Source organism: Phodopus roborovskii, unplaced genomic scaffold (assembly GCF_943737965.1).
Source record: "Phodopus roborovskii unplaced genomic scaffold, PHOROB, whole genome shotgun sequence".
NCBI lineage: Eukaryota > Metazoa > Chordata > Mammalia > Rodentia > Cricetidae > Phodopus > Phodopus roborovskii.
In genome coordinates, this window is record NW_026126578.1 from 688,887 (window position 1) to 760,975 (window position 72,089).

Genomic DNA, 72,089 nt, shown 5'->3' on the forward strand with positions numbered 1-72,089 from the left:
CACACACACACACACACACACACACACTATCACACTATGTATGTATGCACTCAGGATTGAAAGCAGAGCTTCACACATGCTAGGTAATGCTGAGAAAATGCTAGGTAAATGCTCTATAGCTGACTACATGATTCCCTGTTCAAAAGTCTTCCATTTTTAATTAAAAAATGATATTTCCCAAAGGCAGAGAGAAGAGAAAGTATCTATCACAGCTATTTCTTATTGTCTGAGAAGAGGGAATGCCAGCTGCGGAATTGTCTCAGTCATATTGCCCCAGGTCTGTAAAGAAGTTTGTAATTGCTGATTGATGTTGAAGGGCCCAGTCCACTATGGGTATTGCCATTCCTAGGCAGACCAGGGCTACATAAGAAAGCTAGCTGGGCATGTTTCAGTAAGCAGCCTTCCTCTATGGGTTCTGCTCCAGTTCTTGCCAAAATTTCTCCCTTAATGATGGATTATAACCTATGAGTCTAAGCCAAATAAACCCTTTCCTCTCCCAAGTTACTTTTGGTCAAAATGTTTTATCACAGAAACCAAAAAGCAAACTAGAACAGTGGCCAATAGGGGATTAAAAAAACTTGTTAATACTACCAAACCCTTCTAGTTAAGCCACAAATTTCCTGGCTTTAATATCAAAACATTGTATTCTGGGAAATCATTTTCAGACTTGTTTTTAAAGAAACAGAAGTTTTATGTCTCAGATGACCTCTCAGTCCCAAGAAAACTGAAACAATCAATTATATACACCATGTGTATTTTCCATCATATTTATGAGCAGCGTCAATCCCAATGTCTACATCTTAAATATCATTCCCGTTTGACTTAGCTAGTGCTCAGAGCCAAAAGCAGTCCTTAGAACACAATAAAAACTCAACAAAGCTTTATCACATTGGTGTCTATGGTGGTGTAGCTTTCCATTTCATATACTGTATGCTTTACATGTCATTGATGTCCATCATATTTATTGAATAAAATATAATAGGCAAAAGCTACCCATAATAAACATCAATGATGATGTTTTGAAGTTAAGGAACACTCATAGGGATAGGAGTCGTATGTCTTGGTAATGGACAAGAACAGGGGTCCTGAGGGAGAGCATCATGTGTCTTCTTTAGAGGGATGGGGGGATGGGGGAGCATTTTTCCTCCCCTCCACAGCAGTTTTCCAAAATCCCTGCTCAGCTGACAATGTCATTCATCCCCCAAAGGACCAAAAGTTAAAGGAAACTTCTAAAATTTGAACCCCAGAATGTTCCCCAAAAAACCCACATGATAAGACTTTGTTCTCAGATAAGTGTTACTGGGAGGTAGAGAGGTGTGACCCCAGTAGATCACCAGGACACTGAAAGCACACCTTTGAAGGGAACAGTGGAAGCCCAGGCCCATCCTTTCTTTTATTTCCTGGCCATGAGATGGGTGGTTTTGTTCATCCATATACTCCCACTATGAATTAGCCTACAAGCAACAATTAGAGTTACAGATGGTTGTAAGATATCATGTGAGTGCTGGGATTTGAACCCAGGTTTCTGCAAGAGCAGCCAGTGCTCTTAAACACCGAGCCACATCTCCAGTCTCTATAATAACCTGATTATTTTAATGTATAAGGTGGGGGAGCTGTAGAGGGATTGATAGCTAAGAATACTGGCTGCTCTTCCAGACATTCCAGGTTTGATTCCCAGTAGCCACATAATGGTTTACAACTGTGAACCTGGGAATCCTGGGAATCTAAACTCTCTTCTGCCCTTCATGGGAACCAAGCACAGATGTTGTACAAAGACACACATTCAGGCACAATACATGTACACATAATTAATTAATTAACTAATTAATTAAAAGATAAATTTAGACAATGGAACGATGCAGCTTTCTAATGTTTTTGGTGCCTCTATGATAATTTCAAGTATTTTTTTTTTGATAACCCAGAGACATTAAAGAGTGGGAGATTATATAAATATATCTGTATAACTCAAGGTAGCTTATATTGGCCTGCTCTTTCTTTTGATCTTGGAGCTTTGTGTTTGGGGCTTACAAATTTGAATCTCCGCCAAACCCTGTGAGCAGGTTTCTTTTAACTGCACCTGCAAATATACCCAACTCAAAATGCTTTCCTTGAAAGGCCAAAGCACAAGCTTCTGAAAGGATAGCCCATACAACATCTTTGTCAAGTGTCTCATCCCTCCTTTCCCTTTCCTGTAATTTGAGTTGGGTTTTCTATGTTGATATATGGAACAAGGATTTCAACTAAAATGTAAATGCTGATAAAGCTGCATACCTTAGATCCGATATTCTCAAATACTGGTAATTATAAGAAATAGATTGGAATTAGACAAAACCTACAGGGAAATGTTTGTTTAAACACTTCAACTTTAACCTTGGAATTGCACAGAATCAAGCAATGTTAGGATCAAAGAGGACTTCAAAATTAATCCAGTTTGATGGTGTTCTAATTTGATCTGTAAAACCTATTCAGAGACTGATCCAGACACCATCAGCATCCAAAGGGCCAGGGAAGAACAAAACAAGGGCTGCTGTTCTGGATACCTTCAGTGAACACAGAGGGTGGGGATTGTGGGTCTGCCCCACCAACACTAACCATGCATGCTGCCTAGGTGCCTAGATATTTTTGTAGGTAGTCCTACTACTTTGCACTTGGATTCCTGCTGATCACAGAAATGAGGTGTGGTCATGAAGAACAAAAGGACGGGTGATGTACAGATGAAGACTATGGCTGCTGGTGCAAGATCTCCCAGCAAGAACAACAGCAGCACCTTTTTGGTGACAATTTCTGCCTACCGGAACACAGTATGATAGGCACACATAGTGAACAATTTTACCTGGTGCAGTAACTGTTTTCTCTAGCTGCTAAATCAGCTTGAGTGCGATGGACATATTGTGATATGTTATTTCCTTATTAGTTAATTTAACCACAGAGTCCTGGGAAATTAAAAGTATGAACCTCACACATTCTAACCTATAACTTAATTTACATGCCAAGAATTTGGGTCAGATAAATGAAGCTATTAATATTAAGGGTGAGTCCAGAGTCCAGTTCTTATAGGTTCTACAGATGACATTTCAAAAAGTGGCCTTGGCCAAGCAAATCCTATAAAATGGCATATTCTTGAAGAATTAAGCAGGCCATCCATGGCTGGCCCTTCATATGCACCAGTGTTACCAACTGAAATGTCTTTTCTCTGCATGAGAAATTTCTCTAAATCCCTTGCTGCCGACTTCCAAATTCTGCTGTTTTTGTGAATATCACCATTATTCTAATAAAATATGAGCACAATTCCTTGCGGAAAGTATTCAGGTACCTGGGGACAGATTCTGGGGTTCTAATTCATTCTCTTTTGTTTTTTGAGCTCATAACAGAAACATTATCTATGTTGATAGAAGCAACATGGTGCAAGATTTACAGATTATAGCAACATAGTAGATAACACCAGAGACTGAAGAATACATGATACTTAAGTGACTATGACCCTGAAGGTATGGGACTGGTGACCTATGTCAAGTTAGGTATCCTCACTAAGGTCTCCATCAACTCATCAGATAAATGAGAGTGATAATAATATCCAGCTCACAGGATTTTTCTTACTGAGAATTGTGTAGAGCCCATGAAAGAATTGTACATGCTTAGCACACATGGAATGCTTAATACATGATAAATTATTGTCAGTGTTGTCATCATTTTAAAATGAAACAACCTATGATGGGGGAAAAAAATCTACAAATTGCTTCCAGAACTCCAATCCTGCACTCATTCACGACCTCTGAAGGAGTGGGCCTACAGAGCACTTAGCAGTTTTCCCCAGGCCTTTGGTACATTGTTTTCTGCCCAGGAACTCAGATGAAATGGAGCAGGTAGAGTGGGCCAGTTCATTCTCTATTAGTCATCACGCACAAGTTGTAGGCTGTCAGAATCCTTGAGAACCTCATTCTATCAGCCCACATCTAAGACAACGTGAAAATCTTCATGGCAATATAAATATATACATATATATAACTACTAATTATAAATATGAATATAGTTATATACAACATATAACTATATAATTATAAATCTAACATAAATAATATATTATAATAATATGTATGTATATCATTTGTAAAGTGCTTCCTTACACTGCTATATTTGCAGATTTGCTCTGGAAACTGTAAGTGTAGGTGGGCAGATATTTATCTTGAATTTTCAGGGCATCCATGAAAGCAAGAAGTAACTGGCTAATCAATGATATTTTGATCCAGGCAGACTCTAAACAATTTTACATCCAAAATGTGTAACTGTGTTAGTTACCTTCATGCTACTGTAACAAATACCTGGGAAAATTAATTTTTGAAGAGAAAGGGGTTTGTGTGGGCACATAGTTCTGAAGATTTCAATCCATGAATGTGCAATGTTGCCACGGGCCTGTGGGGAGGCGGTGCATTGTGACAGGGTCATATGGAAGAATAAAGCCATTAATCTCAAGAAAGAACAAGAAAAGAAGAGTCTGGGTCCTGCTCCTTCTTTGAAGCTCTTGCCTTTGATGACCAGAAGATCTTTCACACAGCCCATCTTGTAAAGTTTCCTCTACCTCCCAACTGTATGAACCTGGTGTGTCACTTCTGACATATTTACCCTTGGATGACATTTAAGATGCCACCTTCAGCAATAACATATTTGAATTATCATTTGTAAATAATTTATACATCAGAGAATATATACTCAAAAGCTGCTGAGGGTAAATGCCATTAGCTAAGTAAGCTTCTTGATGTACTCAGTCACCACCTATCACCCTGCACCAGGCTTACCTTCTGTTTGTACGTTCACAAGGCCCATTGTTAAATCATATGTTTTTCTACTGTCAACCTTTTGAGAAACCTCCATACCTATTTTCCATAATGGTTGTAATAATTTACATTCTGATCAATGCTGCGTAAGGGCTCCATTTTCTCCATGTTCTCATTTATTTATTTTTCCTCTTTCTCATAATTAAAAAATTATTACATTTATTTATTTATGGGCAAGACACACACTACCATGTTCTCAAGGAGGTCCAAGAATAACTCAGCAATTTTCTCCTTCCATCATGTGGGTTCTAGATTAGCATTCAGGTCATCAGGATTGGCAGCAACAGAAGAGGGCTTTATTTACCCTGGAACTGCGGTTACAAAGAGCTACCATGTGGGTACTGTGATTTGAACCCAGATCTTCTTGAAGAGCAGCCAGTATTCCCATACTCTTAACCACTGTAACATCTCTCCAGACCTTTCACCATCTCTTTCTTATAATGGTCATTCTAACAGGCATGAAGATATGTCATGACAGTTTTAATTTGCCTGTCTTCAATAGTGATTATGGATATGTTTTTCATATACTTGTTTGACATTTATATATCTCTTTTAAAATGCACATGCAGATTTTTTGTTCATTTACTTTCATACCATTGAAATCTGAGTTCCTTGTATAATTTAGACATGAACCTTATCATACATATGATATAGATCAGGTGTATGTGTTCCTGTTTTCGTTCTCTTGTTTACTTAGCTGAGTGTGGCACTTTATTATTTGATATGGGCCCATTTGTCTGGATTTGTTGCCTTACATCTTGAGTTCACACACAGCAATCTAGAAAACTGTATATATAGTCTGAGAATTTCAAAAAAATAAAAAAAACAGACTATAAAAATATGGGGCAAATTTTTTAAAGCCAAGTAGGAGGAGATATATGAATGAATATCTGAAAGAGTTTAGGCTCTAGACAAAGTTCTCTAAATAACAAGAAAGAACTCCAGTCCCAGGCCTGGCTCTGCTACTAACAGACTTAATGCATGAATATCTGAAAGAGTTTAGGCTCTAGATAAAGTTTTCTAAATAACAAGAAAGAACTCCAGTCTCAGGCCTGACACTTCTAAAAACGGGGTAAGTTACCATTTATACATTGTGTGTCTATTTAGAGCTTGCTCTTTTCATGCTCATAAAACTCAAACACTGCCTCTGTTCTAAAAGACAGCATGTATATGACGGCAAGGTTTCAGCAGGGATAGTCAAGGGTACAATGTGAAGTGAAAACAGGAGAGGGAGGATTTCAACAGACAATCTGTCTGGCAGGGAAGTACTTGGTTATCTATGCAGATGGAATGTGGTTAGTGACTTGTCAGAGGACACTGTTTACATGTGCACAAATTTAAGGGAAAAAAGAAAAAAGTGTGAGATTCCTATTTCATAAAAAGAAAAGGAAGTCCAAGAAAAATGGGACAAGCGTGGCAGACAAACTACAAAAAATAAAGAGGAAATCCTGTGAGCTTAAGTGTATATAAAATGCACAGAAAACCAGTTGGGGGCTAAACCTATGTGCCAGTCTTTCTGTTGTAGTCTCATAGGCCTCAGGTCTAAAACAAAATGTGGGTGTTAGGTTTATGAAAATGGGTCAGTGAATTTTAGCACTGTGATTTCTAAGCCTTTCCTAGAAGAACCAAAGTAAACTGAAACCAAAAAATGGTATAAAGGTGACTTCAGGACCAGAAGGCAAGCCACTCCTCCGTCTTTGCCTAGGGTCTCAGGGAATGGCACGTAGGCAGTGTGCAGATAATGATTAGGTTATCAATCAATCAAGGGCTTTTCTTTCCATTTAAGATTTTATTTTTAATTATGTATGCATGTCTCTACGTGGGTTCCTGCAACTAAGTGCATGTATTCTCAAAGTCCAGAAGAGGGCATCTGATCCCTTAGAACTGGAGTTACAGGCAGCTGTGAGTGGACACTAGGAAACAAACTCTGGTCATCAACTTTAATAGGAGTACCCTTCACCACTGAGCCATCTCCAAAGGCCCAAGAACAGGGTTAAAAGGAATCCTGAGTTATAAATTCCTTTCCCAGTTGTTGTTCTAGTCACATCAGCATTGCCACCATGCCACACTTTTACCTGCTGTTATCTTGAGCTACCATTCCTTATCTTACCAAATTCATTCTGGGGATTAAACAAGCCAACTAGTGTCTTAGGAGAACTGTCTACACGTATAACATATGCTTCTGTATTTATAATATAGGTTACTACATGCTGTAAAATCTCTTCTTTTAGCTTCAAGACACAAACCTAGTAACCATTTTTACTCCTTCATCATCAAGTGTAGTTACTTAACTGAGTTTGGGCAATAGAATCTAGACATTAGAAGAGCTTGAAGCCATTTTTTAGTGCATACCACAAAACTTTCTCCTTCCTCCTTAGGATGGAACATGAGTCAGAAGACGTAAAAGGAAGTTACAATGTGGAAATTACTTGGGCCTGGATTGACCATGTGGAGTCATCTAGACAGGGACAGGGTTACAGAAGGGCAAAAAAAAAAAAAAAAAAAAAAAAAAACTTGCCTTATTCAAGCCGCTAAGATTCTTTCACCTATTTGTGACAGTTAGAATTACATTAATGGATATCTCAGTATTTAATGACTCCTTACTATGTGCTAGGCACACACACAGCTCTTCAGTTCTCACAAAGCCCCACAAAATAAATACTGTTACAGGCACAGAAAATTTAATGACTTGTGCAAATGTACACTGCTGTGTTAAACCAGCCCTAGGTCTTATTCACTTTACTATCTCTCTCAATACAGGATATACTTCTAGTTGCACTGCCTGACAAAATTACTTCTTACTTTAGGTTAGCTAACCCTTACATACAGCTGAAAGATAAAACAGAATGAAAGACAAGGAAATCAAAACAAAGAAATATGTTTCTAAAATTCTAAGTAAAACTTGCAAAAGCAAAGAAAATTTTCCATTTGTTTTACTAAGATCTGTAATGTACAGGTAAAAGGTGATACAAATTTAAAAGTTAGTGTTAAATTCATAATCCAAAATGAATTTCTATAGCTCAATAACAAAAATGGGATTCCAATCGAGAATATCTGTGACAGCATAAAAACATAGAAAATAGTTGGCACAACTGTTATTTCTCACCAAGAATTATGGAATTATACAATCGCCATACATCCAATCATAGAGGACATTTCATGACATGAAGAAAATGCTTATGACACGAAGAAATTCAATTACATAACTACACCAAAAATGGGATCAATGCAAATCAACCATCCTAAATAATGTCTGCTGGGTACCAATTACATGCTTAGTGTAAACCTAGAATCTGGTTATGTGGTCCCTGCTTCCAGCAGTATATGGTCTGGCTTCCCAATGTAGGCATTCTCATAAGACCAGCAAAACTTCTTTCCCTGGGCTTGGTTTCTTTATCTAAATAATAAGGAAGTTATACACATTGATACAACAAGGACATCTGCTCAACTATGTTCATAGCAGCACTATTTGTAATAGCCAGGACCTGGAAGTAACCTAGATGCCCCTCAATTAAAGAATGGATACAGAAAATGTGTTACACAGTGGAGTACTACTCAGTGGGAAAAAAACAATAGAATCTTGAAATTTGCAGGAAAATGGAATGTATGAAACTAGAAGAAACCATCCTAAGTGAGGTCACCCAGTCACAGAAAGACAAACATGGTATGTACTCACTCAGATATGGATATTAGACATAGAGCAAAGGTTTACCAGATTACAATCCACACCTCCAGAAAAGCTAGGAAACCAGATACAATCACTAAAGATTTAATTAGAGATGTATTAGAAGATTTAAGTGAGAAACAAATTTGATTATGTTGTTGTTTTACTGTCTCTATGTCACTCATCTCTATGACCAAAGGTTTTTGAGTGGCAGTGCATACAATATTTGCCAACATCCTGCAAAGTTACCAAATAAAATTGTAAAATTTGGAGCAATTAACAATTTAAAGAATCCATCAAATATCCAATAACAGGAACACATTTCCAACTTTCATCATCACACTACCTCATCTGTCTTCTGATTTAAAAAGAAATGCATTGAATAGCAGGCAGACAGAGACCATTTCTCTTGCTGGTTCTGCTGGTGCCTTTGAGGACAAATTTGTAAAATCACAATCCCTACCCCCACCCCCATCTGACCTGATGTGTTGTTTTAGTCTGCAAAACCTGGCTACATAATGTCTGTTGGTTATGTCTGTCAATGCTTACTACCCACCACCTAGTGCTCCAAGCATTTTACTTGCTTACTTTCACTTAACCAGCACAGTCAGTCCCCTGGGATTGGTACTGTGATTAATCCCACTTTAGAGCCAAGGAAACTAAGGTTTAAAGAGGTAAAGTGACTTTCCCACAGGGACATGGATTCTAATTGCAGTTCTGGGCTTTAAAAAAAGGTTGGTCTGGTTTCAAAGCTCATACCTCAGTGCCTGATTCAGATCACTATCTCCATGAAGTCTTTTCTAAAACACGAATGCTGTTACAGAACTTTGGAGGAACCCCTCACTAACCCCTCCCCATCAGCCATTGCATCAGCTGTCTTCCCCAAGCCCCACCTCTAGGGAACTCCACATCACAGGGAGTAGCATCTTCTCTCTTCCACTTCTAAGAAAATACAGACTTTTTAAGTCGTCTTGAAAGATCACATCTAGTTCTCTATTTCTATAAGTATCCATCTTCTTTTAAAGTCTATCTTACATTCAGTCTACATGAAAAATGAACAGACAAAAACAGATACTCTAGTCTGGATTCAACATCCCCCCCCCCCCACCCATTGTCTAGCTGCTATCTCTACAGTTTAGTAATTATCTATCCTGCATACTAACATTGCCTTTCCCATGAACCTACTAAGTTATACTCTGCGACCTACCAGCATAAAATAGTTTCAGTTTATTATGAAGTGTAAGCAAACACTTCACAGATATCTATACAAGACACGGGAGGAGAGGGAAAGCTCTAAGGATCAAAAAGGTAAGATTATTGTTATTGAATCTCTTCCCTAGCATTAACGACTTCACAAGTAAATTTTGTGATAATGCATTCTTCCAAATTCCCCAGAATTTCTTGGCTTGAATAACCTGAGGAAATACAGTCACGTTCTTTCTCAAAGTTGTTCAATATCCACGACTAATGATGCTCTCTGGCTTAAAGCTGATAGCCCCAATAATGTCGATCAAAAGCTTCCCCTGAACCTTGCTTTGGGCTGCCACTTTGAAGTTGAGTCTCCAAATCCCTCCTTTTCACTCCTGCCTCCCACTCTTGCCTCAGATGATACCCCCACCTTGCAAACAGTCTGCATCTTCAATCCTCTGCTAAAATGAACACAACTTTCACACCTAACCAAACAGAAAATTGTAGTTTCAAAGTTTCTGAATCTTTTCCAGAAAGCCTCCAGATTCGGCAGTGGCGTTGCCTTTCCGTAAAGGTCTCAATACCGCCCCTATGGCAAGGGCGTGAGCCAGTCCCATAGCGGGGTTGTTCACAGCACTTATCAATCCCTATTTCCAAAGGAAGGCTCAGATCTTAGACTGAAATGCTCATATTGAATTTTGTCTACTTAGCGCCTGAACCCAAGTTCTACCTTGCTCAGAGATGCAGTTCCATTGTGCCTATGGCTTTCTCACAAGGGCTTCCTTTCCCCTCAGCCCCCCTCACCCAGTCACAGCATTTCGTCCCCATCTAAAAAAAAAAAAAAAAAGAGCAGCTCCCTGCAGCGACGGTAGAGGCGCAGCGATCTGGCAGGCCCAAGGTTGCAAGGCTGAGCTTCCCCTTTGTTGGGCGGGCTACAGATGGTGTCCCGGAGCGGGGCTGCGCCTAGGCGGGCGTGGGGGACCAGAGGCGGGGGAGGGGGGCAGAGGCCAGGAGGGGGATCGGGCGGGAGGGGAGGAGACGGCTGAGCAGCCAATCAGCACGCAGCCCATCAGCTGACCGCTTTTGCTTACACCAGGTGCACGCCGGCTGCGGGGAGCACAAAGCGGGGCGCACGGAGGGCGCGGGCAGCAAGCCGCGGAACGAGGCGAGGCCCGTGCGCCCCGGCTTGCAGCGCTTGCCGGGCGGACACCGGGGCCCACGGGGTCCTCTCAGGCAGCGGCATCAGTGCCACTGCATTCCAAGGCGCCTAGAGCGCCTTCCTTAAGACCTGATCGTTCGCTGCCCCGCCCTCTGAACCCCAATTCTTCTACCCTCCTTCCCAAACCTGCGGGTCTCTACCACGACCCCCAAGTACGGGATTTAGCCCAGCCCTGCGCAGCAGCTGTTGCTCCTGCGGCTGTCTCGCCTTGTGTCTTGGTGCTCTGCCTGGGGTCCCCCAAGGAGCCGGTGCGCGCTGCGGGCTGGGAGAAGGCGCTGCTCTGCCGGTCCTCATCCACCGGCGGCAGCTGCTGCTGCTGCCACCGCCACCCGCAAAGTACGCACCCTAACATCCCCACCAGCCGGGCCTTAGGGTAAGTGCCCCGACCTACTGGGCCGCAGCAGGAGGTTTGGGAGGCAGCGAGCGGGGAGTGCAGGCAAACTTGGCTGCTGGATGGACCCTACAGCGTTTGAGAAATCTCAGGATAAGATCGCAGGTCTAAGGGGGACTGGGGGCGCGGTTTCTGGAGCTGCGGTTGGGGAGGGGAGACGGAGTCGGGAAAGTAGAATCTAGTTATCACCCTCTTGTCTTAAAAATGAAGCAGGGGGAGCAATAGTTGAGAAGGCAGGCTAGACAAAAATCATTAAAAGGCAGTGACTGGAGTTGAGCCCCTAGGATTTCAGGGACCCATCGGGGGATGGTGGTCTCCAGAGTGGGAAAGAGATGGTGGTGTGAACAGGGGGACAAGCTGGGACCTCGGGAAGCGCGCAGATAGAAGACCCATGGAGTTGGAATGGGGTCAAGAGGAGAGAAAGCAAGGTGGCAGGTTGTGGGGAGAGGAAGAGGTCTTGGCAGTGGCCTCGATGTTAAGAATAAAGAGCATGGAGCTTAATTAACAAAACATTGAGAGCACTGAAGTCAGAGCATTGAGGAGAACACACTCAACTATTATGTGGTCCAAGAAGGAGAAGACTGTGCGGTTTGAGCCTAGACGGTGTAGCCTCTTAAGGAGGCTTGTCATGGATGTGGAAATTTCAAGGAAGCCTTCCTTGGTCGTTTCCAGGCATTCTGCTCCAGGGTCAGTGGCTAGGAAAGTTTGCCAGCGAGTGTCCTTTGTGCTGCATGAAGATGGGGTGGGGGCTGCTGCCAACTGGTTCAGGGCATCCTAGGTTCCTGCAGTCACCGCTACCTGAGGGGGGAGTCCTTGGCTGATTGGGTTTCCCCAGAAAAGCCAAGCAGCCAAGAGGCTCCTCCTTCAGATTGGAAAGTTCGTCCTGGGACTGTTGCTGGACAGCAGGCATGGCTGTGCAGGCTGGAAGATTCCGTAGTAGTACTTGCTCCAGAGGGACCTCGCCTGCTGTATCTACAGCAATAGCTTCAAAGCCAGCTGTGCAGAGAGTGATCAGAGTGTCTAAGCCTTTGAGTGAGTGAACCATGTAGGCAAAGCTCCTAAATCCCATCCTGACCTTAGTGTGCTCATTCACAGATGATAAAACAAATATGGAATTCAGATTCGCTGAGGGCACAAGTACTGCTGACTTGGACTCTTTCCTGTAGGATCTTCAAAGACAATGTGTTATCTTGTTTTGCAGTTCAATTTACCACCACCATCTAGGCAATTAATATTATTCCCTTATTGTCATGACTTCATTTTTAAAAGCTGGAACTTGAGATGTGGAAACTTCGGGAAGATTTATACTTTGACCTGTATAAAGCTGGAGTGGAAGTGGTATTACTGGCTCCAGGGCCATGTGTGTCATGAAGTCTCTAATTTGCATGCAAATGTGAACGGATCCTGGCAGATGTCTGGCCTCATCCATTCACATGAAGGAATTTGAAAAGACAAGGAGTCTTCAGTTAACAATAGACCTTAAGAACGCAGAATAAAGGCCCAGTGTGGGTTTCTCTGTTTGGGGATTCCATGGCTTGCTGACACCTTTATTCCAGAGCCAAATTCTGAGTGTGGTATTATAAGGGCAGCGCAAATCCACTTGCTCATACCTGGATGTATATTTGCATGCTGCAGATAGGGAGTGTTTCTATGCAGGCAGTGACTTCCACTTCTGGTGACTTCAGATGATTTCTTCACTGACTCCTCAACTTTTAGAGTTCTTTTCTCTTTCTTTGAATAATTTTCTTTTTTATCTTGGCCAACATTTGCCCCCTGTCCTGAGAGATAAGTAATACAGGAAAAGGTAATTGTCACTGAGGAACTGGAAGGTCTCACTAGAGTGGTCATGGTTCATTTAATCTCATTTGAATTCCTTAGGTGGCAAAGTTAAAAGAACTGCAGATGATGATGGCATCCCATTCCAGCAAAGGGAGTGGACCTGTGTGTGTGTGTGTATGTGTGTGTAGCAGGGGTCTCAAGTCTGAACAGTGAACAGGGGAAGTAATTCGATGAACTCTCAAAGCAAGGACTTTTCTGTCTTGTGTTATAGTAGCTGGTCAGTCATGCTATTCACCTCTTGACTTTGTAAGACTGATAGAACAAAAGCTGGGCAGCATGGGCCACATGTGAGGCTTGCAGTTATAACTGCTGACAAGCCATCGGCAGGAACTCTTCTTTTGTCAGTCCTAAACACTATTGAAGGGGGAAAGAGACCTATTCACTGAACAGGGTTTGATGACCCTGTATTCTATAGACTAAACAAAATACAACAGAAAGACAATATTGCTTTGAAGGGATTGGCCGGGAACGGGGGTGGACAACAGATGTTAGTATGATGTTTCACATGTTTTCTGAAGTTGTTATTATTATGATTATTGCATTCTTGTCTAGTGCCCTTTATCTATAAAGCAGTCTACTCCAATTAGTAAAAATTGAATCGAATCCAATCTTAGTAAGACGTGTTATAGCCAAGTTTGCATTTTCTGTCTTGATGCTATGCAGAAGTCAGAAAGCAACATTGAAGTACTGAGCTCTTCTGACTTTCTGTCTCCCTGTTGGAATTGAGGGATGGCTATCAGATAATAATGGCATTTCCAAACTAAGCACATACACCCCTTTGATGTAAAATTACCAGAGTATAGTTTTGAAATCAAAGTAAGATATGACATCATCACATCTATGAACTGTTGACTGTTAGGTTCCCTAGGTGAGGTCTTTATTAGACAAATCTAATACAGAAAGGAATGGGCATGCATTCCTTGGCAATTAAAAATATAGTGTACTTAATTTATTAGAAAATATCACTCTTAAATAAAAGAAACACAAACCAGCTCCAACTACAGATGACAGCTCTGACAAAATAGCCATAGGTAGCTTGGGCAGAGTATGGAATTGTGAGATTAACAAGTCAGATAAACATGAAAAAGCTGACCCTTGACCTCTGTGTAAAGTCTGATATTGCTGGAAACGACCTTAACTATTCTCTGTGTTACACATAATCTCTCTCAGCAACATATCCAGGGAGTGTAAGTACTTAAAAATCAACTTCTAAGAAATAAATATATTATTACAGTAATATTTCCATATCCCCACCTGGCTTAATATAAATAATCATCAATTTTCTTATAGTAGGCTTTTATACCACCTTAAAATATGAACTATATATAAAATATGATACATTATAGAAATAGGTGCCATTTTTACTAGATTTTCACAGTACTTTCTTAAAATTTCTTTTTCAGTACAAATAGTTATTCTCTGAGTCTTTTCAACACTAATATAAGGCTGCTCAAATATTGCATTTAATTTTTTAAGATTATTATGCTGAACATCTATTTTGGGTTAAGCCAATCTGAAGATAAAGCAGCTTCCATTTTAGAATCATATTTTGGTTTCTGAGAACAATGGAAATATCTTTAACTCATGAATAGAGCTTTGATTAATATTTTATTTGGAATGAAATTAAAATTATATAGATGAAGTCATAAAAACATGTAGTCTCTCTTGTTTTGGCTTAAAGAACAGAATAAAGACAAAGGCTAAACCCAGCAAAATGAAATATTTTAGAGTGTACAAGAGAACCATTTGTCCTTAAAATTTTAAATGAAGTTCACTTTAAACATATTCTCTCTCTATTTTAACATATCACTGCTCTGGGTATATTTCAGAGTTTAGTTTCCATGTCTCAAAGAACAGATACAGTAAGTGCTTTATTGAACTGGCATTATTTTACCAGTTATTTGGTTGGTAAGTAGACTATTACCAGTTTTACCTAAGTAATCTTCCTTAAACTGAAAGTTGGAGATTCCTCAGTGGTAACATAGCATGGCTGGGCCAATGGGGCTGAAAGGACTAACTACCATAATCGGTTAGATTGTCAAAACAGATTGTAAAAGCTTTGCCTCCAGTACCACAACTACCATAAACACTTAACTTGGATGGAACCATGATACCTAGTGAACTGAAAAATTACCCCTAAGAAGCAGAGAAAATAGGTGTAGGCTTGCAATACACATCAAAGGTGCTGTCCACCCTAATTTCAGAGCACCTGCTAAATAGACCAATGCATTAGGTTAAGACACTTAGTTTTAAAAGCTGTGGGAGTAGAGGCTGCTTTTATAGTGGCTTTTTACCCTACATTACACTCTTTGTAGCTCAGATGTTGTGATGTTATTTGAAGCTTCTTATTACTGTAAATGAGTGGTAATCTTCTGACCCAGGCTATCCTAGCTCACATCTATTATACTACCAGCAGATATGGACTCTACAGCTGTAATCTCATTTGTGTATGAAACAGACACATTGGTAGCATTTTGGAGGGGTTTACCATAGTTATATTGACAATCTACATGTGTCATGACATCTTCCTATGTGAAAGGCTTTTTTGGCAAATATTTTGTAGGCCTGGGACTAAAGTGTAACTATTTGAAGTTTAAGGAACTTATACATGTGTGTGTCATTGGTCTCTGGAGCCACTTCATCAATCATAGAAGGATCCCTCTCCATAGCCTTGCCCAGGAAAGGGCAGTCAAGAGCCTTTACCTAACAGAGATTTCCAAGAGCAGCATTGCTGAACCTTTGCAAGAGGGGATACTGTGGAATATTCATTTCAAACAATTTGATTTTCCTATTTAGTGTTGGCTTTTGTGGGCATAGTCATTTTCAGTTCAGAAGGGGAAATCTGGACAGCCTCGGCATCAGTGCCTATGTCAGGAAAATCTGGGGAAGAGCAACAAACATGTCTGTCTTTACTAGCAGTAAGCACAATCTGAGGGCTTCCACGTTGGACTTGTAAAACAGCTTTGCAAAGAAAGAAAGGTGGCTTAATTGGTTTCATGTCTGTAATTTCCCCCTCTAGGAATAAAGAGTACCATTAACCCGCATTGTTATTTCACAATAGTGGCAAGACTTCATTTGTTTCTATAATAATCAGCATGATCAAGTACAGTGGACAGTCAGGAAGGCTCAGAGCAGTGCCCAGCTCTGATACTAATGCCTGAATGTGTGACCTTCTGGGTGTCCTGCAACCATACCGATGCTTTACAGCCCTGTCAGAGTGCTGGTGTAAGGACCCAGGAAAGCTGCTATAGGCTTCTAGGATTATTACTGCAAAGAACGAGATTTCTGCTCCAATGCTGATTTTCTGGATAGCTAAAGGTCAAGGGAACAGCTTCACCTTTCCTACAGGGTGATTTTCCTGCTTTCTAGTCCTGCACTAAGATGGTTCATGTTATTGCTTTCATTTTAAAAATAATTCCTGGGGCTGAAACAATGTTCCAGAGGTGAAACTCACTGGTTGCTCTCTCAGAAAACCAGGGCTAAGACCCCAGAACCTACAACTACCTGTAACTCCAGGTCCAGGGGGAATCTGATATCTGATAACATCTTTTGACCTCCATGAGCATCAAGCACACAGGTAGTACACACGTACACACACACACACACACACACACACACACACACACACACAAAATACTCATGTACATAAAATAAAACAAATATATAAAATAATTCCCCCAATATTGATGAATTCATACTCCTCAGCCTGGTAGGCTCTTCTAGGGGAGAGAATTTCAAGAGAGAAACAAGAAGTTGGTTATGAGCCCCAGCCATCAGTTCACCTGATAAGTACATTCTGAGCACTGACCACATGCAAGATGCCACATGAGGATCTGAACCCAGATGAACTTAGCTTGACTTTTCTGCACTTCGTACTGAAATCCAGCACAAGCATCCTGTGTCCATCAGTCCATGTCTTCTATATTCTCCAGTGCCAAGAATAAAAAAGATACTTTAAACTGAAGATTTCTAGTAGTGGCAAACACCACACACACAGACAGGGTGTTTAGAAGATGTTAAAATCTATTTTAAGGACGATTGCAAGCATCTAATATATAGAAGCCAGGGGTAATAGTAAGGACCCCAAAAACAGTTAATATGATTTCCTTCAACCAAGAATTACCTGACTATATCATTAAGACCAGGAATGTGAAATCATGTTCTCACAGATGTTGCCTCTGCCTACACTGGGGTTCTAGCTGGGGCTCCAGAAAAGGATCAGACAGATGAGCAAAATGTCCTGTGGAAATAATGAGACATATTTCAATTCATAAAATGGCTGTCAGTAAAAGCATTGAGAAGTAAATGTGAACAGTGGGCAATCGACAAAAACAGGTATTCAGGAGACAGTTTGAAATCCAGGTTCAGTGGATGGAAGTAGTGCATGTTTACTTGAGAGAGGATTCCTTATGTTTATGAAGAACTGCCGACTGGAGACTACTTGTTCAGTCCTTATAGGACTCTGAAGGTTCAGTGTGTCTTGAGAAACAGAACAGGGGCAATAGAAAGTCTATAGTAATAAACAGGACAGCACAAGCATGCATAGAGGGAAGGTGTGGCTGAGTTGATGGGAACTAATAGTGTCCCCTGTCTTCAAACTTTAAACTTTGCACAGCCCTTAAATATGTCTCTTGGCATGCCACAGAGATGGCAAGTATTATTTTTTTCTTGTTTTCTCCAGTAACTAGGAACAGAAACTATGGACAGTTTGCTTGTAACCCTGAGCAAATCACTTAACATATATGTGCGATTTTTCTGTAAAAGAAGAAAGATAGCAAAAGCTCTTACTTAGCCAAAGTTAAAATTCTCTGAAGTGACATAGCAAGTGAAGGATGGGAGAAATGATGACTCCCAGGGCTGTCTGCTTCTCTCACACCCACGGCCTCTTCCTCTCTGACTGTAGTACAGGTAGCTAATGGCAATGACTCAGCACTGTACCTCCTGGGTTACCAAAGTCAAGACCTGGGATGAGTCAGTGCAGACGAATCATGCAGAGGAATTTAAACCAGGTTTCCCACCACCTGCAGACTATGCAGTCCCACTCTCCAGCATTTTTGTTACGTTTTATTTTTGATTTTTTGAGACAGGGGTTCACCATGTAGCTTTGGAACCTGTCCTGGAACTCACTTGTAGACGGAGCTGGTCTTCAATTCACAGAGATCCACCTGCCTCTACCTCCCACCTGCCTCTGCCTCCCGAGTGCTGGGATTAAAGGTGTGCACCTCTACCATACCAGCTGATTCTCTAATATCTTAAGATGAACATAGTAACTTAAAACATGTAAGGGGCAAACTGGGAAGAAAAGAGTGATGGTAGGGCTGGTAAAACTGAGGTGGTCTACTGAGAAAATATGTGACAATATAGGGTTTTTAAAAATATATAATTCCTTATATCCATGTGGTATGTGTCCATGCCAGGGCTTACATACGGAAGTTAGAGAACAACTTTCTGAACTCAGCTCTGCATCTATGATATAGATCTCAGAGACCAAATCCACCCGGGAACATGAAGAACTGGATGATAACCTGAAAAAATGGTCAGATCCTTGGTAGCAGACACCTTTATCCACTGGGCCATATTGCTGGTCCCAGTAATGTAAGTTTCTGGATTTAATTGTTTCCTTTCTTGGGCAGGGGTAGTTCAGCTTTCTTACCAGAATATGACCACCAAGCTCTGTATGCATGCACACAAATGTGTGTACACGTGTGTGCATACTTGTGTACACAGATATAAATTCCATACTAAAAAGTTGATGCCTATTTATTTCTTGTTAGTTAGACTGGCACCCCTAAGTGTGTTTTGAAGAAAGCTTTCTCTCAAGATTATAAACGTGTATGGACCCTTTCCTTCTCTTGCTAGTGTCATGATTTCTTGGTAGAAGAGAGAGCTGTGTGACCACTCTGAGCTTCATGCATTCTTGGTGATACACATGATCCTAAGCAAGAGTTACACAGGATTTCTGCCAAATGCTGAGTGTTCCAAGGCAGTAAGGGAATCTACAGTAACTCATCAGACATGAGTTATGGAATCTGCATTCTCATTAACTCATCCGACTATCACAGAACAACCAAGGACAACGAGATAGCCATTGCTGGATTTCTGTGGCTTGTTATTACTGATTAGGGTTCTGAGCACCAAGGATGCCCTGTAAGGCTCAATCCCCCAGAGGACCAGTTAACTTCGCTTAGCTCTGTGGGGACACAGCTCAACTCCTCATGTACTCACAAATGCATCATTCCTTACCCAGGAGGCTGGCTGAGACTTCACAGATATTTGCAGGAAAGCACAAAATTTACACATAAATTTTCCATATGAAGCATTTTTTCTTTTCATGTATGAAGGGTAGCACTGTTAAAATGGATCTCTAGTGAAGAAGTTTCCACACGGCTTCACTGTGGCAGCTGAGCAATGGAATGAGACACTGGGTGCAGATGAGATGCTTAGTAATTGGAAGGAAAATATTACATAGGGCTCCCAAATTATATCCCTAGAGTCAATCATTTTCCCTAACACACAAGAGTAGTAGGAGAATAATAATAATAATTTCCAATATTAGTCTTCAGCTTCTGCAGTGTACCAGGAGAAACCATGAACACTTTATATACATTAATTTATTTACAGCTGTCACATACATTCCCACTTTACAGCTTTTTCAGAAACCAAGACAGAAATTGCTAGATAACTTGCCTGAAGCCATACAGCTAGTTTAGTCTTAATATATACTTACTGGAGGAGTGGTTGAATGAATGAATGGATGGATGGATAGATGAATGAATGAATGAATGAGTTAGTGAGCAAGTGATTTAGGTTTTTGAAGAGAATTCTCTATTCCAAATATAACATTTCTGCTTTCTAGTCAAGGCATTTTAACTCTGTGACTCACAGAGTTGGTGAAAGGTAGAGTCGAGATATGAACTTGGGTCCATCTCATTCTTAATCTGCACTGTTGAAACACTTAGTGACCTCTCTCTCTCTCTCTCTCTCTCTCTCTCTCTCTCTCTCTCTCTCTCTCTCTCTGTGTGTGTGTGTGTGTCTTTCTCTCTCTCATTGCAATTCTAGAGCAAAATGACTAGATTAAATGAATTCCAGTAAACTATCCATATTCTAAAAAGTCTGTCATTCCATGTGAAGTAATACTTAAATAATATAAAATATTTTACTGCTTTCAAATTTCAAAACTAGCTATATTTTACCTAATAACTATTGAACTGTCCTTTAAAATTCTGTTGGGATTACTAACCACATATTTTTAACATTCTTTTAAAATAATTTTGAACGGATGAAGATTGCAGTTTTGAAGAGTATGATCGTCTGATCATTAGCATCACACTGTATATTGACTCAATTTTGTTTTGACAACTTAAGGGTTGACAAGATGGCTCAGTAAATACAGCATTTTTCTGTGTGAACATGAGAACCTACGTTTAGATTCTAAGCACCTATATAATAAGGCAGGCATGCCTTGGCATGTACCTGGAATCCCAGGGCTGGCAAGGCTGAAACAGGAGGATACCTGCAGCTTCTTGTCCAACCACTGCAGCTCTGTCAGTGAGCTTCATGTTCAGTGAAAGACCCTTCTTCAAAAAGCTGAAGTGGAAAGCAATAGAGTAAGGTATCCAGCTCTGACCTTTTGCCCCCAAGTGCACGTACACCTGTGCATATGCATCCTCCCACACATGAGAACATACATATGACCATGCCCACATGTATACCACCACCCACACAAATGATAAGCACCATTCTGTTACACACAGAAAATGATGCAACATGTTTAACTTTACAAAGAATTACTGTCTTTAAAATTTGCAGAAGTAAGTTGCTGATTCTTGGGGGAAAGTGTTCTATGACTTTACCCAAGCTTCAAGCTGCAAGCAGTGCTTAAAAACAACTATTTGAGCTCTTTCTAAGATTGTCCTCGTTTAAGGTATTCTTTCATGGAAGTGAGGCATCAGAACAGCGTGTCAGTCAGTGCTGGACTGTATCAGGGTATATAATCCAAGGTCTCAGGGTGGAGGTGATAATGAGGCAGTTCTTAGACTTGGGAAAAAAATAGTTTCAAAAAGTCTCTGAGGTTTGGAAGTATCTCCCTGAGCCTTAGTATCCCCATCTGAAAAGTGGAAACTGTATCTTAAAACGTGCCTTATACCAACATGAATACAAATCCCTTGGAATAGTGCATCAAAAATGATGCTTTTTCCACCTGCTACATGTCTGTGCTTCTAGGATACTAATTCTGGGGCAAGAATTAAGGGAAAATAAGACTCAGACTAGAAGTGCTATGAAGTCACAAACTCACACAATTTTCCTTTTTTTATGGGAGAACTCAAGAGAATTTTATATTTAAGGACTGACACTCGAGCCTTTGTTATTATGTCCAGGTCATATTTTGTCTTTATCCATCTTCCATCACTATAACAAAATACCTGGGGCAGTTAATTTTATAAAGTTGATTTGATTCACTATCCTAGTAACTAAAGTCCAAATAGTATGTCAGGGTTATTAACTACACCGTGGCTCCCTCACTGTGTTACAACGTGCAGGAAGACCCTCCATGGAAACTGTTTTAAGTAAATAAGGACCTAAGAAAAGTAAGCCAGGAAAGGCGAGCTTGCTTCATAACAGCTATTCCCACAGGAGCCTGGCTAGCTTCACAGCCTCTGAGCCTCTGCCTTGCTACAGCTAGCAGATTTTCATCTGCACATGAAAGACTGGATGTAGAATATCACCTTTGAAGTCCCTGTGAGATGGGAAGGAGGGTCATTTACAAAGAACCTCATATGCATTGTCTTGTTTATCACATAAAAGTGCTCTGTTTGATGGTGGATGAACTTACTAGTCACTGGTAAGATTCATACTACTAGCACTGTTCTGACTCCAAGATGGTCACCTGGCTACCTTTGGAAGCTAATGAATATGGTATTCTACATGTGTTGAGAGAAGCATGTAACAACATTGAGAGTAAAGTATTGTGGGTATGTGTAGAAAAAAATAAAAATAAAAAAAAAAAAAAACAACAACAGAAAAACCTGAGACAAGAAACTTAACCAGTGTGTCAGTTAGTAAATATGAGAGAATGAGAACTCTTAGCCCTGTTTTCCTCCAGACTGAGTTACTCATGTTCCTCTTGCTTTTCTCAAGTCTCCTCGTTGTCCTCACCTCAAGTATAGAGCATGCTGTCTTAATTTAAGATTATTTATATCAGTGTAATGCCACTGCTACCACACAGCTCCATAAGGGAGAAGCCCACACCTTAGTCTCTGGTCCTTGGCACCCATGAAAGCACTTGGCATAGGGAAAATGCACTCAGCAAATATTCAGTGAGTAGGAGAAGACATTTCCATATCATGTCTGTCTCATTTTGCCAATACTTCATCTTTTAAACAATGTTTAGTTATTTCCTCTGTACTTGGATAGAGGATCAGTCTTTCATATGCATGCATTACACTTGGATGTTACAGGGACTGTTATAGAACATAGAACTCAATTTGAGAAAGCTTTCATGATATTATTACTAATGTTATTAATCCAAGTATTCATCACATGCACATAGAATATAAAGTTCTCTTAGAAGGGACATGTGAGGGATATGGAAAATTACATGGCATTATTTTTATCCTAAATGAACTTCCAGACTCAACAGAGAGATACAGTGAATGGAAGCAAGGCAAAATAATAAAGTGTAGATATTCTGGAACACATCAGAGGAAACAGAAGATGAGGCCAGACGCATTTAGGTTTGACTCTCCACTACGAGACATACTGGCTATACAGTCTTGGTTGGTTATGAAAGACTGCTTTTTTCCTCCCCACCCTCTTTCATCTTCAGATAGGAGTATATATGAGAAAGAACTTGGCACAGTTCTCAGAGCATGACAGTCTGCAGTTCAGTCATTTGGCAAACAGTGACTACCGTTTGTGAGCAGATTCTTTTTTCCCATAAGCTGGGAATACACTGAGCAAAGGGTTGATAAGTCTGCCTTCCTGCATGTAGTTTGCTGACTGCTGAGGGAGAAAAGAAATAATCCAGTCATCACCCAAGTAAATATGAAATCATGTCTGTATTGTTAAATCCAGTGATCATGGGGCCTGAGGAATATGACCTGCAGTTATCTAAGAAAAGACTTCTTCCAAGAGGTGATATTGGAACAAAAATCTGTAAAAGTTAGGCAGGCAAAGGGTATGGAACAAGGAGAGCTTTGCAAGGGAAAACCCAGAGGTGACAAGGAGCATGGTGAGCTTGGGGGACAGGAGAAACACTAGTGTGACCTAAGAACCCAGAAGGCAGAGCTGGTGTGAGAAGCTGAAAAAGAAGGGTTTGAAGGACATAAAGAGGAGCCAGGGCTGGGGAAGTGGTTGCATAAACTGAGGACCTGAGTTCAATCCCTAGCACCCATGTAAAAACCAGGACAGCTGTGCACACCTGTAAACCAAGAGCACTGGGAAACCAAGATAGTAATGTCCTGTGGGCTTGCTTTACTTGCTGAATTGATGAACTCCAGGTTCAATCAGAGGCCCTGTCTCCAAAGCAAAGAGGTAGAGGAAGAGAAAGGAAGGCACTCAACATCAGCTTCTGGTCTCCCCTGTACACATATGAGTACACACATCCGTGAATAGGTATACACAGATGCATATACCAAATACAAAATGAAAAGGAAATGGATTGTGTGTAGTTCCGGGAAGTCAAAGAGAAGAAGGCTTTAGTTGCTTGGTCAAAGAATAGCATGGCGTCCTGGCTGGCTCTATGGCATGCCAGTGTCTGACGTTTGATATGGCATATGCCCAGGTTTAAGAATAGAGGTAATACCTAGAGGAAAAACAATCTCTCCTATATTGTGTGTCTCAATTAAGTTACCAAATCTTGATTATCAGAAAGCCCAAGGATAGGAAGAACACAAAGGAAAACAAGAGTCAAAATATCAGTGTCTTGTATGTATCTTCTTTTGGCTTATTTTCATTGTCTTTTTGTCCCTTCTAATGCATTTTCCTTTCATTATAGTTGAGTGTCACAAGAATAAACTAGCAAGCCATCAACTATGTTGCCTCTGAAACACAATTTCTTAATACTAATTTGGAGGTATCAAAATACTCTCATGCACATTGCTCATATATGAGATGTCATTGTTGTCTATGACCTCTTTTTACATAAATCACACTTGGCTTCATCTCTTATTACCAAGAGAACAGAGCCTTATGGTGCTTTCACAAGATCCTCTCTGAGACTGCATGCCAAGTACCTTCCTCATAACATTAATGACTGAAAGATAGCCATTAAAGATTTGTCCTTAATGACAAGATCTGCACTCCTGTCCGATCTCTGTCACTAAGGTTCACAGTGCAACTATGTATCTACTTATAACTATAGTCAGTTAATGTCACCAAGTAGTTTCATAGGAGATGACAAAGGTACCCTTAGTGTGTGTGTGTGTCTGTTTGTGTGTGTACATGTTTCTGAACATGTAGGAGCCAGAGTTAGGAGGACGCTATTTATGCACTTGGCTGTGTGTGTGTAGATACATGCTGAGGCCATGGGACAACCTCAGCTGTCCTCTCATAAGTATGCTACCTCAGTGTTTTAGACAGAACCTGCAGCTCTTCAAGTTGGCTAGATTGATTGACCAGGGAGTCCCAAGGGTCCATCTGTCCCTGCCTCCCCAATGCTGTGATTACAAATCACCAACCATGCCCGGCTTTTCAAAAACAAAGCTGTGTAATTCTTGTGGATCAAACTCTAGTCCTTGTGCTCCCAAGTCCAGCACTCTGCTGACTGAATTTTCACCCCATCCTCCTACTCAGTAAATTTTAAGCAATGTTCATTTATCTTTCATACTGTGTGACCCTCTTGTTACTCAACTTCTTTTCTTTCCTTGCTTCTTCCTTGAGAGGTTAAGAAGGGTTCCACTAGATCTTGATGAATAACCTCCCATATTTCATTCTCAACATAATGTCACTCCAAAGTGCTGGTTGTCTTACACACAAATGGTCTGCTGGATAGTTTCACCCTGAGGTGTCTAGTATCCAGAATTACCCACATCTGTGTGACAAACTTTGCTTTCTGCACAAGAATGAAGCCACTGTGAACTAACCTAGCAGGAAGGAACACAGAACAGAGGAAACCCAGACCTTCATTCCCCACACTCTATTGCTCCAGTGGAAATTCATTTCATTATTTCCATTCCTTTCTACTATGTGTATGCATTTGGAATATATGGAACACCTAATTATGTAACACAAATAATAAAAACCTAGAAATTAATATTGGGGTTCAAGGTGAAGATCAGAGAAGCAAAGCAGCTAGCCACTAACTCTTACCTCTACCTCAGACCAAAATGGGTGATTCTGTCTCCATGAACTTTCAGAGTGCAATGATCTTCACCAAACCTCAGATGGCAGCCCCTGAGTTCCTGTCTAACCTGCTTTGTATTCCTCTCTCTGCCCAGCCATATCATTCCTGTCTCCATCTCCCTAGTGCTGGGATTAAAGGCGTGTGCATTCCCAAGTGCTAGCTAGGATCACCTTTGTGTGAACTGTTTCTCTTTTAAATTAGAACAATTTCATGTACTTCAGTGCTAACAGAGCTCTGTCTGCCTCTGTCTCTGGGAATAAAGGTGTGGCCACCAATGTCTGGCTCTATGGCTATAGCTAGCTTTGCATTTTGATCTCCAGTGGTTTTACTACATCATAAACAATATACCACCACATAATTACTAGCACATGCTGGTATTAATATTTATCAGTCCCAAATACTAAGCTAACATGGGTGTTCTTCATGTTTTGAGGGTTAAATGACATAAAGATATATGAGTACATTTTTAGCCATCATGATGGAAGGTAATGCTGGTCACTTCCTTGGAAAAAAATCCTGTTGGTGTTGTTACCAAATTTAAATACAATTTTAAGTAATATTAAAGATTGCTCCAGGAAGATGTAGTAATTCGGGCTTGTAATCCAGGCACTTAGGAAGCTAAGGCAGGAAGATTGTAGGTTCAAGACCAGCCTCTGCTAAAGAATGGGTTCAAGACAAGCTTAGGGAAATTATGTCTAAAAGCATTAATATAAGAAAAAAATCTTGGAAAATATGTCAGTGGCAGAGTATTTGTATATCATACACAAATCCTCATGTTCAATACCTAGTACCCAGGAGCATATGTATATATGCATACATATACACATATTCATATATGTGTGTATATGTGTATTCCTCCTTTGTTATAACCATTTGAATTATTTGAATATCTGATAGTTTAATTTGTCCTAAATCTCAAATCCTCCAGAAAACGTGTAAGGTGCATAGTTATACTAACTTGTATCAGATGACAATGCAGGTTGTTTGTATTAAAGAAAATGGCTAACATTTTTATTACTTAACCCATTTACTGGCACAGAGTATAAACACAAAGAGAAATGAACTTTTGTCCAACTGTCACATTTGTGGTAATATTTTCAACTTGTTATGGTTTAATAGAAAGGAAGGGAAGGAAGGAGGCAGGGAGGGAGAACAGATGTAGCATTAAGGTATGTGGTCTCATGCACAGTTCTTTGCAGGCTCCTCACGATTCTTCCCCAGTATCTCCAATTGGAGTTATATCTGATTTTATTACTGATTTCTAATATTCACCCAAATCCACTGAGGAACAGGGGTATTTCCAGCAATAGCTTTATCCTCAAAGTGTAATGAGATGGCATGGTTGGTTCAGAAGAAGAGAGTCAAGTGTTTGTCGAGAATAGCTGAGAAAGTGCCCTTTTATTTAAGATAAAAGTTTATGTTTGCATCATTACTAAAATGGCTTTTATTTTTCAAGTTCAAAATGTTAAGTATAATTTCTATTAGAAAACTAGGGGCTAAGCATGTAATAAAGATGGTCTTCTAATAACATTGAGTTACTTTATAGTTTAATAGTTATGAATTATACTGTGGCTATGCAAGGACGATTATTCTTTTTACTTTCAACTTAATAAAACTCATGAATTGAGGAGAATGCATGGAAAGAGTGATTTATAGTGCCTGCGGGCATGCTAATGTTTTCAGCTGTTCCCTTGCACCATCTGATTAGACAAGACCTTAGCTGCATAATGAAGGACCAGCCACTAAAGTGTGCTGCTGGGTCTGTGGTGCCCGGGTCATCCATGCTCCGAACACTTTTCAGTGCTGGACCATTAGTTTCAAATGCATATAAAGATAGGGGACACATCTGTATCAAGGAGATGCTATAATAAGAAATGATTTCAAATTCATGAAAGTAGCTTTCACTTAATTGTAATTTGCCAAAAACAATTTAAAATCATGGTTAAAAGAAATTCTAATTAACTAAATACCCCCTACACACACACACACACACACACACACACACACACACACACACACACACAGCTAAGTCTACTTTTAGGAGAAAAAGGGAAATTTGTAAGAAAATAGGTTAATAACAAGAGTTCTACATTCAGAAAAATCCAATACCAATTCATTATCATGGTTTTGAAAAAAATTGTTAAAAATAAACTTATAAAATGGAAGAAATAAAATATTAAGGTTTGAAATTACAAGCTTTTTAGGGAACCTTGAGTTAACCAGAAATTTAATTTGTAAACTTCCCAAGCCTATCATTTTTCTAGGATCTTATGCTATAATGTAGTTTTCTTATATGAAACTAAGATATCACTGCAGTGTATCCTGGTGTGCACTGGAATCCTGTTAGACAATTGAGACTTGTACTATCATTTTTGGAATTTTGATTCTGGAACTAGTCAGGATTCTCCAAAGAAACAGAACTAAAAGGTAGACAGGCAGATAGATGCTAGGTGGGTAAATACATGATAGACAGATGATTGACGATAGATAGATAGATAGATAGATAGATAGATAGATAGATAGATAGATAGATAGAATGATAAGATTAAATACAGGGCTCTGCAAAGAAAACAAACCAAGAGTAGATGGGCAAATAGGTGATAGTTATGTAGACATATGACTGACTGATTGATTGATTCATAGAGACAGATGATAAACTTGACATTATGGGAATTGTCTCAGGGTTCTGAAGGAGTCGTATCAGACTTATAGTAAGGTGAAAACTCCTGAAAGTTATGAAGTCCCAGTGTGACAGGCTCATACCACTGTCTGCCTTCCATCTTTTTGGCCCTGCCTTCTGGCTTTGGCCATTTTGAAAAATTGTACCTCAGAATATAGGCATATCATTTTCTTTATACCTGTGAATTGATAAAGTCACACAGATCTTGAGTCCTATTAGACAAGTTCTATAAAAATAGCATAGAAGAGACATTGGAACTGAGTTTATTTTAAGAGTTTGGGGACAGCTGGCTTTGTTTTGCAGCTTTAAAATATACAGCTCCATGTGCTGGCTTTGTCTCAAGCAAAGGACAACTGCTGACATTCACCTGAACACTGCTGTATTTAACCTTGGCAATGGGAGAGTCTATGCCAGGAATGCATATTCTTTCATCCATTTGTCTTTGAATTATTTATCTATTTATTGAGAAATAAGATTGAATGTATCACAGGCTGGCTTTGAACTCAATGTGTAGCCAATGGCTGTGAACCTCTAATTTTCTTGCCTTCACCTCCCTATGCTGACATTACAAGTATCATCAGCACACCTGGTTGAGCTGTGCTTGGGATCCCAGGGTTTCATGAGTGCAAGGCAAGCAATCTCCCTACTATCCAAACTAAGCTACAACAGGCAGTCTCTTCAGATTTTAAAGGGACACTTTCATGTGAAAGAGATATGTCCTTGGCACATTCTTAAAGTTTGGGAATTTTCAGATTTCAAGTAGAGAATGACACTGTATCAGGGCTATAAACTCCCATCCTATTTGATATATATATATATATATATATATATATATATATATATATATATTAAAATGTCAGATAACTGCTGAATTAAAATGATATATATATATATATATATTAAAATGTCAGATAACTGCTGAATTAAAATGATAGGAGACAGTACAGGACCCTAGTGAAGCAAAGAAAAATAATGCAATAAATATCCAAAAATAAATCAACTGTTTGGTGTATTTTGGTGAAGAGAGTGTTTCCACTACTATAGGCGACTCTTTAACCCTGCCTTGGAGTGAAATCAAATCTGAAACATGCTCAAGCTGACCATGAAAAAGTCTATAGCCTAGCATTAGTAGTCTACACATGGCGTTCTCCGTATTGATCATGGGGAATCTTGTGTTTTCATAGGTGCTTCTGTAGTGTTCACTGTTCGAAGCTGTTGTGGCAACCAGCTCCATTGTCACTTACCACACACAGTTAAGGCTGCGCCCGTGTCCCAAACAAGAACCCTTGGGCAATATTCTATGAAGCACTTAAAATAATGTTGCCAAACTAAAGATGCGGCTTTATTTAACATTTGCTCAGGCTACTCATTAGAAAGCAATTATTTCATGTAGACATATTACAAGAAGAGAATTAAAATAATATGTAAAAGGCTACAATTAATTGGTTTCATGATAAGTTTTTATATCACCATTCTTGCTAAAAGCAGCAATAAAAAGAGGCCCATTGTTGGTTGTAGTTCTATTCTGACTAGCCTCCTGTCAGTTTCTTAATTCAATAATGTTAAATTGCATCTTTAGTTTAAGATATGCAGGGGGGCTTAATTGTACAAATGATTTAGCCCAGGAAGAAAGAAAATATTCTTTTCTTGGTCCTGATCTAAGAGTTTTCCAAGCTGTCTTGCATGTGGCTTTCAAATGTTAGCAGAAAGTGGTTTGGGCATAGAACTGAGATGATGGTACATGAATAATTACTGGTTTAGGCTGTGAGGTCCTTAGAAATGAAGGGGCAGAGATCGAGTTTACTGAAGCACATAAAGTGAAGAACTGGGTTTCCTTAGCTCCACCCATGAGTACTTGCAACAGTGCAGAACACAGATTCCTTTCCTAATCCATAGTGTGTATTGAGAGTGTGGCGGGGAGGAGGCATATAAGGTCAGTCACTGCCTTAAGTATTAATAAAATGAGTATCATAGAAAAGTAATTTACATGGCCTCAAAGTAATTATTATGTTATTAAAACCATGCACATTGTTGGTTCCCTGAGGCTATTATATCAAAGTACCATGAACTGGATAGTTTAAAACAATAGAATTTACTGTTTCACAGTTGTAGGGACTAAAGGCCAAGAAGAAGATATTGATGCATCATCAGGCTCATGCTAGCTTGCCCTATCCAGCTTGCAAATCGTCAGTGTTAACATGGTGCTCTTCCTGGTTTCTCATCATCTTCTCTCTTCCTTTAAAATCACCACGGGCTCAGCAGGTCAATGTGCTTGCCACCACACCTCACCAGTCTGCTCCCAATCCCCAGGACTTCCATGGTAGGAGAGAATTGACTTCGCAAGTTGTCATAAAACTATACTAATGTTTGTGTGTGTATATATGTGTGCACATCCCCCCCACACTAAATGTAAAAGCATTGTATTTATAGAATACTAGTCCTATTGGGTTTGTAGCTCATCCTATTTCTGTCCCAGCTTTTCTTAACTAATTACACCAGTAACCTGATTAGCAAAAGCAGTCACCATCTAAGATCTTGAGATTTCTACTTCACCTCTTTCTCAGGAAGCACACCGTTCAGTCTGGACCAAGTGTAAACACAATGCACGTGTGACCTGGAAACTCTATGTATGTGCACTCCCTGCATCATTTCACAACCCACTGGGGAAAAAAAAAGTGCTACAGTACCCAAAGGGAGTTGGAGAGACTAGGGAAACAACACATAGAAAGAGCCAGGTTCAGATCTTAATCTGTTGCTCCAAGTCTGTATCTGCACTCAGTTTCATTCTGAAGAGCTAATCTCTCTGCTACCACATCTTCATATTGTATCATTTTAGCAGACCCTTCTTTTTTTTTCTTCCTTTGGAGAAATAAAGTGATAAACTCCCAGAGTTCCAAACAGCAATTTATATCTTCCTCACAATAATATGAACGTGTGTGTGTGTGTATGTGTGTGTGTGTGTGTGTGTGTGTGTGTGTGTGTGTGTGTGTCTGTGTGTGTTTAGTACCATTTCTGAGTGTCTGTTCTATGCACAACAATCTACTGAACCCTCTGCTGGAGACACATTCAGAAAAAAAAAATCTGAGTAGTTTCAAGAAGCTTTCCCTTTAGGAAATATGCCAACTCATGACATACAGTGTGGGGCTCCAAAGGTTTTGTTAGAGACATTTGTATTTCTTTGTAACATGCTAGCAGGAAGAATAGTGGCCTCCAGTTCTTGACTTGCAAACATGTGAGAACTTATGCTTTCTCATCCCAAGAGTCTGGCAAGGGAATTTTTCCTTAGGATTTTCAATTCCTTCTAATTCAAATTGTGGATTTTAGCTGATGGAAGCAGAAGCAGAGATAAACAGCTAAGCACTGAGCTCCTGAAATCCAGTTGTAGAGAGGGAGGAATGATGAGCAAAGGGGTCAAGACCATATTGGAGAAATCTGCAGAAACAGCTGACCTGAGCAAGTAGGAGCTCAAAGACCCCAGACTGACAGCTGGGGAACCTGCATAAGACTGAACCAGGCCATCTAAACTGAACATGGGTGTCAGTTGGGGGGGCCTGGGCAGTCTATGGGGCCTCCGGCAGTGGAACCAGTATTTATCCTTCATGCACAAATGGACTTTGGAGCCCATTCCCTATGGAGGGAGACTCTCTCAGCCTAGATACACAGGGAGGGCCTATGTCCTGCTCCAAATGATGTGACAGACTTTGATTATCCCCCAGGGGAGACCTCACACTCCCTGAGGAGTGGATGGCGGGGGTGGGATGGGGGTTGGTGGGGGGGAATCCGAGGACAGGAGGGAGAGGGAACTGGGATTGGTATGTAAAACAAGATTGTTTTAATTTAATTTAAAAAAATTCATGCATGCACATAATGTGTTTTGATCAAATCTGTCCCCTATTTTCTCCCTTAATTTCCCCTCCCTTCACTCCCCCCCCCCATCACCACTCCTGCTCAATTTTTTATGTTGTTTTAAAGCACCTTGTGTCCACTCAGTGCTACCAGTGTGTATATGGATACAGAACCATCTATTGGAGCATGATGAAAACTGACTCTCCCTCACCTGGCCGCCATCAACCATCAATAGCCTGTCATCTCCATAGCATAGGGGTGGGACATAAGGAGCCTCTCCCTGCTCAAGCTGTGCTTTTGTCTGGCTTGATCTTGTGTAGGTCTTATACATGGGGTCCTAGCCACCGTGAGTTCCTACATACAGCAGTGTTGTGTCCAGAGTATACTGTTTCTTTGCAATCATCCACTGCCTGTGGCTCTTACAGTCTTCCCACCCTCTTTTCCACAAATCACCCCTAAACCATGGGAGAAGAGGGTATGATGCAGATGTCCCATTTAGGGCTGAGAACTCTACAGTATCTCTCTCTGTACACTGACCAGTTATAGGTCACTATCTCCTGCACAAAGGTTCCTGGATGAGGGGTGGCAAGTGCACTATTCTGGAGTATAAACATGTGATACTATTTCCATTTAGCAGTGTCTCAGCTTTCCTGTTATTGTCTATGTGCTTCCATTGACAATACACCTATCTCATTGAGCCTTTGTTCTTTGTGGTGTAACAGAGAAAATGGAAGACTATCCAGATGTATTTTGTGACGCCCCCTACCCTTGTTTGCTTGACCTCATATTGCAGACTAGTCACTCTGTTAAGGACAGTACCTACTATAATGAATAAATATAACCTTGGACCTCTCAATGATTACATGCACAAGAAGTTTAGGTCACCCCTGAGTATGTGCGTGATAGAAACAGAAGGGACAAAGCCAAGTATAGCTATGTCTTTGCAACAGTAAGATCCAGCCAACAGCCTGTGAGACCCTCTGAGCCTGTGAGTGATGTCTAGTAAAAGTCAAACACAGATAGAGGAAGGTTGAAGTATCTAACGTGGCCCACATGTCAGCCCTCTGGGGCACTTTTACAAATACATCTCCCTCCAGACCCCATCTGGATGTAGTTCATTAACCCTCATGAGGCAAAAGAATTCACAGCCTTAAAATGGTCCCAATTTGATGAACAGCTGGATTTGGAGAGTGATAGTCATGCTGTTTGCAATGGTAGCTGCCGGTCATATCTAGTTATTTAACTCTAATTGAAATCAATCAATTCCCACTGGATTCATTTCAAGTATGAAATAGGTACTCAAGATCTGCCATGCTGGGATATGGACATACAGAATGTTTCTGTCATGACAAAGAGCCATATTGGGTGGCACTGTGGAGCAGGGCAGTCACAAGCTCACAATTCTGATGCCTTTTTCAGAGGACCCACATATTCATCCCCCCGTTTGACATGTGTTGTCTTCTAGAGTCATTTGTATAATCGTCTTGTTCTCTCTTCATAAGAATATGAGCTCTTTAAGGGCAAGATCTAGTGTCTCTGGCTCTGTGACATCATGAACAATGAAAAGCCTTTTAACTTACTTAGTCAGATTCAGTCAGCACCATCATACTGGTTTTACTGGATGCAGACTGACACCAGATTTCTGCAGAGGCTGGAAAAAACAAGTAGATTTTTCTCAATCAAAAGTGTGGATGTGTGGGTTAATATCAGGATTTTCGATTTGGGGAAAATGTGAAAATGTGGGACTAGGAAGATTGAGTCAGGGGAAGAATAGAAAATAGCAAAAAAAAAAAAAAAAAAAAAAAAAAAGAGGGAGCCATTATAGGTTTGAAGAGAAAACTGACTCTAGAAATGTCCAGAGACCTATAAGAATGACCCCAGCTAACAATCTGAACAACAGTGGAAAGGCTAGCATAAATGTCCTTCCCTGATAATGAGATTGATGACTAATTTATCCACCATCATAGAGCTCTCATCTAGTAGATGATGGAAACAGAACAGAAGCAGACACCCACAGCTAAACACTGAGCTGAACTCCTGGAATCCAGTTACAGAGAGGGAGGAGCGATAAGAAAATGGGGTCAGTAAGAAATAGCCACTTTATTCACAAGGCTATAACTCCAACACGCCTTATGTTTTGGTTTAAATCTTCCACACAAAATCCTTGACTCTGATGGGTTGACCTGTGAAATGAGGCCGTTTAATTGTTGTGTGATCTTGCTGCTTGTAACATAGAATGACTAGGGGAACCAATCACCCAGGAAAACCCAACCACCCAGACCATTCAATCACTCAATAGTTGGCGAGAATGCAATCAAACTGGTGGGTAAGGGAACAGGAATTCAACTTACAACAAACTTACTTTTGCACAGTGACTACACTCTGCCTTTTTTCCCCTCTTACATTAGCTTAGAGAAGATAAAACACCATCAGAGATAAACACCATCCTACAATTTGTGGGCACTAAAAGTCAGCTATCCTTCCTGTCTGCCCTTAAACCTTGAAATGCAGGGCTCCAAAGAGCCAGAATGTGAGGCTCAAACAAGAGACTTATCCTAAGACAAGCAACAAAAGCAAGTAGGTCCCCCTGAAGATGCATGCATCTTGTTATTTACAGGGCAGTTCAATGTTTACTCTAAAGGACATCAGTTACACTAAATTCATCTTTTCAATCTGTCTTCCCTTTTCACATGTCTTGGCTCTTAGGCATCCCCATTCTCCCACAGCAGCCTAACAATATCAATTACTTCTGAAGCCCAGGGATTATAATACATAAGTGTACACACACCTAAAATGTAATCTCTAAACATAAGAGACTGGACTTTGTTATATAAAATTAAATTAAAAAAAAAAAGAAAAAGAAAAAAAGAAAATGGGGTCAGGACCAGGCTACAGAAACCCATAAAGACAGCTGACCTGAACAAGGGGAAGTCATGGACCCCAGACTGATAGCTGGGAAACCAGCATTGGACTGACTCAGACCTACTGAACATGGATCTCAGTTAGAAGGCCTGGTCAGTCTAAGGGACCTCTAACAGTGGAACCAGGATGTATTCCTGGTGCATGAAAGGACTTTGGGAGCACATTCCCCATTGAGGAATACTCCCTCAGCCTAGAGGCAGGAGGGAGGGCCTAGTCTTCCAAATGACTTGACAGATTTTGATGTTCCCTCCTGGAAGGCATCACCCACCCTGTGGAGGCGGGGCTGGGATGGGAGAGGGAACTGGGACTGATACGTAAAATGAGAAAAAATAATAAATATATATAAAGAAATGTGGATGTGGAAGAGGGGGACAGATCTGTACTATATAGAAAGATGTTTGTTGTTTTTGCTTGTTTTGTAAGAAAAGGCTTTTATGAGTGTCGGTGAGGGTAGAAACATGATTCACTACTTCAAAGGGTTTCATACTCTTTTCACAAACTCACTTAGAGTAGCTTACTGCTTACATCCAGAATAACTAAGAATAACTAATGATGTGTGTAGAAGATGGGGAAAATTTCCATCTTTGACATCTATTGTTAGTTTTATGTTTTATTTTCATTTGGTAGATGGGTAGAGAATGAAACTTGCTGAGAACATCACTTTTCATAACAACTAGAAATGTGAAATTCTTTGTCTGTTATCCATCCTTTCTTGCAACTAAGAGGCATGTAAATGCATTTTAACATAGTGCATGCAAAAAAAGTAAAAGATTTCTCACTGAACTACAAAGTTGAAATCCTAAGTAACTAAAATGTCTAAAATCTGAAGATGTAATTAACATTTTATGACTTGTTTATTATCTTCAAAATAATGGCACTTTTGAAAATGCATTATTAAAGTGAATTGGGAAGGGGAGGATTGGGCTTTCAAGAGGCAGTCTTGATTTTTGGGAAGTTGCCAAGTTTCCTTTGACTTCACTACTGCCTTATATCTATATATTATAAGAGGGCTGCCACATCTCCAGCTTGAGTTAAATGGAAACTAAACTGATTTTGCTCTACAATTTTAATATTCTAGAAATCACTAAGGATGGAGATTATCCCAGTCTTCCCTGTACTATGAGACCCACTCCACAAGAAACCATTCTGTTGTTGAGATACTTCATTATTTATCCATTCACCTGACTCAAAATTGGTGGAGGGGTCTCATGGGAGAATCACATGCCTGATGTAAGATTTTTTTTTTTTTTTTTTTTTTTTTTTTTTTTTTTTTTTTTGAGCCGTGGTTTCTCTGTACAGCACTGGCTGTCCTGGAACTAGCTGTGTAGACCAGGATGGTCTTGAACTCAGAGATCCATCAGACTCTGCCGCCTGATTAAAGGTGTGTGCCACCACTGCCTGCCCTTCCATCACTAACTGTATCTTCTGAACAGATCACTTGGAACCCATGAACCAGTCTGTTCTTGCAGTATTCCTACCTTCATACATTACTGTAAGGGAACAGTGATGTGCCAAACATGTGACAGGTAGAAAAAAGAGGAAAAGCTGTTCCAGATGATTTTCAAGAGACACATTTCCATCCTGTAGAAAGAGGGGTTGTAGCACCTGACTCAGATTTTCTATGATGGGAACTCTGAAGGAAATTTCATTATGGAAACCTGCTTTATGCCAAACACTGCTTGGGACACATCCTCTCATTTAATCCTCACAAAAGGCATATAAGGCATGACTACACATAAAGTATAACTGTATCTTGCTAACAGAGAAGGAAGCCAAGACCCAGGAAAGTGAAGTAATTTGTCTTTTGTACCATTGGTAATGCTAGAATATGAACCTAGCTGTGCCCTCTTCATAAACAACTAAACTCAATTTTTCCTAAGAAGCCAGGGCCAAGAGTCATGCCTCAGGTCATATGGGGCTGCCTGTATGGGTCAGAATCTGAAAAAAAGCCTTACTCATGTGCAGTCCTGGAGCAGAGGGATGCTTCTACATCATCTTCTCTCAGCTCAGCCTGAGCATCTGCAGGAAAAAGAGATGCCTACTGTGTTCCCTTGTCTATAATACAGCATGGTATAACTCCTCCTAGATCAATAAATGTAATGTATTAAAGAAAGAAAGAAAGAAAGAGAGAGAGAGAGAGAGAGAGGGAGGCAGGGAGGGAGGGAGGAAGGAAGGGAGGGAGGAACCGAGAGAGGAATTCCATAATAGGTAGTGTGGTTGGGGATTTGAACTAAAGTCAGAGTTCCTTTAGGAATATGTAACTTGAATATGAAAGGTCTATCAAGATGGTCCTGGCCGGTTCTGAAGCCTTCCTCCAACTTGGCTTCACCAGAGTTTGCAGGGAAGCAGCTTGCTTACCTTTGATCAGTTGAAGCCCAGTCACAGTCTGAGGCTACTGCTCTGTCCTATAGCTCTTCTCAGCCATGCCAAGCCACCCACTTGGATTGGATTCTTGCCAGCTGGCACTAGACTTTTGACTTCTCATTTTTCTTTTTTCTTTCTTTCTCTTTCTTTCTTTCTTCCTTTCTTTCTTATATTTTTCTTTGGCAATTCTTTAGTCCACCCAGACTAGCTGTGCCTTGTTTACCATGCCTGGCCAACACTCCTATAAGGACTAATGTGATGGCCATGCCCAGCTCCTCTTGGGAGCTGAATGAATTGTGACCCCCGGCTTTTATGCTTAGCCTGGAGACCAGCTGCGCCTCTGAGCTATTCCCAGAGACAGTGGCTGAGGCTGCACCTGCAGGACGATGAATCTGCCCTGGCCTGAAAGACGGAGGGTGAGGGGGAATCAAAAGACCACTTGTGCCTGTCCTCTCTGTACACTAGTGTATTTATACCACTCAAACACACCAGACAATTTTGGAGTCTATTAAATAATAATTACAGCATAAAAAATAAAATGAGGGAAAGACGATCATATTTTTCCTGGGGAGCCAGAAAAATTACCAGAGAAATTTAAAATGAGCTTAGGAAATGCTGAATTGAGGCATTTGGGGATTTACTTTGTCTCTCTACCGATTAACTGGGTCATTATGATCACCTAGGGAATATCTAAAGTCCTATTTGCATTTTTTAAATAGGACCTGCTCCCCCCTAAAGAAGGGTAAAGATGGGACAAAATGCTTTTTTAAAAAATCCTCTAATGAAGTTTTCTTTAGAGCGAATGTTCGTATTAGTGTTTATAATTGTAGGTTTTCACATATGCAATGTTTACCAGGAATGTCCAGGCATTTCTATCTAATAGTTTAGCTGTCAAATTTTCCCTATAATTGAGCAATATCAGTGACCATGTTAGTCTATAATTCAGATGTGACAATGTGGCCACAGGCTATAAAAGGCCTCAGAGAGCAGATGGGTTGTTTTTTTTTTTTTTTTTCAGGCTGCAAAGCTAAAGTACATTTGGATGGATTACTCTCTTCCACTGCTTTCTACTGTGTTAGAGCTAACTACCTTAACATTGCTGGCCCTGGAAAGCCAAGAAATTCCAAGTCTGAGAACCTTGGAATATTAACTTTTATCACTTCATCATTTAATAACAAAAAGTGAAGGGAGGGCAGAGGGAGGAAAGGACAATGGCTTCTCTTGAAAACAACTGAGTGTAGTTTTCCAGGGCAACAGAGGTATGGGTTGTCCAATGTGTGTCCAGTGTGGCCTGGGAAGCTATGAGAACTTCTCCACCTGTGTAGTTACATGACTTATTCAAGGTCACCTAGAAAGTTTGTGGTGAAAACAAAATGAATGCTTTCTCTGGCAGGTATTTCACTGTGCTGTTTGGACCCTTCAGGCACGCTTCTGCTGAATAATGTGGATTCCCTGGAGATCGCTGTATGCTAAAGAGCCCCTGAAAGTGTCTTTATGCCACATTGTTTCCTAGTACATTATGGAGACCCCGTTAGATCGAGTCCTCCTGTCCAGAGTTTATATCTGTGATCACCAACAGAAAGAACAGGGAAGTCTACCTCGGACAATGTGTCAATCAGAAATGTTACTTTGGAAAACGGCTAGACAAAGTCAAGGAAAGAGACCCAGTCCTGACTCAACTGATGTGCCATGCTTTGCTCAAGCCCATGGAGGCCTGCCTCTTTCTGCATAGAGACAAGGAGTGGAAGGGGAGGGGTAGATAAAGTAGGGAAGGAGCAGAAGGACTGGGAGAAGAGGGAGGGGAAACTGAAGTCAGTATGTAAACTACATTTAAAAATATTATTTAAATAAAACTTTAAAAATTAAGAAAAAAGAAATCAGAGTAAGAAATGGTCAAAAACAAGATAAAAAGTCTGAAAAGCTAATATCTAGTCTGTGCACATTAGCAGTTCACATGCATTTGCCAGGTCCTCTTTCCTTTTGAAGGGAAATAAAATGGATCTTCATAAAGAATTTGCTGCTCGTTCTTTCTCTGGCTTCACCTGCAGTATCCATATACATTAGGATCTGAACTTCAATGGGCACCCTATGCTGATTTCACCTACTCTCTGCTTCCCTTTATCCTCAGTGTCCACCAAAAGGGAAAAAAAAATAAGGAAAGAAAGAAAAAAAAAAAAAAAGGACTCAGATACAGATACAACATGAAACCTCAGACCTGTAAATACAATAGCTAGTATCTATTGGGCACTTGCTATGCATGAGGTACACATCTACTATCTCAGTTCTCACTACTCTTGTAAAATAGATTTCCATTTTCAAAAAGGAAAGGAAACCCGGACTTAGAAAGTTTCAGTAATTTGTCCAAGGTCACAGGGCTGAATTTGAAGCCAAGCATTTATCACAGCAATTCTAAAGTGCTGTTCCTGTTTGGTTCGAAACACTCTAAGTCCGCTTGAGTGTTAACAGAAAGTAGTTGTGTGTTCAGTAGAAGCCAGCGTGGACTTCAGGTCCAGGAGATCCTTCTGCAAGGTCAATCCACAGAGTTGATTTCATATTATCAAGTTACTGCTATCCCTCATGGGAATGGCAAGTAAGTGAACTTGTGTTGATATATAATAATCCTTTTTTAAACCCTATATGGCCAGAGGAAACACTACATTGGAACAAAATCCCACTCCTCCATTACTGAAGTCATTCCCAAAAGAAAATACACAAGTTTACATTGCAGTAGCCCAGATTTGCAGACTTGAGAGAGCCTAAAAGAGTAATATTTTCAGAGCATTTTCTAATATTTCACTTTAATTTTTATGGGAATGAGCATTTTGCCTGTATGTATGTATGTATGTTATGTCCATGCACAGTGACGATGGAGTGTCTTTGGGTTCCTATTGCTGTGATGAAACACCATGACCAAAACAAGTTGGAAAGGAACAGGGTTTATTTATTTATTTGCTTATACTTCTATCACAGAGGAAATGCAACTCGAGTAGGGCAGGAACCTGGACATAGGAGTTGATTCAGAGGTCATGGAGTAATGCTGCTTCCTGCCTTACTCCTTGCGGCTTGCTAAGTTTGCTTTCTTATAGAACCCGGAACAACCATCCCAGGGATGGCACAGTGGGCTAGACCCTCTTACACTAATCACTAAGAAAATGCCCTACAGGCTTGCCTGCCCACAGCCCAATTGTATGGATGCCTTTTCTCAATTGAGATAACCTTTTCTCAGATGTATCAAGTCAACATAAAACTGGCTAGCACGAGAGACCAAAAGAGAGTGCTGAATTCCTTTGAATTAGAGTTAGAGGCCATTGTGAGCTGACATGTTGGTGCTGGGAACCAAGCCAGGATCTTCCAGAGCAACAAGTGCTCTTAACCAATGAGTCATCTATGCAGCCTGCCAGAACTTTTCTATATTGTAACAATCTGTCAAAGAAATCATGCATATCAAACAGATGTCTTAAGTCATTTTATCTTTGTGTGAGGATCAAATTTAGTCCTCCATTTTTGTAACTAGACTGCCTAGGAGTGATAATAATTCTAAGTTGGAGGTTCAAAAGACTTGTTTTTGTGCTTGTTTCTGTACTGCTGCAGATCAACCTTGGATGTCTCTTGTATACAAGGCAATCAATCACTTTTCCACTAAACTCCATTCTCAGCTTGCAATTTGTAACTTACTTCTTTGCCTACATGAGGCTTTCATTTGGTTCTGATGCAATATTTGGTGTGTAGATTTCAAGCTATTAGTTGTAGTTAATAGTATATATTAATAATATAATAGAAATGGTAAATAATTGTAGGGATGTCCTGATCCCTTCCATGCCCTGGTGCCTTACAAGCTTCACTCATTCTTTACCTTTCCACTCATGGATGAGAATGGAATGAAATGACTCAACAAAATTCCAGAGATTGAAGTAAGTTTTGAGAGCCCACCATGGGCAGCACTGTTTCCTAGGCCTTAGCTAAAATACTTTGACATGGGTTACTTTATTTACTTTTTAAAATTTCATGTATGTTGCATATCTAACTAGCCTCCTTTATTTTAACTATGAGCAGGGATAAAAGTTCAAGTAGTTTGTATCAAGCAATGCATCTACAAAATGGAAAAGTCAGAGTTTAGATATAAGTCATTTGATTTCCCTTCCCCCCCCCATGCTCACAGACAGCTCTTCCTACAGTCCCACAGCCTTCATTTCTTTTTGCCTTTCCTTGAGTCAATAAGGTTATATGTAATCATGATTCTGTGGTAAATGTGTATTTCTTTTTGCTCAACTCCATATGAATTTAATGCCTACATTCAGATTAAGTTCCATGAAATATCATTTTATTTAACATCCAAACTAAAACGAATAAATGTGGAAGGTGAGAGGTGGGTCGTTTCTTTCGGGGTGATGGCCATGTATTCTATTTCCCTTAGCAGAGTGTTCCAAGTATATCTTACTGGGAGAAAAGAGCATCAAATCTATTTGTCTAATTGTTTCCAGGCCTTTCTTGAAAAGTGTCCTTTGCCAAGTCTGAGCCTTTAAGGCTACAGTTTGTCCTTTAAGGGATTGTTTCCTAAAACTGCCAGATTTTGTTTGTGGAACATTATTCTCATAATTAGCAGAACATTTTCTTCTCACATTTAAGAGAGATAACCAGCCAAACCCAGAATAAAGATGTTTTATTTTTTTAACTAATCTACACCAGCCATATTTATTTTTACATAACTGAAAATAGTTAATTTATATATGTGATAAAGTTAGCCTGAATTAAAATGCATTCACTTTCATTTTTAGAGCATTAAATTTACTCTCCCCCATTTCCAAGGCCAGTTGTACTCAGTGTATTCAGACTCTAGACAGATCATCATCCATAGATGAAACAGTGACATTTACACACTAATTACTTCACCTGGTTCTTGGAAGTTATCTTTCTACTTGCTAGTTCTATGATCTGAACATTAGATACTTCTCTTATTTTTATGCCTAATCAAAGTTTATTTAGTAATATCTAGTTTTTAATATATATGTATGTACATATATACATACACACACATATATATTTATATTATTTGTCTTATTTTACATATCGATCCCAGTTCCACCTCCCCTCCCAGGGGGGGCTGATGCCTTCCAGGAGGGATCATCAAAATCTGTCAAGTCATTTGGAGTAGGGTCTAAGCCCTCCCTCCTGCCTCTAGGCTAACATTAGATATTTCTTAAGAAAGGAATCAAACAGTATTTGTTTGTGACTGGTTTGTCTCATAATGTCTCCAGAAATCATCTGTCTGTATTGCACTATATGGCTGACTTTATGGTGACTGTTCTGGTTTGCTTTATATTTCTGTTATAATTTGGGGAGGAAAGGCCATGTTTGGCTTACATATCCTGATCACATACCATCATTAAGAAAACTAGAGAAACCACATCAATTATTAATCAAGAAAATACTGCCATGGAGTTGCCTACAGACATATCTGACAGAGACATCTTCTCAATTAAGAGTTCTTCTTCCCAATGTACTCTAGTTTGTGTCAAGTTAACAACATTAACAAAAAAGACTATCAATAACCTATTGCATATATATTCATCCACTGTCCATAGGAGAATGATTCAGAGTATATCAGCATCCCATATACAAAGATATAACATAAAATGATGGAGTATTTGCCTGTAATTTTTGTACATACCTTCCTGTGAGAAGTATTTTAACCATCTCTAGATTACTTATAACACCCAATTTGGTTTAAATTCTATGAAAATAATTTGTAATTCTATGTAAATAATATCAAGCATCTATACTTCAATACAGACATATTTTTCCTGAATACTTTCCATTTAAGGTTGATACTGAAAGTCTGTTGTATTCTTGAGAATTCCATACTGTCATTATACATCTTTGAGAACCTCCTACATTGTTTTCTATAATGGCCACCCTATTATACATACTTACCAAGGCATAAGGTATCAATTTCTCTGTATTTACCACCATTTCTTATTTTCTAGGTTTTTACAGAGATTGTTTTAATGATGATAATCATTTATCATCTCATATATCAAATGCATCACACATACTCTCAAATATCTATATTTATCTTATGATCAGTGGTGTTAAGCTGTTTTTTTTTTTTTTTTTTCATTGCTAAGCCTTTGTATATTCTTATTGAGGAACTCTCTGTTTTAGTCCTTTGCTCAGCTTTAGTTAGGTCATGTATTTTATTTGTTTTGTTCTTACTGATGTTGTTCAATTATTAGACTTACTAATACTAACTTTTAACCTTTTCCCAATAGATAACTTCAAAATACTTTCTCACATTCTTTAGGCTGCCTTTGTATTTTGTTGATTTCTTTTCATGCACAGAAGGCTGTATGTGTGAAATCATCATACTTATCTTTTTTTTTTTGTTTTTGTACCAGAGCTTTTGGTGTTATGTCCAACAAATAACTGTGAAACCTATAACTGAAAATTTCCCTCTTTGCTTTGTTCTTGAAACTTAATTATTTTCTGTGCTACACTTAGTCCCTCACTGTAATTTGAGTTAATTTTTGTAGATGATGTCAGCTAAAGTTGTTGCCTCGTTCTTCCTGCCTGGCTATCCAGTTCTGTCAATCTTATTTGTGCTTTTCCAGCTGTGCAGTCTTTGTCAGAAATTATTTTTGTTTATTTCTGAGTTCACTGTCCCATTGGTCTATATGTCTTACATTCATCCTATGTATTCTATAAGTTTCATTGTCTACTTCTCCAAGAGGCAAATTTGGGGTTGGGAGACATATTTGATATGAAATCTGACCTTCTGTATTCTGAGATTCGTGATCAGTTACTTGAGACTTTGTATGTACAAAGACAAATTTGAACTCTTCAATATAATTGTCTCATACTGTAATTTATCATAACACCAGTGAGACTATAGACCCATTACAATTATCCTTTCAGTAGTAATACACTGTTTGTGGAGTTTCACAAATGTGTTTAATGCAAACTTTGCTTCCTAATATTTTTCTTTAAATTCCATCAAAACATAAAAGTTTGCTCTAATTCCATCTCAAAGTTCTTAAAGGTAGGGTAGTACTCTTGGTTTTCTAATATGAATTAAAAATGAGGAATAATGGCTGGAGAGATGGCTCAGAGGTTAAGAGTACTGGCTGTTCTACCAGAGGACCTGAGCTCAGTACCCAGAGACAACATAGTGGTTCATAACCATCAATGATGAGATTTGGTGCCTTCTTCAAGGGTGCAGGCTTACATTCAGACAAAACATGTATACATAATAAATAAATCTTTTAAAAATATTGAGAAATAAATTCTGGCAGATTTTTTTTAAGTTCATAATTCCCTTGAACTTGTTTTGAAATTATCTAAACAGAAAATACATTGGATAAACTGATAGAATTAATGATATTTACAAAATATTATTCTGCATATTTGATTATAGACTTCCTGATAAACATCAAAATCAGGTATCCCATAGTAAATGGCATAGTAACCATATTCGGTGTTGAGGGCAAGAACCATGCCAAATGTTTTTGTTTTTGTTTTTTCCCCCACAGACCAGCAAGCTTCTAGTATCAAAGCCACACTAATGCATTTCACCCCAGACTTGTCACAATCTAAATAGTATGATTTTATTTCATTAGATTAGTAACAGGACTTGCATAGTTAATAAAACAACAAAAAAATTTAGGGCTTTTAAAAAGTTCCTACAGAAATATGACTCAACTGTATTATCATGGCTTTTGATCAAGGGCAAGCATATGATTTACAATGTAAACAGATAACACAAAGTGCTGACATGAAGTGAGAGCTTGCTGTGTTCTGAACTTGGGAGTTATATATACTGTGTGTGTGTGTGTGTGTGTGTGTGTGTGTGTGTGTGTGTATGTGTGTTTTCATTTTTTTCTTTATTTTTTTGTTTGTGTGTATGTGTATGTGCTTTTTTGTTTGTTTGCTTTTGTTTTCGGTTTTTTTTTTTTGAGACAGGGTTTCTTTGTGTGGTCCTGGAACCCACTCTGTATATCAGTCTGGCCTCAAGCTCACAGAGGTTCACCTGCCTCTGCATCCCAAGTACTGGGATTAAAGTGTGCACCAATGCTGCCCGGCCACTGTTCTTAATGAATGTTTCTAGAAAAACAAGTCACTGAATTTCTTCAGTACTCAAAGATGGTGTGCATAATAACAGAAAAATATGATGAAATATATAGCCATACTTATATACTTATGTGTAATTACAAGTGTCCACTCTGTTTTTAGGAAAGCAAGATTAAGCCAATTAGATGTATAATGGCTTTTTATACTTGGTTGGAATTCAAAACACTAGAACCAGTAAGGACTGGTTTTATATAAGCTAGAAAGACATACATGTTACCATTTTATTCTATCTGGTATCTTGTTAGAAGCAATATTGAAGACAATAGGGCCAGCTGTTTGTCCCCTGAGAACCACTATTGAGCTAAGACCAAAATATGTAGAAACACAATAACATGACAGTAGACGTGAGCTTTTATGAGCACGTAATATGGATAAACACTGTATACAGAGTTTTATATTGATCCCTGGGTTTTGCTTTTTCACATAGATTCAATTTTTCAATAATACTCTAAGAGTTCTTTATGAGCAACCCTGTTTTGTAACTTGAAGAAATTGAGAAATGATGTAATATATCCATGGTCGCTGACTGTTAAGTAGCCAGTGATAGTCAAAATAATATAATGAAAGCATAGATGTTAGGTATACACACATTTTCTTTTTTAATAATGGGACTGAAGATAGAGTCTCATGCATGTAGGCCAGTGTTCTATCATACAACTCTACTTCTTGCCTGGGACATATTTTCACATGTGTTGAATATATTTCTGAGCAGTCACTAATGAATTCAGCTGAGATCATATGACTATGAGAATATAGAATAAGTTGTTATTTTCCTCCCATACTTTTGTTGAATTGACTTCTTACATAAAAGTAATTGAGCTTGAAACACTCTGGCTGAATATAACTACAGAATATAGCATTTAAAAATGAAATAATTGCTGAAAACAAATGTGGTATTAATGAAAATACCACAGATAATTTAAGATGCACTGAGTCTTTCGTGAACTACTCTCCATGTTTGGCTGTTACTAAGAGTGACAATTTATCTTTTTAGAAACATAAACATGCAGTTTCTAAAACAAACTTTGTTTTCAAGTGAATGTCGTCTTTAGGATTTTCTAGAGTATGAGTGTGTGTTTAATGACTACACTTGACTATGTGCAGTTCTAATTATAAAACTAAAGCAGTTCTGGATAGTATCCGTGTAGTAAGTGGGCTATAGTAAGAGCATCTTAAGACTCACTCAGAGTCTGCTTGGATACTCTGACTGCATTCTGAACACAATTTTTTCAGCTATGTGAGTGACTATACTCTTTTCATAAACAGAAGAGGGTCAATAGAATAAGCATAACATCTTCCCTGATTTAATTTTCAGACTCATCTCCAGACTTGGCCGAAGAAGTTCCAGCAAGGACCTGTGCACATGCCTGGAATTGAGTGACACGGTTAAAGTATTTCAGATTGCTCCGTGCCTCTTGGGAAGTTCAGGAAACCATCCTTTCAGACTCTGGAATTTTGTTCAACTGAGACTCGCTTGAATGTTTACACTATCTGCTTCTTGTGCTACTCACCCCTGAACAGTGTTCAGATCTCGATTGGAACTGAGTGTGTTCCACAAGCCACCATGGCCAGTTTGAGCATTGGGATAGCAGCTTGCCAAATGGTGCTGGGCTTGCTGATGACTTCATTAACTGAGTCTTCCATACTGAATAGTGAGTGTCCCCAGCTTTGTGTATGTGAAATCCGACCTTGGTTTACCCCACAATCCACATACAGAGAAGCTACCACCGTTGATTGTAATGATCTCCGTCTAACAAGGATCCCTGGCAACCTTTCTAGTGACACACAAGTGCTTCTCCTACAGAGCAATAACATCGCCAAGACGGTGGATGAGCTTCAACAGCTTTTCAACTTGACTGAGCTGGATTTCTCCCAGAACAACTTTACAAACATCAAAGAGGTGGGGCTGGCAAACTTGACCCAGCTCACAACCCTGCATCTCGAGGAAAATCAGATTTCAGAGATGACAGATTACTGTCTGCAAGACCTCAGCAACCTTCAAGAACTCTACATCAACCATAACCAGATCAGTACAATCTCAGCTAATGCTTTTTCTGGCTTAAAAAATCTCTTAAGGCTGCATCTGAATTCCAACAAATTGAAAGTGATTGATAGCCGCTGGTTTGATTCTACACCCAACCTGGAAATTCTCATGATAGGGGAAAACCCTGTAATTGGAATCCTGGACATGAACTTCAGACCTCTCTCCAACTTGAGAAGCCTAGTTTTGGCAGGAATGTACCTCACTGATGTTCCTGGAAACGCCTTGGTAGGCTTGGATAGCCTTGAGAGCCTGTCTTTTTATGACAACAAACTGATCAAAGTCCCTCAACTTGCTCTTCAGAAAGTTCCAAATTTGAAATTCTTAGACCTTAATAAAAACCCCATTCACAAAATCCAAGAAGGGGACTTTAAAAATATGCTTCGGCTGAAAGAACTGGGAATCAACAACATGGGCGAGCTGGTTTCGGTGGACCGCTATGCCTTGGATAACTTGCCTGAACTAACAAAGCTAGAAGCAACCAATAACCCCAAACTGTCCTACATCCACCGTTTGGCTTTCCGAAGCGTCCCAGCTCTAGAAAGCTTGATGTTGAACAACAATGCCTTGAATGCCGTTTACCAAAAGACTGTAGAGTCTCTTCCCAATCTACGTGAAATCAGCATCCACAGCAATCCACTAAGGTGTGACTGTGTCATCCACTGGATTAACTCCAACAAAACCAACATTCGCTTCATGGAGCCCCTCTCCATGTTCTGTGCCATGCCACCCGAATACAGAGGGCAGCAGGTGAAGGAGGTGTTAATCCAGGACTCCAGCGAGCAGTGCCTCCCAATGATATCACACGATTCATTCCCAAATCATTTAAACATGGACATTGGCACAACAGTTTTCCTAGATTGCCGGGCCATGGCTGAGCCAGAACCAGAAATCTACTGGGTCACTCCCATTGGAAATAAGATAACCATGGAAACTCTGTCAGATAAATACAAGCTGAGTAATGAGGGCACGTTGGAAATAGCAAATATACAGATTGAAGACTCAGGAAGGTACACATGTGTTGCCCAGAATGTCCAAGGAGCTGACACTCGAGTGGCAGCAATCAAGGTTAATGGAACCCTTCTAGATGGTGCCCAGGTGCTGAAAATATATGTCAAACAGACAGAATCTCACTCGATTTTAGTGTCCTGGAAAGTTAATTCCAATGTCATGACATCAAACTTAAAATGGTCATCTGCCACTATGAAGATTGACAACCCCCACATCACATACACAGCCAGGGTTCCTGTAGATGTCCATGAATATAATCTAACACATTTGCAGCCTTCCACCGATTATGAAGTGTGTCTCACAGTGTCCAACATCCACCAGCAGACTCAAAAGTCATGTGTCAATGTCACAACCAAAACTGCTGCCTTCACCCTGGACATCTCTGACCATGAAACCAGCACGGCCCTGGCTGCGGTGATGGGATCTATGTTTGCTGTCATTAGTCTCGCATCCATTGCTGTGTACATTGCCAAAAGGTTCAAGAGGAAAAATTACCACCATTCGCTGAAAAAGTATATGCAAAAAACCTCTTCCATCCCACTGAACGAGCTGTACCCACCACTCATTAACCTCTGGGAAGGTGACAGTGAGAAGGACAAAGATGGCTCAGCAGACACCAAGCCAACCCAGGTTGACACATCCAGAAGCTATTACATGTGGTAACTCAGTGGGTATTTTGCTTCTGGTAGTAAGGAGCACAAAGACATTTTTGCTTTATTCTGCAAAAATAACAAGGTGAAGACTTTTGTACTTTTGACTTTGCTAGTTTGTGGCAGAGTGGAGAGGATGGGTGGATATTTCAAAGTTTTTTAGTATAGCGTATCGCAAGGGTTTGACACGGCTGGCAATGGCTCTCAGCTTCCAGTTTGTGTTTGGTTTTTATCCTTATCATTATTATGATTATTATATTATTATATTATATTATTTTATTTTAGTTGATGTGCTAAACTCAATAATGCTGTCTTAACTACAATGCTCAATAAAATGATTAATGACAGGTGGGGGGCCCTCTGTGCTTGACCCCTTCCTCTGAAGCCATCAATACAAAGAACCGTGTCCTCTCAAAAGCTAACATATGGTTTGGAAGCAGCATATTAAATCCTTTGTGTAGCAATCAGGTCTACAGACTTTTAACTCAAGCTAAGACTAAACTTGCTACTTTGTTGAATGATGTTAGTTGGCTGTACTGTAATGTTGTATCAACTGAATTGAATGTTTGCCTTTCAGCAACCACTTTTCTTTCCTTCCTCTTTCTTTTGTAATAGTTGAAGAGGCTTAGAACAAGCTAACAGGCAATAGAAATATGTATATCAGATTTTCTAATGTAATGAACTACATGTTAATTGTTACTATATTCTTTTTATCTTTAGTAGACACTTTTAAAAAAGAAAAGATAATTTTGTTGTGTTTAACTCACCAACTTGGTGTATAATGAAGACAGACGTACAATAAATTAGTTTGTTCTGATTTTTTAGAACACTTGAAATAATGGATTATTTATAGTTCTTGCTAGTTACAGTGGTAATGTCTTTCACACCAATACAGTCGACAACTAAAGTATATATGTGCATGTTCTCTTTTACAGCTAGGCTCTAAAATCTTTTGAGTTCTTTTTGTAAAGAAAGAAGTATCCATTTTAACTAACATATCCTGGACTGGTCAGGTGGTTCCGTGAGTAAAGGTGCCTGTTACCAAACCTGATCTGAATTCCATCCCAGGGCCCGACATTGTAGAAGGAAAGAAATGACTAAGTTATCTTCTAACCTCTATACATGCTCCATGGTATGCAAAGACACACATGTATCCACATGCATATGTACATGAACATATGCACTGGATGAAATAAGTTAATGGGTACATTTTAATGAATAGGATTTCCATATTTTCAATACCACAGACTAAAACTCAATGGAGTAGGTGTTCATATAAAGAAAAAAAAAATCCTACTACTATCACCCTGGCATAATTACTCATTGGATGTATCATTAACTTTCATTTATTTTACACTATACACATTCCCCATCAAAGTCTCAAATAGAGCTAAAGAATGTTGCAAAATGTATTACAGTCTCCATTTTAACAACTATATATCTGCTTATAGGGTTTACACTGCTATGGAGATGTCTGCTGAAATAGACCATTGACAGAAGGTGGATTGATTCCTTGAGGCTGGCATTTATCATCCAAATATTACACAAAGTTTATCTAAACTATTTCAATATTACACAGGAACTATATCTGTGACATTCAGAATGGGTGGAGTTAGTTTTGCAGAGTTTTGTAAACATTAGAGAGAATAAACTGAAAAGTATAGGTAGATGACAAAAAGACCCATCTGAAAGTCAGGAAGAAAGGAAGGAAGGAAGAAGGAAAAGAATGAAAGAAAGAAAAGAAAGGAAGGAAGGGAGGAAAGAAGGAAGGAAGGAAAGAAAGAAGGCTGTTTCAGATGGCAGCTGTTGCTGTGGAATAATGAGATTGTAGAAAGGGGCTAAGAGGAAACAGGTGCCAGATAATAATAATGAGGAGGAGGAGGAGGAGAAGAAGAAGAAAAGGGAACAAACAGAAAGTCCAAATGAGGCAGAAGAGGAGAGGACTTCCATTGTCAAATGAATTGTTTTATGAATCACTCTTCAGAAGACCAGCCTTTTCATCCCCAGTCCAGAGGGGAATGGGGAAAGAATTCCAGGTTCTGCAAGCAAACTGCAACCAAAATACAGCCAGTATCAGAGTGAGAAGCATTTCTCAGAGACTTCGTTTATGAGGAAAACACAGGGCACAGGGAAGATGTGTGAATCTCATGCAGCTTCCTCTGCCCTCCATCAATTCTCTAGACCCAGTGATCTTCTTATAGCTCTCACCTTGACCAACCATGTTTTAAACATGCAAGATAGTCTTTAATTCCCATTTACTTGGAATAAGGTTTAGAACAAACAGGCCACAGGACTAGCAGAGCATCTTGCATGGTTTTACGGTCAAGTACACATGGGACAGAACTAAAGGGGCTCCCTCTGCAGCCATGGGCATTCTTGTCTTCAGACATCTGCTGAGAAGCAGATCACCTACCTGTAAATTTGGAAGCCACAAGGCAGGCAGCCCTAAAGCAGAAGGCATAGGGCTGCCTGCTGTTGCAAGAAGACACCATTTATCATAAAGCCATGCTTTGAGCTGGGTTTGAAAAGACAGCTCAGCCACTCCTCCATTCTGAATACAGAACAGGCACAAGGGAATCCAAACGTTCATTTGAAGGATATCATTTCGCAGACCAGTTTGGCATAATAATTACTTCTTGTACTTAGAAAATAATGAAACTTACTTTACCACAGCCATGTAATTGGCTTGGATTTGTTGTTGTTGTTGATGGAAAGCAAGACGGCAAAAGTTCTATTTTCTTAGTCAAGTAGTTACTCACATCTGCTTCATTTGGTAAGTTAAGCAGCCAGGGAGATTAGACATCAATCTAAAGCTCACGGACAGGGAAGGTGCTCTCCGCTTTACCCATGAAGTAGCTGCTGTAGGTCATATTCAAGTATCACTTTTCCTTTTTGCTTCCTGTTGTCCTCTGGCCTGATTCTATGGGGTTATTTTTGGAGCAGTGTCTTAAAATGAGAATTCCCTAAATTGCTCATTTAATTAATGACAAAGCAAACTGGAGTCATGAATAGAAAAGAAGACATTGTGTTTGATAGCACTGTTTCTAATTTGTCTTTGCACAGCACAAAGGAATTGCTGACCAGTCCTTGGCAAGCAGGACCCAAGTCCCTTTTTCTCTCAGTTTTTGAACACATCACCGTTGTGGTGTTTGCTCTCTTAGCATTCATTTTCCCAAGCATTTCCCTTTCTTCCTTACTGCTCTCACCACTGGCGGAATAAAAGCCCTTTGTGTTTCTGACACTGTTAGGAAAACCATACTATCTTCCTTTATGTTCACTGAGAAGGGAATTTAACTTCAGATACAGTCAAGGTACAACTAAAAAATGCTTTCTTGCCTCATTTCTTTCTCAACCTGTTTGCAAACCGACCTTTTCAAAATTTAAGAGATTAACTGGAAGAAAACTTTATCTGGAGTGTCTGTCTGTCTGTGTGTGTTATGTATGGCGTGTATGGTGTGCATGTGTGTCTGTGATGTATTGTGTGTGTGTGTGTGATGTATGGTGTGTGCGGTGTGTATGGCATGTATGGTATGTGTGTGTGTGATGTATGGTGTGTGTTTGTGGAGGGGTGGTATGTGTGTGTGTGTGTGTCTGTGATGTATTGTGTGTGTTTGGTGTGTGTGTATGTGTGTGTGTGTGTGAGGTATATGGTGTGTGTGTGTGATATATGGTGTGTGCGGTGTGTATGGCATGTATGGTGTGTGGTTATGTGTGTGTGTGTGAGATGTATGGTGTGTATGTGGTATATGGTGTGCGTGTGTGTGTAGTATATGGTGTGTGTGTGTGTGTATGTGTGTGCCCCCCCCATAAGGGGACATGTGATTCCCTGGAGTTGAAATTAAAAAATCATTATTACCTGTGCCCCATAATGGAAATTGGAAGACCTCTGCAAAAGCAGTGCACAGGTGTCAGTGCTAACCCAACTCTCCAGCCCCCAGAGAAGGTTTTTCTATATCCAAGTCTTGTCTTAGGACCACCATTTAGAGATCTTGATGACTTTAACCTAGAACCTGTAGGTATTTTGACAATGTTAATGTGTACATGTGATTCCCTTACAACTGGCACTTGCGTCCAACACACACACGCACACACACACACACATAAGTTTCTCTTAGTCCTGGAAGGTCAGGGTATTAAGAAATAATTAGATGGGGAACTAATGGTGTTTTTATCCTTATGGTTTCAGCGCCAACAGATCTGAGTTTATTGTCTCATAGAATTTCTCAGACTTGGCATTATTCATATTAAGTATATGACAAGTATCTCAGGGGCCTCCCTGAACCATGGGTTCTGAGAACAACCTCCTGAAAACAGCCAGGTAAACTGAACATTATTAATTTCAATTTACAGTTCATGACAAGACTTATCCAGGTAGGCATGAGACAGACAGAGGCTCACCATGTCAGGGTTCACTTGAGGTTTTCCCTCTCTGACAAGCATCCTTCTGATTTAAAAAAAGGAACATCACCTGTCTGGCAGATGAAGCACGCAGGTAAAGACAGATTGCATGCACAAGAGGACTTATTCTGATTTTACTGATGATAGTTCCATTCTAGGCCCTGACAGAATGATCAAACTCCTTAGCACATCTCACTAATAGACACAAAGACATAATGAGCTCAAGGAAACTGAAGACCCTGTCTTAGTGGATGGGAATATACAATTTATAACAACAACTTTGGAAAGAAAACCTGAGAGCGATTTGTTTTCTGTTTTGACATCTGTAAGGAACTACACTAGCCCCTCTAACATAAGCATTTGTGAGTGAGCCTCAGAGAGTGGAGCAACTGCCCTAAACCCAAAGAGCGTGTAAGAAACAGAAGTGGGAACTTACACTGCATGACTGACGTGTGTAGCTTTCAACTACATAATGGTCTATGTGATAATTCAAGCATATTTGGGTCTTGAAATAGTAACAGTGGCACTGAAGACACCTGGGAGGCCAGGATAGGGCCTAATTTTGGAACCCAACCTGAGATGAACACTCAGCCCTACAATTTATTCTGTATCTTCAGCAAGCCTTCAATCAGAACTATGGGTTCAATATCCTTTGTGTGATGTTTAGCACCAGATCCCTAGAAGTGTTTGAGGTTTCAGTAGTGGCTTTTTGGTTTATTTTTTTTTCCTACAATGATGATTTGATGATTTGCATAGACTACTGGATGATCATCTCCAAAGGTACTACTTTAAAAAGTTTGAGCATTCTTTCAGTTCTCAAAGCACTTTCTACCTTTGACCAAAAAAAAAAAAAAAAAAAAAAAAAAAAAGCTCATTTGGATAAGGAACTTGAACACCAGAAGATTCTTTGTAATACATGAGAGAATGTGCACTGCTTGCTTAGTGCAAAAACTATGCCATTTATGCCATTTTATAGGACAGGCAAAAACCTTAAATACCTGTGGAGTTTGGTATCTGCTGCATCCTAGAACCAGTTCCCTGAAGGAATGATGGTAAGTCAAAGAAGCAAGTCAATAGGAAAAGATCAAGGCACACTTAAAGGTTTGTGACACTAACCCCATTAGAATAAGTGAGAAAAACTGAAGCTACGGGGTTGGAAGGAAATACAATGAAGAGCAAAATCAGTAGACATGGAAATTAAAAGCAAATTCCATATAGTGATCTCCCGATCTTTGGTGCCATGTGGAATCCTCCAGTAATTATAAAAAATACTCATAACTATTTTTCCCATGAAAAACCCACTCAAATCAACCTTCATAAGTGACAAAGCCAAAATTCCCACCATGGCTGTTAGCCTCAAGGATCCACAACTGCCTACTTTCTAGCCAAAAGGTACCAGAGGCCGGGCCAGGCAATTCATTTACATGACTGATTTAGTTTGCAAAGTGGAAAGTGAGTTCATGATCTTGAAAAGGGACTCCCACAAAAGCTTCCTTAACATGGTATTCCATGCCATGGGCAAATAAGGAAAGGTAGAGATGACTCAATGAATAGAGATGGTTGCCATGCAAGTGCAGCTACCTGAGTTCAGTCCCAGACCCATGTAAAGGAAGGAGAGAATGAACTGATGCCACAAAGTTGTCCCCTGTCCTCTACACACACTGTGGTACCTGTGGTTTCACACACACACACACACACACACACACACACACACACACCATTCTCTCTCTCTCTCTCTCTCTCTCTCTCTCTCTCTCTCTCTCTCTCTCTCTCTCTCACACACACACACACACACACACACAATTTTAAAACATTAAGATATATAATAACATCCAGGCAAAGCACTGTCCTTCTGCCCTAAGTAATCTTATCTTTTCTGGACAGCACTGGGTTGAGAGGATAAACTCCCATGGGAACTATAGAAAGAGTTTTATACCAACAAAGTGGCTTGGGCACTTGGGTTCCTAGAACAAAGCAAGAGCCTGAGAGAATACGGTTTTATGATCTCGGTGCATTGGATTTTTAAACTCTTATCACCCTTTCTCCCTTTTAGAGGCAAATTGCTTGTACTATCTTCCACGTTATTGACGAAACTAAGAGTAATACTCTACTAGGAAGTCTTGTTAGGAATCCCCACACTCATCAATAATACTTGATTTCACCAGTTTTAGTATAACCGGCTTAGGGTATTGTCCCCCACCATGAGATAAGTCTTCTTTGCCATGTATAAACATGGTGTTGTCTTTCATGCATTTAAGCATGAGTATGCATGGAACACAGGTGGAAGTCAGAAGACAATTTGAAGGAGTTGGTTTTCTCCTTCCATAGTGTGTGTCCTGGGAATTAAAATCAAGTCATCAGGCTTGGAAGCAAGCACCTTTACACACTGAGCCATTTAGCTGGCCCTTATTTACTCTCATTATAATAGTAGCATGGTCACTGTAGAGAATATATTAATAAAAACAGCATGTGATCCCATGGCTCAGAAAATGAGCATTTGGTGTAGTTCTCATTTTCTCTGTACATGTCTACACACACATACACACTTAGACATGTATATACATATATATGTGTGTATAATCTTATGTACATATATACACATAGTTGTAAAATACACACATGAATATGAAATTGAAATCATGTCATGATGTTATATACTTTTTTCTATTACTACGTTCTCTTGGAAAGCATGGTATTACTGACCATAGCCAGATATATATATATATATATATATGTATATATATATATATATATATAGAGAGAGAGAGAGAGAGAGAGAGAGGAGGGGGGAGGGAGAGGGAGATACAGATAGAGATACAGATATAGATATAAATATTCCTTCCCTGGGACATATTCTAGAGACACTTCCTACATCAACAACTAGGTTGAGAAATATGAATCTCTGCTTCCCATACCCTTTAATGACAGTCATGGGTAAAGAGAGATGTCTACCTAAAGGAAGATGAAACACCATACAAAACAAATGCCCTGATAAAACTTCAGCATAAAACTTGTGGTAAAAAATTCCCATAGGAAACATCCAGGGACAGGATTTGGAACACATGACCATGTGCATTATTTAGCTTCTGCCTTTGCAACAAACAGCTGAGATATCAACTTCAACAGAGAAGACTGACTTGGGTTCAAGATTAAAGATTTCAGTCTATTCCCCTGGCTGCAGGAAGAACCTGATGGCAGAGAGATGTGTTACTGCCCACCATCTGGCAGCCAGAGAACCCAAGCAGATAGACCATGATTCCATTACCTCCTTATAGGGTGCAGCTTGAATGTAACTTACTCGTTTAACTAGGTTCTGATTCCCAATGGTCCCATCCTCTCCCAATAATGCTGCAAACTGGAGCCCAAGCCTTTTGCATGAGGACTTTAGGGAGACATTTAAAGGTTAAACCCTAACTCTGATCAATGACATAAAGAGGATTAGGAGATTCTGTTCACATTCTCATTGGAAGAAGAGAAAGCTCAAGGAGTAGAGAGTGCCTAGCATGGGAGATAAGGGAGAAATTATAAACAAGCTTCTGTGTCAAGATGAAGTGAAGCTGGGTCAGAAAGACTCTGAGGTCCCAGGTGAACCTCTGCTTCCCTTCTTTTTTCCCATCCATCATAATCACCAGTGGCATGCCTTACTAGTGAGATGCGAGATGCTCGCAAAAGCTGCTTGATTGGCTTTTCTAAGCCCTAGAGCATTGGGGTGAAATCTCTGAGGCAGTAATATGTAAGACCCAGATGTGAGGCTTCTCTAATTGCCCGTGTCTGTCCCAGCCAGTGTCCTTCAGTTAGTAGAGGCTTCCTTTGGTGTATGCTCTAAAAAAAAAATAGTACTTGTTTGGAAAATTGAAACATATAATGTGGGATGGGGTTGATAAAGCAGAAATCAACTGTCTCCTTGATTTATCCCTTATCCAATCAGAATATTTCTAGATCACTTGCTGAAACAAAATTCTAATTTGTGGATGGTGTAACAAATAAGGCCTGGGCTAGGAATACTAAAAGAGAACAAGGGCTAGAGATGTCTCAGCAGGCCAGGCCAGGGCCCTTGCTGCCAAGTCTGACAACCTGAGTTTCTCCCTGGGCCCTACAGAGTGGAAAGAGAGAACAACTTCTACCAACTGCCCTTTGTTTTTCACAGGGGCATTATCACAGGTGTTCCTATGCATGTATATACACACACAAGTGCACACACACAAATAAATGTAACAGTAACGAGCCATCCTTTTATACCTGCACCTCAAGCCCACATACTATTCCCCTTTTATTTCAAAAAACAAGTAACATTGTAGCATGGCCTATTGCAAAATATTTCTGAAACCAAATAACACTGGGATGTTTGTAGTGGTGTGTGTGTGTTGTGTGTGTGTGTGTGTGTGTGTGTTTCTGTATCTCTCTGTCTTTCTGACTGTATCTCTGTTTCTGTGTCTCTGACTCTATGTGTGTGTGTGTGGGGGGGTCCTTGTGTCCGCAAGGTCATGGACTAAAGAGGTTGGTATCTAGTGTTTTCCTTAGTCAAATACAGTCAGAGAGAATCTCTAAGCTTGCCAATTCAGCTAGATAGACCTAGGGACACTCCAGTGCTGCCTCCTCAGTGTTAGGAATACAGGCACATCAGCCTGTTTTATGTTACTGTGGACTGACCTCTTGCATCTTCCTACTTACACAGCAAATGCTGTACCGAGTCATTGCCCCAGCCCTTTCCTCAATGTTATTAGTTGGATTAATTCCTGATACTAAGAAATTGTAATGGCAGAGAGTGGCAGAAATGCTTCATCTTCCAGTGCAATTCTTAATAAGTGTTTTGTTAGCCATAATACTAGATGATGTTTTTATCACAGGAAAAGGACTCCAAGCCTTATTGCAGATTCCATCAACTCATTCTCTGAATTACTAGTTACTCTCTGGAGAAAGATTTAAATAAATATCTTAATTCTCATCCATTTCTCTTATTGGAAATTTAAGTTATAATTAGCTTCCTATTAACTACATAAGTTGAGACAAACCACTTTTGTACACACATACACACACGCACGCATGCACGCACACACACACACACACACACACACACACAAGAATCTAAATGTCAGTGGTGTTTGTTGGATGGACAAAGCCAATCAGAGCTTTGGCTCTGCAGTGAGTAAGGAAACTTTACTGGAAGCAGACATATCTTTCTGTTTCGATGTTGTGCCTGGTAATAGATTCTTGAACAGTTGCAGAAAACACACTGGCATTTTGTTGAGTGGGGAAACATGCTACAGTGCTATCATTAGCCCTTCAGGTTGAGGATTTGGAAAGTTTGACTTAGCTATTCCAATATTGAGATAATCACTGATCCAGAGCACCTTCATGATATGCAGAGGATGCACCACTTGTGGGGATTGGGGTTTATGCAGATCTGTGTTCAGTCCCTCAACATGTTATCCAAACTCACAGCAAAACAGCTTACTCTTTCTGGGCATCCTGCAGGTATCAATGCACTCTGTAGACATGAAGGCTCCCCAAGAAGATCAGTCCTAATTCTGTGGCTATGTTCACAACTCCCCCAAACTCTCAAAGCTATATTCAAAGCAACCAGCCTTCTCTGTGACCCCTGTACTTTGAAAATAACCAGCACAAACTCATATCCAATTTCCTTTGTTTTCTGCAGTTATGGGTGGACAGGTCACATGTGGGTGGAGGAGTTTGGAGAAGAATAAAGAAAGGAAAAGGAAAGTCAAAAAACCAGTGTGGAACTTCTGATCAGTGGCATAGAAAACAGAGATAAACAAACAAACAAACAAAAATAGGGGCTAAGCAGCAGACATCTGGCTCCCTAAAATTTCCAGAATGAGATAGTGACAGCAGTGGATGAACTGGGCTGGAAGGAACTACAGAGGTTCCACACTCTCCCCCCTGTGTCCTTTTCTTCTCAAAAGGCCATTAGTATTTTGGATGAGGCCCAAAGCAGTGACATCATCTAAACTTGACCATCTCTACAGACAGAAGCACATTCTCAGGTATTGTGGGTCATGAGGAGGAGGGCACAGTTCAGCCCATGACTGCCCTATTGAAAGCTTCCTGTGCACCCTGGGTACAGTAGCAGTGCGAGTTCTGCTTCCTCGCTTGCTGTGGGGTTATCTCATCAAGGCTTGACTAAGTCCTAAATCCCAGAATTAAGAACATGAGAGCTCCCCCCCACCAAAATTCCCCCGCTGTACATCAATTGAGTTTCCTGAGCCTTGTTATCTTTAGTCCCGGGGGTGTACAAACTATGAACAGACACAGTTTTGTCTCTGCAAGTCTTGCTTTGAGCTCTCTACCATGAGTGAGAAGCCCCTTTCCATTTACTCTGCCCAGATCAATTATATTGGAGAACCCCAAGCTGTATCACCTGCCCAGTGACACATCTTGATACACTTCTATTTCATCTTGATAAAGGACATTTTTTTCCCTTAAAACATGACAGACCTCATCTTTTTCTTGTCATCTTGTGAGGGAAGGTGACAGCAAGATAGAAATAATTCCTCAGAAGCTTTCAAACCAAATTCTCTGCTTGCCATGCAATCTTTTTTTTTTTAATCAAGAAATAACCACAGGTGATTATTATAAAATATGTTTACATTGAAGAATGATTAAATCAAGCTGATTAGCATTCATATTACCAGGCAGTCATTTTTAAGATCTGTGACAAGTAAGCATGATAATAACCTGAAGGAAATAAGTAGATTGATATCCTACATATAGAATTCCCCAAACTAAAATTTTGAGTCATAAAATATATATGACATGAAACTAATCTCCCCAAAGCCCCAAAGCTCACAGGCTTTTGGAGTTCACATCTTTACGTCCAGTGAAGTTCAGTTTAGGATGGAGCCAGAGTCTCAGACTGCGGCGCCATATGTGGCAACTACTCACTCACTGAGCATAACTGTAAGTAGCACATGATCACAGAGTCAATCTGCAGTGGTCAGGATGAGTAGCAGGGAAGAGAGGCTAGTTGACATTGCTCCATCACAGAGGTTCATAGAAAAAGAAGAAACAGGCCAAAGATCTCAGCCACCTACACTGGGAGTCTCAGTTCAAGTGGCTGTCATGTCACACTAACCTCAGAAAAGGCTTTAAGAGAATATAGAGAAAATATCACATAGAACTGTGGGGAGCAGGAAAAGTGGTAGGAGTTCCTTATTTTAAGTTTTATGGAGTGAACCATAGAGGAGGCAATGCTACAGCAGGGACTCAAAAATTAAGAAAATGTTGACCTTGGGAGAATGGAGAAGGAGTTACAGACAGCATGAGGCAACAGAAGTTTGAAGGAGAATGAAAGTATCAAGTATTCTCCAGTATGTACACCAGGAATTCAGTTCCTGGATCAGGAGACAGGCAGCTAAAGTAAATATGGAGAGCCTTGACAATGCTCTATGCATAATGGTGGGCACTTTATGTACAGAATTTCATTCTCTCTTCAAAGTAATCCTAGGAGACAGATTACACACACACCCACACACCCTTTGTTGGGAGAAAATGGAAGGCTTATCAAGTTAAGCCGTTTTCTCAAGGTCACCCAAAATACATGTTTGACTTCCCATGCTTTACGTACTGTACTATTAAAAAATCCAGTGATGAAGAAAACTAAAGACCAGCATGAATGCCTGAGCTTCATTCTGCATGCATAGAGGAGCTACAAAAAGGGGTTTGAACATTGTTGTTTTACAGAAAGTCAGGAGACCAGTATCTTTTTAAAATAAAATTGATAAATTTCATACAGTCATGAAACCTAACTAAATGTGAGTTGTTGCCAAGAAAATAGTAACACAAATTCCATTCCAAATATAAGAATTAACGTTATTTCTTTCTCTGCTACCAGACCACGCTATGTATTTCCTGATGTTCACATATAACACTTGCAAACTAATTTATTTGCTGTCCATAACTGGGACTTAAAAAGCCACACTCGTGGTAAATTACCTATTTGTCTGTGAAATATAAAGCTGTGGATAATCTTGAGTAACTTGCAAAATGAGATCAAATTTGCCATATTAAGATTGTATCATGTTTCTCATTAAGGTCTTTGGCCCATTTGGGGTTGATTTTTGGACAATGTAGTTTTTACAGGGATCTCATGCCATTCTTCTTCAAGTAGATGGGTCAGCACTGTGAAACTATGAAAGGGAAAATGCTTCAAATTATAGACATAGGCAAGGCTTCCTAAATAAAGTTCCATGTGCTTGGGAAATAACACCAAGTGACAAACAGGACTTCATAAAATCAAGCTTTTGCACAACAAAGGAAACAGAATAAAGAATGCAAGAGAGATCTTTAGTAGCCATACATCTGACAGGAGGATAATAGAATATACAAATAATTAAAACCCCTAATTAATGAGAAATCAAATATATGCATAAGCAGGATAATGGAATAAAGAATTCCTAAATGATGAGGTGCAAATGGCTAATGAATATATGAGAAAATGTTCAACCTCATCAAGCATCGGAGAAATGGAAATTGAAAGTACTTTGAGATTGCACATGATGGCTAACAGATTGGCAATCATTTAGAAAACAAACTACAAAGCTGGAATGCATGTGCACTGCTAGTGGGCATGTAAACTGTTCCAGTAACTGTGGAAATCAGCATGGACGTTCCACAAAAAAGCTAAAAGCATATGTACTATATGACCCACCTATGCCATTCCTGGCATTTACCCAAAAGATTCCACTTCAAGTATCACAGACATGCTTGCATATCCATGGTTACTGACTCACCATTCATGGTAGCTAAATCATGGAACCAACCTAGATATTCACTAGTAGAGTGATAGGTAAAGAAAATATGCTACATATGCACAATTATTTTTTTCAGCCATAAAAATAAATGAAATCATGTGATTTTTTCTGGGAAATGAATTCAATCAGATATGATAATGTTAAATGAAATAAATGAGTCTAAAAAAGATAAATGCAATTGGTATTCTCTCATCTGTGGTGCCTAAATTTTATATAGATAAATAAAATCATGTATGTATATATGACACAAAGTAGATACTAACCTAGTAAGAGAACAAAGGGGACTAATGGAGGTGGGGTGGAAAAGGAAGGAAACAGGGATGATGACAGAGTACAAACAAAATACATTATACACTTTCATAAAAAATGTTTTTAGATTACACAGTACAGTACTGTGTGTGATGAATATACACTAATGAAAACATAAATATATTTTACGTTTTTTTATAATATATTGTATCTAGTCTAGTGCTTATTGAGCTCATACTGTTTGCCATGGGATACCAGGAGTATGGCACTGACATGTTCCCTGTCCATTTGTATTTGCATTATTAAAGGACAATTGGACTATAGACAAGTTCATTTACAGTCTATAAAATTGCTGTTAAAATAGAACTGGCTGGTTAGCAGAGGGAAGTAATCTATTCCATTGCACATGCCCACTATTCACTGCTTATTCTAGAACTTGCCAATATGAAGAGCCTCAGACTGGTGGCTCTGGCTTTGAAGTAGGTGCTGACTCTATGCCGATGAGGATGCTCTGTTAATTAAATACCTCTGTAGCAGGGGATCACAGCAGTTTGCAAAAGGCACTTGCATTCATCACCAGGACACCACTGAGAGGCTGGATAGAGGTTCAAGCCTCATTACCTCTGCTTGAGAAAAGTCAGTGGCAAGAGAAGCACCTTCAACCAAACGTCCCCCAAGTTTGGAGGACTTATGGAAAAGCTGAGCTTTGACCCTTTATTCCTATTTCCCACTAGACTATATATTCCATCATTCAGTGTGAGGTAGATGCTAAAACACACCTGGAACTTTTGCAAAAAAAAAACAGCTCTTTCCACCTCAGAAGTAGCAATCTGTTATACAATGAGATTTTTTTCTTGTGATTATCAATATGATGTTTATTCATCTAAAACAATTGTGTGTGTGTGTGTGTGTGTGTGTGTGTGTGTGTGTGTGTGTGTGTGTGTGTGTGTTCAGGGGCACATGTATCATAGCAGGCATGTGACAGTAAGATTTGCAAGTGCTGGCTCTCTTCTTCCACCACATGAATCCCAGGGATCAACTTCAGATTTTCAGGCTTGGCAGCAAATGGCTTTATCTGATGAGCCATGACCCACTTCCCTCCTCTTAAAGAGTACACAGTCAAAACCTTGTAGTTGAATTTGTCTTGTGTGAATTCATGGTACTGTGTGGAAGGAAATCTTTCATAAGGCTGAGTCATCACAAACCATGTCTACAAGATTATATTATTGCTGACATTAGAGAACCAGAATTGAATGTTCTGGAAGAATTGAAGACTGCTTATTACAAATTCATAATGTTGTGGGTTAAGGCCAAGAAAAGAGAAATGATGTATCAATGGCTTCAAAAATAGGACACAAGAGTCAGGTTATAGTTTCTTGATTGCAAAACTCAGTGCTCTGGGGACAGACATCCATGACTTCCAGATGGATGAGTGAAAACATAGAGAGAGTGGAATAAGAAGGCAAGGCCATTCTACTTATTTCATAATGTCAAGGTAGCATGATTGTGGCAAGCAGAGCAGTGATTCAAATGACTTAAAAAGTTGACATTTTCAACTTTATCATAATTAAACACACACAAGAAAGTTGTAAGAACAGTAGAAAAATCTATACATAATTCTCAGGTATGTTACATATTTTCTTTCCAGATTCAGTCAAGGTAGTAGTCTGTCTTTTTTTGTTCTCTTGAAGAATAATTTATAGACACTGTTGGGAATCAGCAGCCTGCTGACCCCCATCCCTGACGATGGGCAGGATGCTCATGGCCATGTCATCACTACATCAGGCTTTACCTGGCTGCTCAAGCTTTACCTGGCTGCCCGAGGACTCAATTACGCATACACAAGCCCTCCTTTTAAAGCAAGTGCACCAAGCGGGCCTCTCTCTTGTTCTTTCTCTTGGCTCTTTCTCTTTCCTCTCTTTCTCTCTCTCCCTCTCTCTCTATCTCTCTCCTGCTTTCTGTTGGCCCCCTTTCTTTCCCTTCCCTCAATAAACTTCACATAGGCACTGAGTCTCGTGTTTGTGTTTTATAGGCATTAGTTGCAGCAAAAGAACAACAGATACGGTATTTCTTCATCATTAAAAGGTTCATTTGTATTTCTCAAAACAAGTAATATTCTCTTACATGACCACTGCACAATTTACAAAACCAAAACAATATAAATCAAATGTTACCCAATTGAGGACTTCTATTTAGATTTTTGTGATGATCGCAGTGGCATCTTTTTATATAAAAAAAGAAAAGTTCAAGATTATGTACTTCATTTAGTTTTATACCTTTTATTCCCTCTTCTTTTTCTGGAATAGCTCTTGGTTCCTTCCTTATATTTTATGGCATTGACATTTTTGAAGACCCAAGCTAGTTGTTCTGTCAGGTCTTTCGTCACCCTGCACCACTTTGGCAGAAGTGCCATTGCTGCATCCCCTCTCTCAGAGAATCGTTTCAGAAGACGCCTACTACAAATGTGCTGTTTCACCGTCACATCACTTGTGTATCTACCTGGTTTCTCTGTACACCACCACCCTTTGCTTTTGTAATTGCCCTAAGGGAGAATGCTTTGAGAGTCACTCTCCTATACTGTCACATGCACTGATGACTACTGCCAGAGTCATGTGCTGTTTCCCACATCACAATTTGCTTTGTACCAAACTGAATTACAAATGAGCTATGCTACTTTCTCCTAATTATCCCATTCTTTTTAGTTTTCTTTCATATTTGCTTCTTTTCCTGCCCCTCTCTAGAATCACAGTAGTATTGTGAGAGGAAAATTAAGTTTTCAAAAAGAGATTAAAAAGAAATGAATTTAGTTTGTTTAAAGGAACAAACTTGAGATGAGGCAATAACTGTACCGATATAAAAGAAAAAAAAATGGCCAACTTCTCCATGGCACATTTTTAGTAAATTCTGTTTCTTTATAAAATTATTTGAAAAATGGACATCTGGAAACAACAAATGCAGGTACTCATGACAAGAGTGCTGAATTTTAAACTTTCATTTTAATGGCAGAATTATTGGGAATGTGAATCTGTGTAGGGTCACATATATGGCCTGTCACTTGCTTAGACAAGACCTTAACCTCTGTCAGTCTTTTCTCCCATCTACAAAAGAGATGTAATAATAGTAATTATCCTCCCATAGAATACCAAAGACAATGTTTTTGAAGTAATAAAAACAGGCTATTTGCCAAACTACTTAACCAAGCAATATTTCTCAGGAATGAGTGTTCTACATTCATGGTATTGCAGTAACCACTGTCCATTGAAAATAAAATAAAATTAATCTTTTTTCCATTAAGAATCCATCACATAGCAAAAAAATATTCCTATATCCCCACTATAATGTGACATTATGGTCAATATGAATATAACACTATATGCTGATAATGAATGTGAAGTTATTTTTTTCAGTGTTCAGAATTAAATCTAAGCCTTGAGCATGATAAACATTTACTCTACCACTAAGCTATGTGCCAAGCCCAAGGGAACTATTTTTTGTTCAGCTAATAAGAAGCCTTCAAAATGGACATTACTTTGTGATTGACCCTTTTCCAGTGGATATAACAGTGTAGCCAAGGAAAAGGGGTAAAATATCTCTTGAAATGTAAATGGTTTAGTGTGATTACAGCACAGACCTGAATTTGGAATTGATCCATGAAGGTAGTATTTCTCCAATTTATTGATGGAGTAGTTGAATCAACAAATACTGATCGAACATTTACTGTGTCTCAGGCATGCAATAAAAATAAAACTAGGAATAAACATGGTTTGTGAATTCATAGCACTAGCTTCTATCTGGAAGTATTAGCTACAACAGTGCCTTGAGAGGTTTCAGCTAATATCTATGTGAACCACTTACAGGAACACAAGGGCAGAACTGCATGAACCCCACTGCAAAGCTATCAGTTTTGTCAAAGGTTAGAAATGAATACAGGTTAGTGCTAGTAACACCAAGTCCTACATTTACATAAATGTAATTTATAATGGAGCTCACATTTGTCATTTGATTCTACATACAATCATGAATTAAGTAAGAAAGGTATAATTATCTTAATGTCTAGATACCAAAACTCAAGTTCAGAATATTAAATGCTTTGCTCAAGGTCAGAAGCAAATTCTCCACACAGCTCACAAATACATGGCAGATAATCTACTATGGCACACTGTGGAGGAAGTCAATCAGACAGATATAATAGGCCACCGTTCCCATCTGTCCCTTTCCTGACCTTCTAGTACAGTGACTTAAAGAAAGTAATCAGTTCTCAAGGTAAGGAAGGATTGTACTTTGCCAAGTTAAAAAAAAAATACATAAATAAAGTGAATCCTACTGTCAACAGCAAAACCTAAGTAAATGAATCCTTATATTGAACTTCTATTGACGACCCCTTGCCACAATGTCATAAAGTAGATTTTTTTTTTTTTAAAGATTAAAGAATTTTTTTTAAAGATTCAGGGTATTTTGCCTGTATGTTAATCACTTGCATGCCTGGTGCAATGGATTCCCTGAAATGGATCATGCATATGGACAGTTATGAGCTATCATGTGGGTGCTTAGAACTGAACTCAGATCCTTTAGAGGAACAGCCAAAGTGCTCTTAACCACTGAGCCCTTTCTCCCTCCCATCCACCATAAAGTCGATCTTACTAACAGTGACATAGATGAAAACTTTGAGGACAAAAATAGTGTTAGTTCATTGTCTAGTGTCACACAATGAACAAGTAAAATGAGACTTGTGCGTGGCCATTATGCTTATAGCATCTCTGGGACTAGAGATGTAGCTTGGTAATAGAGCACTTCCCTTTAGCGCTTTTATTACCATGCATCTATTCAATCTTGAGACCAGAGAATAATGTAATCACACAGCATCAAGTCATGGACAATGCCTCTGTGCTCATAAAAGATAGATTCCAGTGTTTTCCTAACCTCTGTTTACAGCAGATAAATGAGGATAAAAGCACTTAGGGAAATATTAGGATCCAGAGCAGTCAAATGTTTCATTCTACATTCAGACCTTTCTTTACTCCACCATAAAACTAATAGTTCCCTTCCATACAGGCTTCTATATAGCCACATGCCACTTCTTATTATCCTAGAGAACTTAGTTCTTGATTTTCAGTCATTTTCTCTAATATACTTCTGCCATAATTCCTGATGACTATAATAAGCATATAGACAATTTTTCTGATTGGCATTGTCTTGGCCTTCATGTCTCTTTATTAGTACTTCCCATATACAACCTCAGTCATTCACACAATGTATTCCTTATCACTCCATACTCTAATTTCAAATACCTGAGAAAAGTAGAACCAGCTATCACCGCCTATTAGTCACACTCACTTCTGTCATTCAGACCAACTCAGCAAGGAGTCTATGAGTGCTAAATCTCTGATTTTGTCCTTTAAATCCCCTGTGTCCTCTCACAGTGATGTGTATGAGTATTGTGTGAATGCATTAATGTTGAGTCCATAAATGTCATCCTATGTCACTCTCTACCATATAACCCTGAGACAAGGAAAGTAACTACACTCAAAAAAACATAGGCAATAGATAACCCCACTTTACCAACAGCTAAAAGAAAAACTGGAGGAAATCCTTACACAATACCACCACCAACAGCAAATCCAACACGAGCAAGAATTAACAATCAATGGTCATTAATATCCCTCAATATTAATGGTCTCAACTCATCTATAAAAAGACACAGTCTAACAGAATGGATACAAAGACAGAATCCATCCTTTTGCTGCATAGAAAAAGCACACCTCAACTTCAAAGACAAATATCACCTCAGAGGTAAGGGTTGGGAAAATACTTTCCAATCAGATGGACCCAAGAAACAAGCAAGTGTAGCAATACTTAATAGCTAACAAATCAGACTTTAAATCAGATGAGATGTAGAAGGTAATTTCTTATTGACCACTAGAGAAATCCTTCAAAATGAAGTCTCAATTCTGAACATCTATGCCCCAACTACAAAGGCACCCACATTTGTAAAAGAAATATTAAAACTCAAATTTCACATAAAATCTTACACACTTATATTTGGAGATTTCAACACCACACTCTCAACACTAGACATGTCCACCAGACAGAAGCTTGACAAAGAAACAAGGGAACTAACAGAAGTTATGACCCAATTGGGTTTAACACACATTTATAGAACATGAAAACACAAAAAAAATATACTTTCTTCTCAGCAGCACATAGAACCTTCTCTAAAATTGACCACATACTCGTCAGTATTGTAAACCTCAATAGATTAAAAAAAAGGAATAACCCCTGTATCTTATCAATCCATCATGCTCTAAAGTTAGATTTCATCATCGACACAAATTGCAAAATAAATAAATAAATAAATAAAAGATAAAAAAAATAAAACCCACAAACTCATGGAGATTGAACAAAACACAATTGCACCATTCCGAGATCAAAGAACAAGTAAAGAAAGATATTAAAGATTTCCTAGAATTCAATGAGAATGAAGACATAACATACCCAAACTTATGGAGCACTTAAAAGGCAGTGCTAAGAGGAAAGTTCATAGCTCTAGGTGCCCACATGAAGAAACTGGAGAATGGTCACAATAGAGAATTAACAGCAAAATTGAAAACTCAAGAATAAAAAGAAACAAACTCACCCTGGAGGAGTAGATACCAGGAAATAATCAATTTGCGGGCTGAAGTCAATGAGGTAGAAACTCTGAAAACAATACAAAGAATCAATGAAACAAAGACTTGGTTTTTCAATAAAATCAACAAGATACACAAACCTTTATCCAAACAACGGACACAAAGGAAATAAGAAAGAGTCTTCAGATCATAATTTGAAAACCTGTACTCTAAAAAATTTGAAAATGGACAATTTTCTGGATAGATATCACTGACCAAAATTAAATGAAGAACAAATAAGCAATTTAAATAGATCTATAAACCCTAATGAAATTGAAGCAGACATCAAAAGTCTCCCAACCAAAAATATCGCAGCAAACCAGCAGCCAACAGCAAACTAAATGGAGAGAAACTCAATGTGATTCCTCTAAAATCAGGAAGAAGACAAAGCTGCCCACTCTTTCCATATCTCTTCACTATTGCTAGAGCAATATGACAACAACAGGAGATCAAGGGGATATAATTTGGTAAGAAAGAAGTAAAACTTTCACTATTTGCAGATGGTAGTTTACATAAGTGACCACAAAAATTTCTACCTGGGAACGCCTATAGTTGATAAACTTCAGCAAAGTGGCAGGATACAAGATTAACTAAAAAAAAAAAAAAAAAAAAAAAAAAAATTGTAGCCCTACTATATACAGAAACTATAAAAGGGCTGAGAAAAATCAGAGAAACATTATACTTTATAATAGCCACAAACAACATAAAACATCTTGGGATAACACTTACCAAACAAATGAGAGAACTAAATAATAAGAACTTTGAGTCTTTAAAGAAAGAAATTAAATAAGGTACCAGAAAATAGAAAGATCTCCCATGCTCTTGGATAGGTAGGATCAACATAGTAAAAATGGCAATCTTGCCAAAAGCAATCTACAGATTCAATGCAATTCCCATCAAAATCTCAGCACAATTCTTCACAAACCTTAAAAGAACAATCCACAACTTTATATGGAAAAACAAAAGACCCAAGAAAGCCAAAACAACCCTGGACATTAAAGGAACTTCCAGGGGCATCACCATCCCTGATTTTGAACTCTATTATAGTGTTATAGGCCTGAAATCAGCTTGGTATTGGCACAAAAAATAGACAGGTAGATCGTATTAACCCACACACCTATGAACACCTGATTTTTTTTTTATAAAGAAGTTACATTTATACAATGGAAAAAATAAAGCATCTTCAGTAAATGGTGCTGGCATAATTGGATACTGGTGTGTAGAAGACTGCAGATAAATCCTCGATTGCCATACACACATCTTAAATCCAAATTATTCAAAGACCTCAAAATAAACCCAGCCACACTGAACCTCTTAGAAGAGAAAATGGGAAGTACCCTTGAATGAATTGATACAGGAGACTGCTTCCTGAACATAACACCAGTAGCACAGAGACTAAGATCAACATTTAATATATAGGGCATCCAGAAACTGAGAAGATTCTGCATGGAGAGACAGAGGAGGGAGTTAGCAGAAAGAGAAGGAGAAGGGGAGAAGAGGAGGTGAGAGGTGGGCATGGGGGAAAAGGAAGATTGAGACAGTGAAGGAATAGAAGAAAGCAAGAAAAGAGATACCATAATAGAGGGAGCCATTATAGGTTTAAGGAGACATCTGGCACTAGGGAAATGTCCAGAGGTCTACAAGGATGACCACAACTAACAATCTAAGTAATAGTGGAGAAGCTACCTTTAATGCCCTTCCATGATAATGAGATTGATGACTACCCTATATGTAATCCTAGGGCATTCATCTAGTAGCTGATGGAAGCAGAAGCAGACACCCACATCTATAGACTAGCTGAACTCCTGGAATCCAGTTGTAGACAGGGAGGAGTGATGAGCAAAGGGGTCAAAAACCAGACTGGAGAAACCCACAGAATCAGCTGACCTGAACAAGAGGGAGCTCATTCACCCCAATCTGATAACTGGGAAACCAGAATAGGACTGACCCAGACCCGCTGAATGTGGGTGTTAGTCAGGAGTTCTTGGCACTCTATGAGGCGTCTAGTAATGGATCAGTATTTATCCCTAGTATACAAATTGACTTTGGGAGTCCACCCCACATAGAGGGATACTTTCTCAGCCCAGACACGGGGGGGGGGAGGGTCTAGGTCCTGACCCAAATGATATGACAGACTTTGAAGACTCCCTGTGGAAGGACTCACCCTCCCTGGGGAGCAGGAAGGGAATGGGATGAGGTTTGGTGGGGGTGATATGGGAGGATGGGCGGGTGAGGGAACTCAGATTGACATGTAAAACAACCTTGTTTTAATTTTAAATTAAAAATGAGGGGGAAAAAAGTTCAACATAAAAGGATCCTAGGCAAGGCCAGCAGTATATAGCCACTTTCCCAATCCTAAGAACTACTTTATGTAACTTCCTCTAGTCCACCCCCTGCCATCCCCTTGTTCTGGATTGATGAAGGACTTCACTTCTTTTTCAAAAGGGGAATGGACAGCATCAGAAGGGACATCCCATCTGTTCTCAAGCCACTTCTAACCATCTTGTGTTTGCATGTTCTGCCTTCCCTCTGTTACTGTTTCATGACCAGCTGCTTCTACTTAAATTCATTCCCCCCGGGTGTACAATAGATCTCATTCCTCTCTTGCCTACTTCAGGATATTCCCTAACATTTGCTGCCTCTCTTTCATGCATACTTACATTTTCCCTCTATTGAATGATCTGTGTCAGCACTCAAGTGTGTTATGATCTCTCCCGTCTGGACAAAACACCACAATCTTGACTGAGTTCTCCCTGTGACTGTAACCTCACTTCTCAACTGTTCTTTAAAGCAAGATGACTTTCCCTAATCTCCCTTTTGAATCTATTTCCCTGAAAGTGGTCTTGTAAAACATATCAATGGCCTCATGCTGTTAAACTGAGTGAGTGATTT

General features: G+C 39.5%; 1 protein-coding gene across 1 annotated transcript; it reads left to right on the forward strand.

Annotated features, from left to right (window-relative positions):
• The first annotated feature begins 11,205 nt into the window (after window positions 1-11,205).
• Window positions 11,206-49,461, forward strand: Lrrn1 (leucine rich repeat neuronal 1). The gene is made up of 2 exons (XM_051203705.1): window positions 11,206-11,276; window positions 46,728-49,461. Exon 2 carries the CDS (start codon window positions 46,977-46,979, stop codon window positions 49,125-49,127), a length of 2,151 nt encoding a protein of 716 aa, XP_051059662.1. The 5' UTR covers window positions 11,206-11,276; window positions 46,728-46,976; the 3' UTR covers window positions 49,128-49,461.
• Window positions 49,462-72,089: the final 22,628 nt, after the last annotated feature.

Coding starts and splice junctions, on each gene's coding strand:
- Lrrn1 (XM_051203705.1), top strand. CDS start 46,977: ATGGCCAGTTTGAGCATTGGGATAGCAGCTTGCCAAATGGTGCTGGGC.